At 29.6% G+C, this 72,089-nt stretch overlaps 4 protein-coding genes across 4 annotated transcripts; 2 read left to right on the forward strand and 2 right to left on the reverse strand.

Annotated features, from left to right (window-relative positions):
- Nucleotides 1–22,319: 22,319 nt before the first annotated feature.
- On the reverse strand, nucleotides 22,320–23,317 carry LOC123297988. Its single transcript, XM_044879834.1, has 2 exons — nucleotides 23,273–23,317; nucleotides 22,320–23,070 (listed from the first exon to the last, which is right to left on the reverse strand). Exons 1-2 carry the CDS (start codon nucleotides 23,315–23,317, stop codon nucleotides 22,345–22,347), a joined length of 771 nt encoding a protein of 256 aa, XP_044735769.1. The 3' UTR covers nucleotides 22,320–22,344.
- Nucleotides 23,318–26,475: 3,158 nt separating this feature from the next.
- On the reverse strand, nucleotides 26,476–27,271 carry LOC123298990. The gene is made up of 2 exons (XM_044881092.1): nucleotides 27,169–27,271; nucleotides 26,476–27,095 (listed from the first exon to the last, which is right to left on the reverse strand). Exons 1-2 carry the CDS (start codon nucleotides 27,211–27,213, stop codon nucleotides 26,496–26,498), a joined length of 645 nt encoding a protein of 214 aa, XP_044737027.1. The 5' UTR covers nucleotides 27,214–27,271; the 3' UTR covers nucleotides 26,476–26,495.
- A 9,430-nt stretch (nucleotides 27,272–36,701) lies between these two features.
- LOC123297995 (fibroin heavy chain-like) lies at nucleotides 36,702–40,860 on the forward strand. Its single transcript, XM_044879845.1, has 3 exons — nucleotides 36,702–36,752; nucleotides 36,818–37,438; nucleotides 40,021–40,860. The coding sequence occupies exons 1-3, from the start codon at nucleotides 36,702–36,704 to the stop codon at nucleotides 40,858–40,860; spliced, it is 1,512 nt and encodes a 503-aa protein (XP_044735780.1).
- Nucleotides 40,861–41,754: 894 nt separating this feature from the next.
- LOC123298639 lies at nucleotides 41,755–44,437 on the forward strand. Its single transcript, XM_044880731.1, has 3 exons — nucleotides 41,755–41,793; nucleotides 41,964–42,734; nucleotides 44,252–44,437. The coding sequence occupies exons 1-3, from the start codon at nucleotides 41,755–41,757 to the stop codon at nucleotides 44,435–44,437; spliced, it is 996 nt and encodes a 331-aa protein (XP_044736666.1).
- The last annotated feature ends 27,652 nt before the right edge of the window (nucleotides 44,438–72,089 follow it).

A 72,089-nucleotide genomic window follows, 5' to 3' on the forward strand; every position in this document is an offset into this window, starting at 1 on the left:
TAACTGTTTGCCATTCAATCCTTTTAATCCAAGGGCTCTATTAGAATCAGATACAGACGCTAAGTTAGAAACTTCTGTTTTTATTACTGGTAAAAAATTAGAGGCTACTATGTCTTCTCCGAATTCTATCACTGTATTCGTATCTGTATCAGTTGTTGCATCTATCTCCTGAGTAGATTGTGTACTAGTTTTAACAGATTTTGAAGTTAATTTACTTTTACTACACGTACTTTCAGCAATGACTTTAATTCTACTATTTGGATTATTTATTATTTCTTTTATTGTTAATTGGTTTCCATTTTCACTAGTAGGTAAGTCAATTTCTTGAAGTGGAAGAGCTGCGCTTTCTGTTAATAAAATTATCTGAAAAAGAACGATTTTTAATATTATGGCATATATATCATTTTTTAATTCAGTAATTTGCTTCTAATGAATTTAAATATGCTTCTATTGAATTTAATAATGTTCCGTATGTAAGGTGATAAAGAGGGTAAAATTCTAAGACATTATGTTGCCGCTTTTGTATATGATGTATCATTAACAAGACAGGTTTGTAATTTTTCCAAGTAACTTTAATCAAATTGAAATTTTTGTAATAAATTTGGTACTAGAAAATCAGTAAAATATTTACGGATACAATTACTTCTGAAATATGAAACACAGAGAAAAAATCCTATGAGGATAAAATGTAGCAAATTTTTGTGCTCTACAACTTTGTTTATTGAATTTTATTAAACGTAATATTTCAGTTTGAATAGTATCGTGAAATTCTCAAAATTACAAACTATAATTTACCGTCTCGTTAATGATACATCAGATCAAAAACCTGCAAAAGAACTTTCTTTTTAGAAATTTATCCTCTATATCATATTTCGTTTGGTGACATCCTGCACAAAAAAAGAATTTGAATAGATTAGAAATTGTCTCATATTTTTTACTTACGCATACTGCCAGAAAGCATTTATATACTAACAGTAAGTCTCTCACTTTCATTTTGTAAAGTGTATCGTAATTTCGAAAACAAAATTCTTTTAAAGAATTATAATATTTACATTTTTTTTTTATTATTTATCGATTTATTTTTTTAATATTTGAATTTTATACACTGTCTAGATTTATATAAGTGATAAACTAATATCAATTTAATTTTATTGATTTTTGTTGTTTAATTTCACAATAAATCATTAATTTTCTATTATTAGTAACAAAAAAAAAATCGTTTAATTAAATTTACATTGCATTATTTAAAGTAAGCATTCCTCTATAGATAGATTGAAATATTACCGGAAAACTTAGCCAGTGTCAGCATGACCGCTCACTAATCCGCAATTATCTTTTACTCTTGTTACTTTTTACCTAATTAGAAAAAGGTTGTTACCAATTTTTCATTATATATTTAATAATGAATGATTTTGGGGAGTTGGTTCTAATTAATAATAATAATAATAATAATGAGGATTAACCTCCGTTTATCTGATATATATGTCTGTAACTGGGGCCACCCATATCATTATTTGTTAATCTTTATTTATAAAATTTCATTCATATACGCAATTACATTTATGATGTGGGTGGAGTCCGTTAGTTTGTTATTATCCAAGCGACGAGGATGTGATCAATTCTACCGCCCCATTAATTTAATATTTATTGCTCACACTGTGGCTTCCTGGATTCGAACCCGTAACCTAACTCTAAGTTAACAAACGGTTAAAGCCACCACGTAGGCTCTTTAGTTCTTATTAAAAAAACAAGAATTTGTAAAAAATGGTTAATTAGGGAAGCTGCAGGATTAAAATTCTTTGTTAGAAAATCTTCAACAAGAAAATACCTGTACCTAATCGGATAATGAAACATGAGGTCTAGGAAAAAAATTTACAACAAAAATAATTTTTTCCCAACTTTAATAGGACGGTGCTACGAAAAATATCATCATAATGAGATTCCATATCCTATTACAGGATCTTGGAGACCACTCGATCCAATTGAAAACAGTAGAAGAATTCAAAGAAAATGAATTCTTCGAATTTAAATACGAAAAATATTGTTCCACTTAAAAAGACAAAATTGGCCTGTGTTTTACCATGAAGACTAGGTACTCTATATAAAAAAAAACTAAATACTGTATCTTCATTATTCCTATTAATGAGCTGTTACGTGATGTTTTAATTTTCCATTCCATTTTCGAAAAAAAAAGTGTAAACTTTTTAAAAAACCTAAAATATTATAGTTTTAAGCTTTTTAATGTAGAATGTAGACCTTTCATTCTATAATTCGTTGTGAATAATTGCAGTAATTTATGTGATAGCTTTCGATATTTCGAAAACCAAGGCAACTACCGAAAAATTGTATTCTGATTTTTCGCCTACATTCATGAAGTTATAAAAAAATTCATCATCAAAGTTGAAAATAAGGTACAAAAAATTTAAATCCTAAATCAAAAATTGTCTTGGTGCTCGTACTATCCTAACATTTTTAGTGTTTGTGAAATTTAGTGTTCACGGATGAAGTACTTGCTGATTATATTTAGCAGGAAAAACATATTTGAAATTTAATGATTTTAAACAAATATACCTACTTATGTAATTTTACAATTTAAAAAAATATATTTTTAGACTTTATTTTCTTAATTTGGATAAATATTTAATCAACTTACATTCAAGGTAATCATTTTGAATAAAAATTTTTGTTTTCACCCTGAAAAAAGATGTCTGTCTGCAATGTGAAAGTTACATTTAAAAAACTGTAAGTATTATGCATGTATGTGCATATGTAAATAATAGTTATTTACGATACTAGTGGAATAACAGTATTATTAATGTAGGCCTACGAAATTTGCACAACGAGTTGGACAATCGCAAAAGCACGTTAATAATGCGTTATCATACGTATATCGTACAAAACTTTATCTACGCCTATAAAATGTGAAAATAAACGATAATTATTATTTAAAATTTGTCATGACTTATTGAGAAAATTAGAAAAGTTTCTATAGTAACTGAATTCATTACTGGCCTAGTGCGGGAATGAATTCGTTATCACACTAGGGCGATAATGAACTACTTTCCCACGCATAATTAGTGAGAAAAGTAACTAAAAGTAAAAGTAATTTTCTCATAGATAAAGCCGAAAATAAATTTTACTAAAATTTGTTGATATTTTACGAGACGCAAAGTTATTGGTCTTGCCCCTAAGGGCTAAATCCACTACAGCTTGATAATAATAAAATGAATGAAAGGAAAATGGATTATCTTAATATTATTGACTATAATAATTTTATTGTGCAATAATTCAAAAAAATTAAATTGATACATCATGACATACCTATTATTCGGATAAAGGAATGCATAAAATAGCCATTCTTAGGTAGTCCTCAATGACAGCTCCGATTTTGATAATTTTTTTTTCAAAATGATTCTTTTTGTATATTATTTAAAATCAGAAACATTTCAGATGGGGGAAATCATCTGGAGGGGAAATAGGCAATATCGCGACTGATATATAGACGCCCAGCCTGAATCGCTAATGATAGAAGTTTGGAATTTCGAGAAGATATTGATTTTATACTGGAGATGTCACATAAGAAAGAATTTTTCAAAATGCATTCCTTAAAAGGATGAAAGCTTGTATGATAATATATCTAAACCGTCATTTTTGAGGTCACTACTTAACCGATTTTAAAAGTTCTTTCACCAATGGAATGCTACTTCTGAGACAAATTCTGAACGATATTCGTGTTCAGGGACCCAAAGAACCCCCGTGTAACAAGTTTGAAATCATTTTCATCACTATTAATCGAATTGTGAATTTAGTATTAATGGTCAATTGAAAATGCAATTATAAAATGCATATTAATCATGCCAATTGCATTTTTTAAATTTCTTATAAATCAGACTAGGGCACAAACTTTCCTAACTTTCTAACGAATCGACGGCGAAAACCGCATTCAAATCCGACTTACTACTCAAATTTTTCGAACTTTGATCATTTTTTGTGCTTGATCGTTTCTTCGTCCAATAAATCAACAAGCTTAACTTGGAAATCAAAGCAAATTAATGTAATTGGAAGTGGGGTATTTTTTGGGACGTAATTTTTTAATTTTACTTTCTATTTCATATTACTAATAAATTGAATAAAAACTCGATACAAAATATTTATCTGAAAAGCAGGTTTTATGGCAATATGGCAATAATTAAACAAATACAAAATTATATTAGTTTAAGACTTTTATTGAAAACATAAATAAAATTTATAAAATATGCATAAATATATAAATATTTTAAAATTCACATTTTATACAGGCGATTTTTTAAACATCTCATGTATATAATATTTAACACACAAAACAACTTTGTTATACACCAGTCATTTTAAAACAAAAAGAAATCGAGAAAATTTGTAGCTTCATTATAAAGGCAGTTTCCTAGGCAATAACAAAAAATAATTTTCTTAGGCCAATTTTATGAGAAAAAGTTAATATAGAGACATATGTTAACCGCGTATCTTGAAAGAAATGTGATTGCGGACGTATGCTCTCATTTTTTTTTCTCAATAAATTGACTTTGTTTTGTACTTACTTAGAAAACACCCTTGTAGTAATCGGTTGAAAAAGTTGTCGAGTAAAACGCGTTGTCGATTAAATTGGCGTTTTGATAATTTATTCAAAATGCAAAAATTTAGCTTTTTTCAAAACTTCAAAAATTATTTAACGTAATTGATAAAAATTGATTATTCACTTTAAATATAAGCTTAATGTCACCACGATTTTGTTATAAAAGAAGTCTAATGTAAAATAATGTTATATTTGTATTTGGGGACAAAAATTTATAGACTGAACTTTGTGTTCTATAGAAAATTTGGAAAGAAATTTTTACGGAAAAGGACTGGCCTAGTATATTTTTTTTGTTGCGAAAATGAAATAATTAACCCATACACAAATTCCTACAAGAGTCATGTTTAACCCTATTTACAAATGAATCATTGACATTATTAACTATAAGTTCGTTATCGCGAACATAATTTGATAAATAATTAAATAAATAATATAAAGTATCTCCCAATGAGGATCTAAGCAATAATTTAAATACATATCCAACATTTAAAAGTACAATACTTAACAAAGAAGTAATATTGATGAGAAGTAATTTCGAAGGTTCTAATGATTCTAAACTGTTCTGACTTATTCTTAATTTTAGCGTAACTATTAACTCACCCAAAATTACAAAAATTTTAAGTAAAATACTAGATAATAATACTCTCAAACTTTGGTGTAAGAATGCTGCTGAAATTTGAAGAATTCCATCAATGATACCGCTAAGTAAATATAAATTTTTGTGACTTAAGCCATTTGAAATAGGCTCTGTCATTGATAAAGCATCGGATAGAAAATTAATTGATAATAATTCTGGTAATGTTCTTAAATTCTCTGAATATAAAGCGTCGATTAGCTGTGGGTTGGTTGAAAAAAATTCTTGAATAAGTTTCAATCCTTCTTCATGTTGATTTTGTTTATCAATTCGAACTAAAGGTTGGGGACAATTATTACGAATATCTAAGAAAATGTTCTCTAAATAGATGATTTGCTCCGTTGTCTCTAGGCTCAAATACTTTAATATTGTTGGTTTTAGCTCGGGTGGTATTTTAGAATATAAAGAAATATATATTGCTTTTTCGGATTCATCTTTGACAGCATAATCGATAATTTTTTTCTCACGAGGCGATAAAAAAGTATTAAAAATTATTCTAGATTGATTTCGTGGATGCTCGAAGCATTTGAGTACAGATTCTTTTGAAAGTGATTCTTTTATTTCATTTATTCGTAAAGATAATCTTGTAAGATATTCAATTAAAAATAAAACACGTTCACTTTCGATGGCATCCATATTATGTGGTAGATTTTCTAGTAAAACTTTATCTAATACATCTTTTAAACTAAGCCAATTTAATTCTAAACGTAACAATTCTTCTCTTTTCTCAATATCCTCAATATCACTCAGCAAAATGGATGAATCCATTACAATATTTTTGAAAATATTTATCAGGTCTGGAAGTTGGGAACATTTTTGAAGTTCTTTTAATAAACTGGAAGAAGATTGGCTAATTATAATATCATCTTTCAAATAAGATCGTAGCTTATCTTTCACCGATAAAGTATTGTCAGAGATTATATCCGGGCTTAAATTTTCGATTGAACTCGTCAGGGATTTATATTCAGATAAAGATGTAGAAATAACATTAATATTAGATGCGAGATTCGTTTTGGAACGTGCAATATTCGATGAAAGACGTAAGGATAATGGGACAACAAACTCTGAACAAAATTCATTTTTCTGCAAAGAACTCAATGGTTCACTTAAACTAATTTTCGTTAGAATTTCAATAAGGTTAGGGTTTGATTTAAGCGCAACTTTAATACCTTTTAACGCATCATCAACGGAGTAAGCCGATAAACTATTATAGTCTAAAGTCTGATGAGATAAAATGAGCAAAATATTACTCATGTTTGAATTATCATGCAAGGAATTGTAATTCATTAAAGGTTTCAGAAGTTTATTTATTAACATCGTTACTTCAGTGGGTTCAAGTGGCTCATCTAAATAAATTTTCTTTAGAACTTTTATCAGCAAAGGATTCTGTTTCAAAATAATAAGGAGATTGTCTGTCCGAAGGGTCATATCTTCACTGACCTCAAAAGCAGACTTATGAGACAAATCTAAATTAGAAATAACTTCCGGTAATGCAAAAGGCTTACCAGTTGAGCGACAAAGAGGTTCAATCAGATCTACTGCTAATTCTTTTCGTTCTTCAGCTGTTAATGCTTCATTTAATTGAATTTTTGTTAAAATTCGAAGTAAGTTTGGATTCTTTTTAAGTATAATTCGAATTTCTTCGATTTTAACATCAATATCGACGATATCAGCAGTTGCGCTACTTAATCTTCCATTTCGATGATTAACTGTTAAAATTTCTGGCCTTAATGGTGTTAATACATTCACTATTTTTGATTCAGTATCGATAATATTTAATGGGACAATCAGTCTTTCGAGTAAAATTCTTTTCTCATTCGCGCTTAATGCTTCATCTAAATTAATTTTCTTTAAAATGTTAATTAATATTGGATTTTCTTTCAAAATAATGATCAATTCTTCCGTTTCAATATCGGTAATTCGAGTATTTCTTGTTACTGCAGATGTTTCTAGCCCTATGTGATCATGAGTATTGACCGTTGATAATACATGATCATCAATTAATTTTCTTTTATCTACTGCTGTTAGTGCATTTCTATTACGAATCGAAACATTTGGTACCAGAATCTTCACAAGTTCATCCAAGAGTGTTTCCTTTGCGGCACTCCTTTCTAAAAGTTTATTTTTGATTAATTCATTTAGTGTTAAATGCAAATCACTTGGACGACTTGGGCTATTTCCCTGGCAAAGAGGCTCAACCAGATCAACTGCTAATTCTTTTCGTTCTTCAGCTGTTAATGCTTCATTTAATTGAATTTTTGTTAAAATTCGAAGTAAGTTTGGATTCTTTTTAAGTATAATTCGAATTTCTTCGATTTTAACATCAATATCGACGACATCAACAGTTGCGCTACTTAATCTTCCATTTCGATGATTAACTGTTAAAATTTCTGGCCTTAATGGTGTTAATACATTCACTATTTTTGATTCAGTATCGATAATATTTAATGGGACAATCAGTCTTTCGAGTAAAATTCTTTTCTCATTCGCGCTTAATGCTTCATCTAAATTAATTTTCTTTAAAATGTTAATTAATATTGGATTTTCTTTCAAAATAATGATCAATTCTTCCGTTTCAATATCGGTAATTCGAGTATTTCTTGTTACTGCAGATGTTTCTAGCCCTATGTGATCATGAGTATTGACCGTTGATAATACATGATCATCAATTAATTTTCTTTTATCTACTGCTGTTAGTGCATTTCTATTACGAATCGAAACATTTGGTACCAGAATCTTCACAAGTTCATCCAAGAGTGTTTCCTTTGCGGCACTCCTTTCTAAAAGTTTATTTTTGATTAATTCATTTAGTGTTAAATGCAAATCACTTGGACGACTTGGGCTATTTCCCTGGCAAAGAGGCTCAACCAGATCAACTGCTAATTCTTTTCGTTCTTCAGCTGTTAATGCTTCATTTAATTGAATTTTTGTTAAAATTCGAAGTAAGTTTGGATTCTTTTTAAGTATAATTCGAATTTCTTCGATTTTAACATCAATATCGACGATATCAACAGTTGCGCTACTTAATCTTCCATTTCGATGATTAACTGTTAAAATTTCTGGCCTTAATGGTGTTAATACATTCACTATTTTTGATTCAGTATCGATAATATTTAATGGGACAATCAGTCTTTCGAGTAAAATTCTTTTCTCATTCGCGCTTAATGCTTCATCTAAATTAATTTTCTTTAAAATGTTAATTAATATTGGATTTTCTTTCAAAATAATGATCAATTCTTCCGTTTCAATATCGGTAATTCGAGTATTTCTTGTTACTGCAGATGTTTCTAGCCCTATGTGATCATGAGTATTGACCGTTGATAATACATGATCATCAATTAATTTTCTTTTATCTACTGCTGTTAGTGCATTTCTATTACGAATCGAAACATTTGGTACCAGAATCTTCACAAGTTCATCCAAGAGTGTTTCCTTTGCGGCACTCCTTTCTAAAAGTTTATTTTTGATTAATTCATTTAGTGTTAAATGCAAATCACTTGGACGACTTGGGCTATTTCCCTGGCAAAGAGGCTCAACCAGATCAACTGCTAATTCTTTTCGTTCTTCAGCTGTTAATGCTTCATTTAATTGAATTTTTGTTAAAATTCGAAGTAAGTTTGGATTCTTTTTAAGTATAATTCGAATTTCTTCGATTTTAACATCAATATCGACGACATCAACAGTTGCGCTACTTAATCTTCCATTTCGATGATTAACTGTTAAAATTTCTGGCCTTAATGGTGTTAATACATTCACTATTTTTGATTCAGTATCGATAATATTTAATGGGACAATCAGTCTTTCGAGTAAAATTCTTTTCTCATTCGCGCTTAATGCTTCATCTAAATTAATTTTCTTTAAAATGTTAATTAATATTGGATTTTCTTTCAAAATAATGATCAATTCTTCCGTTTCAATATCGGTAATTCGAGTATTTCTTGTTACTGCAGATGTTTCTAGCCCCATGTGATCATGAGTATTGACCGTTGATAATACATGATCATCAATTAATTTTCTTTTATCTACTGCTGTTAGTGCATTTCTATTACGAATCGAAACATTTGGTACCAGAATCTTCACAAGTTCATCCAAGAGTGTTTCCTTTGCGGCACTCCTTTCTAAAAGTTTATTTTTGATTAATTCATTTAGTGTTAAATGCAAATCACTTGGACGACTTGGGCTATTTCCCTGGCAAAGAGGCTCAACCAGATCAACTGCTAATTCTTTTCGTTCTTCAGCTGTTAATGCTTCATTTAATTGAATTTTTGTTAAAATTCGAAGTAAGTTTGGATTCTTTTTAAGTATAATTCGAATTTCTTCGATTTTAACATCAATATCGACGATATCAGCAGTTGCGCTACTTAATCTTCCATTTCGATGATTAACTGTTAAAATTTCTGGCCTTAATGGTGTTAATACATTCACTATTTTTGATTCAGTTTCGATAATATTTAATGGGACAATCAGTCTTTCGAGTAAAATTCTTTTCTCATTCGCGCTTAATGCTTCATCTAAATTAATTTTCTTTAAAATGTTAATTAATATTGGATTTTCTTTCAAAATAATGATCAATTCTTCCGTTTCAATATCGGTAATTCGAGTATTTCTTGTTACTGCAGATGTTTCTAGCCCTATGTGATCATGAGTATTGACCGTTGATAATACATGATCATCAATTAATTTTCTTTTATCTACTGCTGTTAGTGCATTTCTATTACGAATCGAAACATTTGGTACCAGAATCTTCACAAGTTCATCCAAGAGTGTTTCCTTTGCGGCACTCCTTTCTAAAAGTTTATTTTTGATTAATTCATTTAGTGTTAAATGCAAATCACTTGGACGACTTGGGCTATTTCCCTGGCAAAGAGGCTCAACCAGATCAACTGCTAATTCTTTTCGTTCTTCAGCTGTTAATGCTTCATTTAATTGAATTTTTGTTAAAATTCGAAGTAAGTTTGGATTCTTTTTAAGTATAATTCGAATTTCTTCGATTTTAACATCAATATCGACGATATCAGCAGTTGCGCTACTTAATCTTCCATTTCGATGATTAACTGTTAAAATTTCTGGCCTTAATGGTGTTAATACATTCACTATTTTTGATTCAGTATCGATAATATTTAATGGGACAATCAGTCTTTCGAGTAAAATTCTTTTCTCATTCACGCTTAATGCTTCATCTAAATTAATTTTCTTTAAAATGTTAATTAATATTGGATTTTCTTTCAAAATAATGATCAATTCTTCCGTTTCAATATCGGTAATTCGAGTATTTCTTGTTACTGCAGATGTTTCTAGCCCTATGTGATCATGAGTATTGACCGTTGATAATACATGATCATCAATTAATTTTCTTTTATCTACTGCTGTTAGTGCATTTCTATTACGAATCGAAACATTTGGTACCAGAATCTTCACAAGTTCATCCAAGAGTGTTTCCTTTGCGGCACTCCTTTCTAAAAGTTTATTTTTGATTAATTCATTTAGTGTTAAATGCAAATCACTTGGACGACTTGGGCTATTTCCCTGGCAAAGAGGCTCAACCAGATCAACTGCTAATTCTTTTCGTTCTTCAGCTGTTAATGCTTCATTTAATTGAATTTTTGTTAAAATTCGAAGTAAGTTTGGATTCTTTTTAAGTATAATTCGAATTTCTTCGATTTTAACATCAATATCGACGATATCAGCAGTTGCGCTACTTAATCTTCCATTTCGATGATTAACTGTTAAAATTTCTGGCCTTAATGGTGTTAATACATTCACTATTTTTGATTCAGTATCGATAATATTTAATGGGACAATCAGTCTTTCGAGTAAAATTCTTTTCTCATTCGCGCTTAATGCTTCATCTAAATTAATTTTCTTTAAAATGTTAATTAATATTGGATTTTCTTTCAAAATAATGATCAATTCTTCCGTTTCAATATCGGTAATTCGAGTATTTCTTGTTACTGCAGATGTTTCTAGCCCTATGTGATCATGAGTATTGACCGTTGATAATACATGATCATCAATTAATTTTCTTTTATCTACTGCTGTTAGTGCATTTCTATTACGAATCGAAACATTTGGTACCAGAATCTTCACAAGTTCATCCAAGAGTGTTTCCTTTGCGGCACTCCTTTCTAAAAGTTTATTTTTGATTAATTCATTTAGTGTTAAATGCAAATCACTTGGACGACTTGGGCTATTTCCCTGGCAAAGAGGCTCAACCAGATCAACTGCTAATTCTTTTCGTTCTTCAGCTGTTAATGCTTCATTTAATTGAATTTTTGTTAAAATTCGAAGTAAGTTTGGATTCTTTTTAAGTATAATTCGAATTTCTTCGATTTTAACATCAATATCGACGATATCAGCAGTTGCGCTACTTAATCTTCCATTTCGATGATTAACTGTTAAAATTTCTGGCCTTAATGGTGTTAATACATTCACTATTTTTGATTCAGTATCGATAATATTTAATGGGACAATCAGTCTTTCGAGTAAAATTCTTTTCTCATTCGCGCTTAATGCTTCATCTAAATTAATTTTCTTTAAAATGTTAATTAATACTGGATTTTCTTTCAAAATAATGATCAATTCTTCCGTTTCAATATCGGTAATTCGAGTATTTCTTGTTACTGCAGATGTTTCTAGCCCTATGTGATCATGAGTATTGACCGTTGATAATACATGATCATCAATTAATTTTCTTTTATCTACTGCTGTTAGTGCATTTCTATTACGAATCGAAACATTTGGTACCAGAATCTTCACAAGTTCATCCAAGAGTGTTTCCTTTGCGGCACTCCTTTCTAAAAGTTTATTTTTGATTAATTCATTTAGTGTTAAATGCAAATCACTTGGACGACTTGGGCTATTTCCCTGGCAAAGAGGCTCAACCAGATCAACTGCTAATTCTTTTCGTTCTTCAGCTGTTAATGCTTCATTTAATTGAATTTTTGTTAAAATTCGAAGTAAGTTTGGATTCTTTTTAAGTATAATTCGAATTTCTTCGATTTTAACATCAATATCGACGATATCAGCAGTTGCGCTACTTAATCTTCCATTTCGATGATTAACTGTTAAAATTTCTGGCCTTAATGGTGTTAATACATTCACTATTTTTGATTCAGTATCGATAATATTTAATGGGACAATCAGTCTTTCGAGTAAAATTCTTTTCTCATTCGCGCTTAATGCTTCATCTAAATTAATTTTCTTTAAAACGTTAATTAATATTGGATTTTCTTTCAAAATAATGATCAATTCTTCCGTTTCAATATCGGTAATTCGAGTATTTCTTGTTACTGCAGATGTTTCTAGCCCTATGTGATCATGAGTATTGACCGTTGATAATACATGATCATCAATTAATTTTCTTTTATCTACTGCTGTTAGTGCATTTCTATTACGAATCGAAACATTTGGTACCAGAATCTTCACAAGTTCATCCAAGAGTGTTTCCTTTGCGGCACTCCTTTCTAAAAGTTTATTTTTGATTAATTCATTTAGTGTTAAATGCAAATCACTTGGACGACTTGGGCTATTTCCCTGGCAAAGAGGCTCAACCAGATCAACTGCTAATTCTTTTCGTTCTTCAGCTGTTAATGCTTCATTTAATTGAATTTTTGTTAAAATTCGAAGTAAGTTTGGATTCTTTTTAAGTATAATTCGAATTTCTTCGATTTTAACATCAATATCGACGATATCAACAGTTGCGCTACTTAATCTTCCATTTCGATGATTAACTGTTAAAATTTCTGGCCTTAATGGTGTTAATACATTCACTATTTTTGATTCAGTATCGATAATATTTAATGGGACAATCAGTCTTTCGAGTAAAATTCTTTTCTCATTCGCGCTTAATGCTTCATCTAAATTAATTTTCTTTAAAATGTTAATTAATATTGGATTTTCTTTCAAAATAATGATCAATTCTTCCGTTTCAATATCGGTAATTCGAGTATTTCTTGTTACTGCAGATGTTTCTAGCCCTATGTGATCATGAGTATTGACCGTTGATAATACATGATCATCAATTAATTTTCTTTTATCTACTGCTGTTAGTGCATTTCTATTACGAATCGAAACATTTGGTACCAGAATCTTCACAAGTTCATCCAAGAGTGTTTCCTTTGCGGCACTCCTTTCTAAAAGTTTATTTTTGATTAATTCATTTAGTGTTAAATGCAAATCACTTGGACGACTTGGGCTATTTCCCTGGCAAAGAGGCTCAACCAGATCAACTGCTAATTCTTTTCGTTCTTCAGCTGTTAATGCTTCATTTAATTGAATTTTTGTTAAAATTCGAAGTAAGTTTGGATTCTTTTTAAGTATAATTCGAATTTCTTCGATTTTAACATCAATATCGACGACATCAACAGTTGCGCTACTTAATCTTCCATTTCGATGATTAACTGTTAAAATTTCTGGCCTTAATGGTGTTAATACATTCACTATTTTTGATTCAGTATCGATAATATTTAATGGGACAATCAGTCTTTCGAGTAAAATTCTTTTCTCATTCGCGCTTAATGCTTCATCTAAATTAATTTTCTTTAAAATGTTAATTAATATTGGATTTTCTTTCAAAATAATGATCAATTCTTCCGTTTCAATATCGGTAATTCGAGTATTTCTTGTTACTGCAGATGTTTCTAGCCCTATGTGATCATGAGTATTGACCGTTGATAATACATGATCATCAATTAATTTTCTTTTATCTACTGCTGTTAGTGCATTTCTATTACGAATCGAAACATTTGGTACCAGAATCTTCACAAGTTCATCCAAGAGTGTTTCCTTTGCGGCACTCCTTTCTAAAAGTTTATTTTTGATTAATTCATTTAGTGTTAAATGCAAATCACTTGGACGACTTGGGCTATTTCCCTGGCAAAGAGGCTCAACCAGATCAACTGCTAATTCTTTTCGTTCTTCAGCTGTTAATGCTTCATTTAATTGAATTTTTGTTAAAATTCGAAGTAAGTTTGGATTCTTTTTAAGTATAATTCGAATTTCTTCGATTTTAACATCAATATCGACGATATCAGCAGTTGCGCTACTTAATCTTCCATTTCGATGATTAACTGTTAAAATTTCTGGCCTTAATGGTGTTAATACATTCACTATTTTTGATTCAGTATCGATAATATTTAATGGGACAATCAGTCTTTCGAGTAAAATTCTTTTCTCATTCGCGCTTAATGCTTCATCTAAATTAATTTTCTTTAAAATGTTAATTAATATTGGATTTTCTTTCAAAATAATGATCAATTCTTCCGTTTCAATATCGGTAATTCGAGTATTTCTTGTTACTGCAGATGTTTCTAGCCCTATGTGATCATGAGTATTGACCGTTGATAATACATTATCATCAATTAATTTTCTTTTATCTACTGCTGTTAGTGCATTTCTATTACGAATCGAAACATTTGGTACCAGAATCTTCACAAGTTCATCCAAGAGTGTTTCCTTTGCGGCACTCCTTTCTAAAAGTTTATTTTTGATTAATTCATTTAGTGTTAAATGCAAATCACTTGGACGACTTGGGCTATTTCCCTGACAAAGAGGCTCAACCAGATCAACTGCTAATTCTTTTCGTTCTTCAGCTGTTAATGCTTCATTTAATTGAATTTTTGTTAAAATTCGAAGTAAGTTTGGATTCTTTTTAAGTATAATTCGAATTTCTTCGATTTTAACATCAATATCGACGATATCAACAGTTGCGCTACTTAATCTTCCATTTCGATGATTAACTGTTAAAATTTCTGGCCTTAATGGTGTTAATACATTCACTATTTTTGATTCAGTATCGATAATATTTAATGGGACAATCAGTCTTTCGAGTAAAATTCTTTTCTCATTCGCGCTTAATGCTTCATCTAAATTAATTTTCTTTAAAATGTTAATTAATATTGGATTTTCTTTCAAAATAATGATCAATTCTTCCGTTTCAATATCGGTAATTCGAGTATTTCTTGTTACTGCAGATGTTTCTAGCCCTATGTGATCATGAGTATTGACCGTTGATAATACATGATCATCAATTAATTTTCTTTTATCTACTGCTGTTAGTGCATTTCTATTACGAATCGAAACATTTGGTACCAGAATCTTCACAAGTTCATCCAAGAGTGTTTCCTTTGCGGCACTCCTTTCTAAAAGTTTATTTTTGATTAATTCATTTAGTGTTAAATGCAAATCACTTGGACGGCTTGGGCTATTTCCCTGGCAAAGAGGCTCAACCAGGTCAACTGCTAATTCTTTTCGTTCTTCAGCTGTTAATGCTTCATTTAATTGAATTTTTGTTAAAATTCGAAGTAAGTTTGGATTCTTTTTAAGTATAATTCGAATTTCTTCGATTTTAACATCAATATCGACGATATCAACAGTTGCGCTACTTAATCTTCCATTTCGATGATTAACTGTTAAAATTTCTGGCCTTAATGGTGTTAATACATTCACTATTTTTGATTCAGTATCGATAATATTTAATGGGACAATCAGTCTTTCGAGTAAAATTCTTTTCTCATTCGCGCTTAATGCTTCATCTAAATTAATTTTCTTTAAAATGTTAATTAATATTGGATTTTCTTTCAAAATAATGATCAATTCTTCCGTTTCAATATCGGTAATTCGAGTATTTCTTGTTACTGCAGATGTTTCTAGCCCCATGTGATCATGAGTATTGACCGTTGATAATACATGATCATCAATTAATTTTCTTTTATCTACTGCTGTTAGTGCATTTCTATTACGAATCGAAACATTTGGTACCAGAATCTTCACAAGTTCATCCAAGAGTGTTTCCTTTGCGGCACTCCTTTCTAAAAGTTTATTTTTGATTAATTCATTTAGTGTTAAATGCAAATCACTTGGACGACTTGGGCTATTTCCCTGGCAAAGAGGCTCAACTAGATCAACTGCTAATTCTTTTCGTTCTTCAGCTGTTAATGCTTCATTTAATTGAATTTTTGTTAAAATTCGAAGTAAGTTTGGGTTCTTTTTAAGTATAATTCGAATTTCTTCGATTTTAACATCAATATCGACGATATCAGCAGTTGCGCTACTTAATCTTCCATTTCGATGATTAACTGTTAAAATTTCTGGCCTTAATGGTGTTAATACATTCACTATTTTTGATTCAGTTTCGATAATATTTAATGGGACAATCAGTCTTTCGAGTAAAATTCTTTTCTCATTCGCGCTTAATGCTTCATCTAAATTAATTTTCTTTAAAATGTTAATTAATATTGGATTTTCTTTCAAAATAATGATCAATTCTTCCGTTTCAATATCGGTAATTCGAGTATTTCTTGTTACTGCAGATGTTTCTAGCCCTATGTGATCATGAGTATTGACCGTTGATAATACATGATCATCAATTAATTTTCTTTTATCTACTGCTGTTAGTGCATTTCTATTACGAATCGAAACATTTGGTACCAGAATCTTCACAAGTTCATCCAAGAGTGTTTCCTTTGCGGCACTCCTTTCTAAAAGTTTATTTTTGATTAATTCATTTAGTGTTAAATGCAAATCACTTGGACGACTTGGGCTATTTCCCTGGCAAAGAGGCTCAACCAGATCAACTGCTAATTCTTTTCGTTCTTCAGCTGTTAATGCTTCATTTAATTGAATTTTTGTTAAAATTCGAAGTAAGTTTGGATTCTTTTTAAGTATAATTCGAATTTCTTCGATTTTAACATCAATATCGACGATATCAGCAGTTGCGCTACTTAATCTTCCATTTCGATGATTAACTGTTAAAATTTCTGGCCTTAATGGTGTTAATACATTCACTATTTTTGATTCAGTATCGATAATATTTAATGGGACAATCAGTCTTTCGAGTAAAATTCTTTTCTCATTCGCGCTTAATGCTTCATCTAAATTAATTTTCTTTAAAATGTTAATTAATATTGGATTTTCTTTCAAAATAATGATCAATTCTTCCGTTTCAATATCGGTAATTCGAGTATTTCTTGTTACTGCAGATGTTTCTAGCCCTATGTGATCATGAGTATTGACCGTTGATAATACATTATCATCAATTAATTTTCTTTTATCTACTGCTGTTAGTGCATTTCTATTACGAATCGAAACATTTGGTACCAGAATCTTCACAAGTTCATCCAAGAGTGTTTCCTTTGCGGCACTCCTTTCTAAAAGTTTATTTTTGATTAATTCATTTAGTGTTAAATGCAAATCACTTGGACGACTTGGGATATTTCCCTGGCAAAGAGGCTCAACCAGATCAACTGCTAATTCTTTTCGTTCTTCAGCTGTTAATGCTTCATTTAATTGAATTTTTGTTAAAATTCGAAGTAAGTTTGGATTCTTTTTAAGTATAATTCGAATTTCTTCGATTTTAACATCAATATCGACGATATCAACAGTTGCGCTACTTAATCTTCCATTTCGATGATTAACTGTTAAAATTTCTGGCCTTAATGGTGTTAATACATTCACTATTTTTGATTCAGTATCGATAATATTTAATGGGACAATCAGTCTTTCGAGTAAAATTCTTTTCTCATTCGCGCTTAATGCTTCATCTAAATTAATTTTCTTTAAAATGTTAATTAATATTGGATTTTCTTTCAAAATAATGATCAATTCTTCCGTTTCAATATCGGTAATTCGAGTATTTCTTGTTACTGCAGATGTTTCTAGCCCTATGTGATCATGAGTATTGACCGTTGATAATACATGATCATCAATTAATTTTCTTTTATCTACTGCTGTTAGTGCATTTCTATTACGAATCGAAACATTTGGTACCAGAATCTTCACAAGTTCATCCAAGAGTGTTTCCTTTGCGGCACTCCTTTCTAAAAGTTTATTTTTGATTAATTCATTTAGTGTTAAATGCAAATCACTTGGACGGCTTGGGCTATTTCCCTGGCAAAGAGGCTCAACCAGGTCAACTGCTAATTCTTTTCGTTCTTCAGCTGTTAATGCTTCATTTAATTGAATTTTTGTTAAAATTCGAAGTAAGTTTGGATTCTTTTTAAGTATAATTCGAATTTCTTCGATTTTAACATCAATATCGACGATATCAACAGTTGCGCTACTTAATCTTCCATTTCGATGATTAACTGTTAAAATTTCTGGCTTTAATGGTGTTAATACATTCACTATTTTTGATTCAGTATCGATAATATTTAATGGGACAATCAGTCTTTCGAGTAAAATTCTTTTCTCATTCGCGCTTAATGCTTCATCTAAATTAATTTTCTTTAAAATGTTAATTAATATTGGATTTTCTTTCAAAATAATGATCAATTCTTCCGTTTCAATATCGGTAATTCGAGTATTTCTTGTTACTGCAGATGTTTCTAGCCCTATGTGATCATGAGTATCGACCGTTGATAATACATGATCATCAATTAATTTTCTTTTATCTACTGCTGTTAGTGCATTTCTATTACGAATCGAAACATTTGGTACCAGAATCTTCACAAGTTCATCCAAGAGTGTTTCCTTTGCGGCACTCCTTTCTAAAAGTTTATTTTTGATTAATTCATTTAGTTTTAAATGCAAATCACTTGGACGATTTGGACTAATTGCCTTGCAAAGAGGTATGATGAAGCCAACTATTATTTCTTTTCGGTCCTCGGTTGATAGCATTTCATTTAATTGAATTTTTTCTAGTGTTTGAAGTATGTGTGGATTCTTTTTAAAAATTATATCAATTTCTTGTATTATAATATTAGCATTTATATTTGAAGTTAAATTTGTTTTGTATAATGTTGGTTCTAATATTGTCAATATTTCAATAATTTCAGGAGTATTGTAATTGAAATACATTGCGTAAACTGGTATTATGAACGATGTTATTAATTTGGCTTTTTCTGGTTCTGTCAACGGATTTCCTGTATTTATATTAGAAAGTATGATTACTACTTCTAAATTGTTTTCTAGTATTTTTATCACTTCATCTTCTATGAAATATTTGCCCAATTTGTTCATAGGCAATATTGCCGTTTCATCGTCTATTAAATTTGTGTCCATTTCGTTAAAATCTTTTTCTTCATCATTTTCAATGGCCGTTTTATCTTCACATGCAGTGTCATCTTTTATCAAAGCTTGATTCTCACTTGTTTCATTTGTTTCTTTTTCTATAGTGCTGTAATTTATGACTTTGTGTGTTGAATTCCTGCTATAAACATAGCTGGTGGATGATGATTTAACGAATATCTAAAAAAACATATTTCACACATTAGTATGCTTTGATTTGTTATTTTATATTTAGTGTTAGTCATTTTAAGTAGAGATTTTCACTTTATCCTCAGTTTATATGAAATAACGGACATTCGGTTATTATTATCGACCGTACGAAAATTACCCGTTATGATGGAAACAAGGGCATTATATTAAAAAATTACTGAGGCAAAGATTGACTCATAATTTTCCGTAGATTATAATTCTCGATAGCATAAAGAAGTCCTATTCATTTAATGTTAATATAAGTGCTTTATTAGTTTCTTTGCAAATCTCTTAAACCAAAACTTTAAAAGACCCTGTCCTTGCTTTATTATTAGTACATTTAGTAATAATAACTCTACTTTTTTTTAAACAGAGAAGAATATAAACACAAAACTTTTTTAATAAAGTTGAGTGTATATATAACTATGGAAATTCTTTGTAAAGTTTAAATTTTTAGACCGCATTCGGTTATTTTGTAGAACGTGCATAATTGAACAGGAAATCGGTTCATCTGTAATTTATTTTGATTTGGTCTGTTCACTAATGCAGAGTAATTTAGTTGTGTTTTCTATTTAACCTGATAGCTGTTTTTATGTTATTGCCGTTTGCAACTTTTTCCTTCGAACGGTTATTTTGTTTCCCTTGTTGCTTTTGTTTAATTAACTCTAATTTAAATTTTCAATTTGTTTTTTGAAACACTTATATTTATTTATTTATATTTTGCTAAATGAAAGTATGAATATTGACAAACTTTCGCAATTTTTTTAAGGACGTACCTACACTTTATGAGACTTGTTTTTAGACAAATAAAAAAAAAGAAGTTAATATAAAACTTTTAATGATTTAAGAAAAAAAATACTTTTCTCGAATTCATTTCGTTGAATTTTAAGTTAAGATAACCATACTTGAAACTTCAACCAGTTAATAATTATATAAACTTTCAACCGCATTTCAAAAAAACCTTCAATTTTCTATTAATTTTAAAATTAACATTCTGTTTTCCTATGAATGCACGCACATAGCAAAATAGGTTGGTGATCGTTATTAAGAAACCTAAGTACCTATGTATTTGAAGAACAAATATCGTACAAAATTTTCGAAAATTATCATGAATTATATCATAAAAGAATGTTAATATTTAATTCAATCCGTTGAATAGATGTTAAAATTTAGAGTAGTTTAATTAATAAAACGGTAGGTAGGTATATTCAATAATTTTTTGAATCTCAATGAAATGGTATAAGCTGGTTTAAAAATACCTCATAGTCAGGGGCGGATTTATGCGTAGGCAAATTATTAAAAATTTTTTTGTTTTATAAAAATGTATAAATGTGAATTTTTTTCAATTTTAGTCAATTTTGTGTGAATATGTATTTTGGCTTTAATGTGTATTGAAGTTGAAACTTTGCTACAAGTTGATCTGAACAAAATCATCGATACATTTGCTGTTGAAAAAGTCTGGCATAAAAATGTACATTGAAATAATTGAAAAATGAATTGTTTTTTTGTTTTGTAAACCTTACTTATGATTAAAAAGTTATTTCATTTATTATATTCAATATTTTTCAATTTTTCAAATAAATAAAACAGATTTTTGTTTGAAAAAAGGCGGCACTTTGATGCCTGCCTATGGGCGGTAAATTCGTAAATCCGCACATGCTTTATTTATTTTCAGTTTATGTTTGTCAATATGAGCCAGCACCTTCGTTTTAAGTTTATAAATACTTAAAGGGATAATAAATGACCCGTTTAAAATGTACCTCCCCCACTGACCTCACAGAGACGTAGAATAACACGTAAAATAATGTACTCACCGCTAAGATAAATATATAAAAACATATTTTATAACCCGATGTCATACCAATAAACAACAATAAAATATTGTAAATGACCTAATATGTACATAAATAAAAATTCACAAAGATTATTTATGTATTTTTTTAATTTTTGTTTTCAAGTTGACCACACTGTTTAAATTGAAATTTTACAATAACTTAAATTTTTAACTTCAATCGCTTTAATACGTGTTACACTAAATATAAAAATTATTACACACTTTTTTTTATCTTATAGCCGTTTCCGATCATAATTTTTAATTACGTTTGAATGTTTTAATTTTAAAATATATAGCTTCCTACTGATTTATAGCTTATTTTATTAGTATATTCAATTAATTATAAACGTATTTTTATATCATTATCTCATATTTAGTTTTGATTTCACAGATTTTTATTTAACATTTTTTCCATATCAATAATTAAATATAACTGCTTTTCAATATGTCCGTCGGCAGACTCGATATTGACGCTTTATCTAAATTAAATGTCAAAACAAAATTTGTGTCTGTGTGGATGTTTTTTGTTAACAATACTAAGAATTATTTTAATTGTTATGTTAATCCTTACAGAACGTTAGTGCAGTTACAAGAGATAGTTCACACCATTATGCAACTGTTTTGAATGTGTACCAATTTGAAATAAAAAATTTACTGTTCCTAATATGATATTATGTATATTAGTTTATTTACATCTGTTTTTACCCTTTTAGTGGCTGATCAGGCCTAGGTAAACTAAATAGTTACGCCCATAAATTCAATTCAACATTTTAAGTGTTTCTAAGATTTGTGAAGTTTATTTCAACTGTTGTTTTAAACTGATATGGTCAATTCAAATGACATTGTGTAAAAAAACTATATTTTATTTAATAAATAGAATAAAAAAATGAAATTATCTTTTATAACTTATATATTTCTTATTGTTATCTTGTTCTGTTCAGTAAAAAATGGTTAGTTTTATTCTGGATCTTGAGTCAAAGAATTTAAGACTGACAAACTTATATTTTTTAATTATTTTATTAAAGAAAGGTAAGTTACACATATAATAACATAAATTATTTAAAAAAAATCGCTTTAAGGTATAGCATGGGATGCCATTCCCATTGATGCACCAAGTCCTGCAAGTGGTAATGCTTGAACACCAGCTATTCTCCGACCAGCTCTTAAGTTACTCCCCATTACAGTTGCACGGCTAGCAAGTACATCATTTATGGCTGCACCATCAGCAACTATTGCGTTGTATCCAATACCATCAAATGCTTCACGTCTCATATTCATTACTAAAGATTGTACAGCTTCTTGGATAGCAGCTCGTTTTGCTTCAGCACCTTCAAGTGCATCAGCAATAGTTTTTTCTTTCGCTGCTTGTAAGGCAACATTTAGACTTGCAACGCCAGCTGCTACATCTCCTTGAATTTTTTCTGCACCCCCATCAATTGCAGAAACTAATCTTGTTTTAACACTCGATGTTAACGCTTTAGCTGCTTCAGCTGCATTTACACTAATTTCTATACATCCTTCAATTTGTAAAAAACCACCTTTCATTGCCGCTAATGCAGCATCAATTGCAGCTTTTTCTTTGGTTGCAGCAGCTTGTACATCAGCTGTAGCTTTCGCGCAAGCTGCGCTGATAGCGCTCGCAAGAGCAGGTGCGGCAACATCAAGGGTACCAACAATTGAAGTGGCTGCTGCCGCCACAGCAGATTGGGCTACATTGCTGAGACCACGTGAACCAGCGGCTAATCCTGCTGAACTTAATCGCGCAGAGTTTGTTAATCCTGATGAATTAACTCCCAATATCTACAAACAAAAGAAACTTAAATTATCTTATAGAAAATATTGTGTGTTAAGAGTACAAAATTCAAGGACACGTTTGACGTTATTTCAAAGTTAAATGTTTAAAGTCCTATTTCGTAGTTTCAAAATCAATATTGAAAATTTAATAATGTAGAAATTAATTTATTTAATCAAATTTTCGTTATTAAAATTGTAAATAACAAACCGTTAATGTAAGAATAACAAAAATACTTGTTGTAAGCGATTTCATTTTGAAAATTTTGAATAATATTTTTATTGTATATCTATCAGTATTCTGATGTAAATTATAATATAACACAACGATTTATATACGTAGTTATATTATCTGCGTTGTACAAATATTGTTTTATTTATGTGGAAGTCAATATTTCTGTGTGTTTGATGTTTGATTGTTTTTTTTTTTACTTTTTATTAATTTTTTTATGGTAAAATAATTGAACAAAAAGAATTATATAAATGTAGTTGTTATTGTCTCAGACAACCGGAAATACCGTAAATAAAAAACGCTTTGTTCTAGATCAATATATATTTTTATCTTTTAATCGAGATTCCTAAGCACTATACCTAAATACTTTTATTATACTTTTCTAGCCGACATTTGTTCTAGGCATAATGGAATTCTTATGGTAGAAACATATTTAATAAACTTTTGTTGCGAGATTGAACGTCATTAATTTGTACTGATGTGAGATGTCACTTATACACACTTTTACTCTTCATTTATTAAAGATTGATTTTCAATAAATGGGGTATCGTATAAGTCATAATGACAAAAAAAAATAAGAAAATGGTGTCTAGTGTTTGGAAACTTTAATCGATACTTCCCTAGACTTTTTTCGATTAAATATATGATTAACGACTTAAGGCTTCGTTGCTTCGTTTAGTATACTATTTATCTTTCAGAATTTCTCAACTATCTCATATTAGTATAATTAAAAAATTATCCATAGCTCTCTATAAAATTCCATTCAAATTTTGTATTGGTTTGTGTGGTAAATCCACCCTTGATTTTTACGAATATTAAGGTAGTACGAGCGCCAAGACATGTTTAGACTTGTAGTTGAAATTTTTGTATCTTATTTTCAACTTTGATGATGAATTTTGTTATAAATTTATGAAAGTAGTCGAAAAAAAATAAAATTTTTCGATATCTGCCTTGGTTTTCGAATTATCGAAAGCTAAATAATTAAACAAAATTTTCAATTTTCGATATTTTGAAAATTATTTCCGATATCGAAAAATTTTGTTCTTACTTTTCGTCTTATATTGTCAAGTTTTAATTTTTGTCTCCACTTCCGTGTTCATACATTCTTAATTAGTCGGGCACAACGGACTTTTTTTTATTTTAAATAATTTATTAAGGTTTTAACTTTAACTTAAATAGTTTTTTATTTAAATTTCTACGGACTAATTTTGGAGAAATTTATGAAAACATATAATTCATACGCCGATTTCCCATAATACCACTGTTATGCCTACTTTTGAAGATCCAGACAGTCCTCAAATAATCCGATCACTTAAAACGAAAAGATAACGTCATTGTTAAATGCAAACATTTACGATTTATAAATTCATATAGGATAAGTTCACACCGCTTTTGATATTCCTATAATAAAACAAGAAGTTCTCATCTAATATTATAATTTTTCTTGAAATTTAGTTGGATTAAGATTAGGATTAAGAAAGGGTGATAAATCATTTTGAAATAAGATTATTAATAATTTTTTTAATCACATAGTTATTAAAATTCAAAAAAGATGATAAATCTAAGAATACATTTCAATAGTTTTAATGGTGCATATAAGTCAGCAATATAAAAAAATGATAAAAATCTTGAAATGAACATTAAACCAAAGAAAATTAAAATTTCCATCGAATACATCACACATTCATCAACTAATTCATTTATTGAACTTGCATAGCTATTCATAAACTGTCCAATTTGTACAGCGGCAACTGTTTGATGATAATTTTTGAATGCTTCATTTGCATCACCTTCAAATATTTTACCAACATTTTGCGCTATGCATATGTTTATCATTACCTAAAGCAATTATAGATATTACCAAATAAGTTTGTCTAATTAGGAAAACGAAAAGAATTTTATTTTACATTCGGTCGATCCGTTTCGAGTCAGGCGAGCTTTTTCTTAAATTTTATTCTGACCGATATCGCGCGGACAAAAAAATGATATTGGCTTCGTTGTGGTGCTAATCGAAGCGTATTAACGGCAATATGTTCCGAAAAGAATTTCATAAAATTCGATTGAGCCGTTTCGAGGTTTTAATTTTTAAATTTTTTAATGGCTTTTTATTTTGTTGGGAATAAAGAATTTCCTCGGAGAGGTTTTGCGTGAGCTCCATCTGTAAAATTGATCTCTTATTCTAAGAAGCTATATATATTTGTGAGCTATATATATTTTACACTTTGGTGAATAGAAACATATATAATATGGTGAAGTTTTCTAGAGGGTTCCACGCTCCTGATAAATTTTTTGGTTGCCATCGTAATAAGTATACTAATTTTGCATTAGAATGCACATTTCCGCCAAAGAGTAAAATTTTTTGCAAAAATAAATTTTAAAACAAAAGGTAGGAGGATTATATAATTAACTTTAATAAATTAATTCAATAAAATTAAATAAATATTTACCGTTAAAGCGATGTAAAAAATAACATATTTCATTTTAATTGCTAAGTAAAAATGAAATTTAAGTCTATATCCTCATACATTCAGATAATTCCGTAAAATTTATACCTATAAGTTATTTCTTTATTTGATATAGATACGAGTCATATGAAAATATTTGAATTATTTTATGACGAAAATCGAAAATTAATATTTTTTTAATAAATATTTTCTTTGGACTTCTGCTTATTAAACTCTTTAATTATATTCTTCATAATATTTTTAATATTCGATCGTTAATCAAAACTTACTCCTGGATGATAAAACCATAAAAACAGAATAATGTAATTACTGGGCAGTTATTCAGAGTATCTACTACAGAAAAGGGTATTCGAAAATAAATACTCTACTTTTGATTTGTTCATAAAAATGAAATTTCTAATTCGTGTGTGAAACAGTAAGATAAACAGAAATCTTTTCAATGCTTCGTAGTGAAGAAGTATTTAAATATGACTGTATGTAATTCATTTACAGCTGCCTTCTAAAGCTATTCATATTTATGTGAATTCCTTCACACTTTGATTTACATCTCATTCTACGAGGATGGCTCTTTATTAAAAGTAGGATAAGGTTTTCGAAATGCAAGCAATCAAAGATACGAAAGGTTTCAGATTACTACATTTAATATTGTTTAAAAAATTCACAAAACAAAACAAAATATCAATATATAAATATAAATTTTATATAAACCTTCTTTACAAAAATATTTAAAAATTAAATTATGATACTGTTGCAACTGTCATACAACCTGCTAAACCTTCAGCAAGACGCTTTGCCCTTTGTGCAGCAGCATCAGTTATAATTTGAATGGCACCTGTTTCAGATTGAGAAACTGCCACAGATAATTCAGCAGCTGAACTAATTGCTCTCTCTGCAGTGGCTAATGCAGAACGTGCAATTAGTTGTGCTTCACTTACTGCTCGATCAGTGATAGCATTTATTTCCCCGGTGGCTAATTTTATTTGTGAACTAGCTACAGCAACTGCACTACCAGCCGTACCCATTAAACGCGCAGATAATTGTTGAATAATCACTTCAATGCGAGTGGCATATCGATCAGCAGCAGCTGAAACTAAAACTGCTGCTTGTTCTGCAATAGCTGCCATTTGTGCTTCTTCCCCGATTAAAACACCTTCGGATTGGCTTTCACATAAATCAATATCATTAATTATTGAATCTGTTGACGCCACATTTGATGCGGCCATTCCCGCAATAATAGTGTTAAAAAAATTTCCCGCACCTCGACCTGCGGCTGAAATCATTGTACTTTCAGCCATTTCTGCAGCTCTATTTGTTGCTGTAGTAAATACACCGATGTTCTAAAGAATAAAAAAATAATAATAGTTTAAATGAAAATGATAATTGAAAAAAATTTATCCTGAAAATATTTACCAATAATAATGCGATCACAGAAAATGTAAATATTTTTAAAGACATTTTGTTTTATTGTATTATTTTTCTTCAATTAAATATAGAATCGATGAATTAAGTGAAATCGATCTCAACATTTATTCAAAATGTAACTGAGATAATTTTGTAAATGGTATTCAGATTTTATACCTTTAATGTTTGATTTAGATATAATTTTATGATTATTATTATTTACCCAGTGATTATAATTAAGTCTCATTTAATGAAAGACAAGTCGACTATAACAAAATAAATTTCTTGTTTTCTAAAGAATCTATATTGCCATCCATGATTAACGAATTATAAGTAGACATTGATATTTGAATTAGATAGACAAGCAGGTATGACTGCAGGTTCTGTAATGAGGACTGGGAAGCCTGAGGTCTGTTTTAAACAAAATTGCGAAATAAAATCAAAAAAAGATACGATTTTTCGATATTTTATATTTATTACTAAAAATTACAAATGAAATAAATATGAATTTAGGATATATTTCTTTACAAAACAATTGAAAACGAAGTTATGACTTTGTAGCCACTGACATTGGACCTGCTAAACCTTCAACAAGAATTTTCGTTCGTTGTGCAGCAACATCAGCTAAAGCTCTAATAGCATTTTTATCGGATTGGGATACTGCTAAACATAATTCAGCGGCAGAACTAATTGTTCTTTCTGCGGTGGCAAGTGCAGAACGAGCAATTAATTGTGCTTCTGTTACAGTTCGATCAGTGATAGCATTAATTTCTCCAGTAGTTAATTTTATTTGTGAGTTAGCCATAGCCACTGCACTACCAGCTGTGCCTATTAATCGTGCAGCTAATTGTTCAATAATCTCTTCAATACGTGTTACACATCGATCAGCAGCTGCCGAAATTAGAACAGCTGCTTGCTCTGAAACTGCTGAAATTTGTGTTTCTTCTCCGATTATAATGTTAGCAGAATCCATTTGACATGCTTCCACGTCATTAACTATTGCATTTGAAGATATCACATTCGAAGTGGCCATCCCTGCCAAAATAGAGTCTAAAAAATTACCCATACCTCGAGCTCCAGCTGAAACCATTGCATTTTCAGCCAGTTCTGCAACTCTATTTGTTCCTGTAGTAAATACACTGCAGTTCTAAAACGTTTGAAAAAATTGTGAATGAAACTGACTTTCTCAATAATATATTATAATAAAATTTACCAATAATAATACGATCGCAGAAAAAGCAAATACTGTAAATGACATTTTGATCTATAAATTTTTGTATCTTAACTAAAAATGGAATGAATTAATAACATGTAACAGATTCCTAAAGTAATTTAAACCGTGATTGAAATATTTTTTTAAATGGGGACATATTTTATATCAATTTAGGTAATTGATTTTAAAAGTAATATCTTAACGCCAGAATTGTAAATATAGATGACGTTTTTATACAGAAAACAATTTATTTTGACGTTATATCTAAATATTATTGTAAAAGAACATTTTGAAAACATTATTCTTTATTTTGCCGTTTTATTGTCTAAATATTATTGTTAAAGAATAATTCGAAATCATGTTTTATTTTTCAATTAAAAAATGAATGAGTGACGAATAAAATTATTGAATGAAATGAATTATTTGTTTTATTAAAAACAAATAAAAATATTTTGAAATTTATCAATTGCACGTAGAGTCTACCAAATTATGATTACTGATTTATAAGAAGCGCAGAACTGTTAAAGCTACATTACCCTCCGCGATGTATAAGTGTTAAAAATTGAAATTAAAAATTCGATAAATGAAATAAATTAAAAGTAAAGAATTCTTGGAAAAATATATTTTATTATAAAAGAAACTCGAAAAACAAATCCAAAATTGAAATAAATATTCATGTACATGTATCTTATTTAAAAGCAATCAATTATGACATTGTTGAAACTGACATGTGGCCTGCTAAGCCTTCAGCAAGAAGTTTCGTCTTTTGAGCAGCAATATTAGTTATAGCACCAAGAGCACTGAGTTCACTTTGAGCTACTGCCACAGCTAATTCAGCTGCTGAGCTAATTGTTCTTTCTGCAGAAGTAAGTGCGGAACGAGCGATTAGTTGTGCCTCCATTGCAGCTCGATCAGTGATAGCATTAATTTCCCCGGTGGCCAATTTTATTTGTGAATTAGCTACAGCAACTGCACTTCCAGCCGTACCCATTAATCGTGCAGCCAATTGTTGAATGATCTGTTCAATACGAGTTACACCTCGATCAGCAGCAGCTGAAACTAAAACTGCTGCTCGTTCTGCAACAGCTGAAATTTGTGCTTCTTCCCCGATTACAACGCCTTCAGATTGGCTTTCACATAAATCAATATCATTAATTATTGAATTTGTAGACGCCACATTTGACGCGGCCATCCCCGTGATAATAGTGTTAAAAAAATTTCCCGCACCCCGACCTGCGGCTGAAATTATTGTACTTTCAGCCATTTCTGCAGCTCTATTTGTTGCTGTAGTAAATACACCGATGTTCTAAAATATCAAATAATAATAATAATAATAATAATAATAATAGTTTAAATGAAAATGAAAATTGAAAAAAATTTAAACTGAAAATATTTACCAATAATAATGCGATCATAGAAAATGAAAATATTTTAAAAGACATTTTGTTTTTCTAAAAATAATATCGACGGATTAAATGAAATCGGTGATAAAATTTATTCAAATTGTCATAATTTTATAAATTGTACTCAGATTTTATACCTGTCCTGTTTGATTTAGATATAATTTTATGTTTGTTACAATTTTAAATATTTAAATATTATTAAATTAAATAAATTCAATTGACCAAGAGCCAACCCAGACATATTTTCATAGCGGGCTGAATTTCTTGCAATTTTCGACTAGTTAAGACAATTTAATTTTTGTTCATCATTTTGTGTAACCAAACTACAGAAACTATTTGTCAGTTTGTAGTAGACTAAGTTTAAAGTTTAGATTTCGGTTAAGTATTTAAAAAAATGTGATCCATCATCCAGTAAGACTATGCAAAATTTCAAATCAATATTCCTATAAATAACGAAAATTTGAGGGTGCCGTAATGAGGGTTTACAAAATATTATTTATGCAATTTCGATTCTTATTTTCACAATTTCTATTGCAGCAAATTATTTTACAGCATTAATTTTTTTTTCTATGATTTTAATTTGACATTTACTATACCATTTACCCGTAAACATTGGAAAATTAGCCATTTTTGAAATAAATCGCATGGTGTTTTGCAAATTTTATAAGATAACAGCGCTTCGGTCTATTTAGCTACTCCCTCCACCTTCTATGCTCCCTACTAATAACGTCATTGATGAATATTAACGCAAATTTATCATGGCTGCCGGCTCTTTGTATTTAAACAGATTTTGCTTACTCAGATTTTAAAATAATATTGAATAAAAAATTTAAAGAAATCCTCGACAAGAAATCAGATCTGATCGATTCGTTTATCCTATTGTGGCTCCTAAACGGATAAATTGATTTTGACTTTTACTTGTTTGAAAGGTAATTTAATCGAAAATTTACTCAGCCGTTTGAAGATCATCACCTCTTTTCTAGTTGTTATCGAGTACGAAGCCCTAAACTCAAACTTGAAACTTAAGAACTCTCTCGCTCAAATTACCTATCATACAAAAAATAAATCATAATCGATTCATCTGTTTAGGAGCTACGATGCCATAGACAGTCGTATAGATACCCATAAAAACAGGCACGTTTAACTTATAACACCTTTCATTTTTCTTCGGTGATAAAAAAATGATATGTATATAGTTCTGAAACAGTCAAAAAAGTATTTTTCAGATTTCAGATAGTTTATTTTTTGTTTTGTTAACCAAACTGAACAACATTGCGGCGTAAAAATAGGTCAAAATGGAGAAGTTTTATTAATAACGTTCTTTAACGAAATTAAATTGGATATTTTTTAATATAATTTGTCATAATTCAAAAATTACCGATTCAAATGGAATTGGAATTTAGAAAATGAAAATTACTGATCAAATATTTATCTACTTAAGTAAGTATTAATACGTGCAAATTTATACCAATTTATTCGATTTTAGAAAATACTTTTAGTTTAATTTATATCAAGTTATTCAAATTGTGAAATAACTTTATTTACATTGTAAAAATATCTAAATAAATAAAAGTAAAAGTTTTTCTTTTATCGAATTATGCTTCAACGATTATCGGTATCGTTTATCATATTAATTATGCGGCCAATATATCGCATCTTTTTTAACATTTGCAAAAAAATAAATCAAATACAAACAATTGTTTCAAAAAAAATTTGACTATTTCTAAGTCTTGATTAATCATCCTAATTGCATGATTATTTTTAGGTGAATAGGCTCTTGGTTAAATGGTGATCAACTTCATTTTTTCAAATGGAACCTTATAGATGATTCGTATTTGAATTGGAATTTTTTGTAGATGATTCGTATTTTATAACGGAAAAACGATAACTTTTATTTGAAACATTGAACGAAGTATTTTGTATTTAATCACAAAATCATTGTGAATTTTTTCAATTTTTTTATATTTTTTTTGCCAATGCCAATTTAAAAAAAACACCCTGTATATAATTTTTGTAAACTCAAAATAGCCGGAAAATTTTATTAAAAGAAAAATTGCAAATCTAAATTGAGAAATGGGGATGGAAGATAATACAAACAACATCAATAACTTAAAAAAAAAATTTATTACTACAAGAAAACAATGAAAAGTTTAAAACAAGCCTGAAGAATGAAATATTATTTACGAACAGGTCTTGGCCGTGCTAAAATTGGTAAATCTCCATGTTCTACTTTTAAAACTTCTTGTTCGCGTATTTCAATATCATTCGTCATAGTAGATTGACCACGACGCATACCTTGCATTCCCTGAAATCCTGCCTCAGCTGCGCGAAATTGTGGTGATATTCTGTATGTATTCACTGGTTGTAGTTTACGTAACAGATCACAGTTGATGGCAACCTGAAATATACACCGTCTTTATCAAAACGCCAAAAATAGTCAGGCTGTGGGTTTAAAATCAGCTTTTGATTAGACTTCAAACGTAGTAAATATTTTCTGTTTCTTTAATAACGTTGGATCAAACAGGAATTTAATAGTGGTCGATGGTAAAAAAAAAATAAAACTTTGATTAAATTTTAAATATCATTAAAGAAATTTTACTTACCAACATTAAACAAAAAATAAATACTTGTAAAAATTTCATTTTGCTGCTACCTAAAATATTTTTTCAAAAACAAATCAACCGGATACTGGGTGTTTATTCCATGTATAAGTTTCTATAAAAATGCATCGCAATTTATATCTAGAAATATGTAGATATAATATTTGTTTCTTAAATATGAAAAGACGTATCATCATGATATGATATCTAGTGTTAATTTGTCATAAATATTTATTGAAAAAAATAATTTTATGAAGTAATAAATTAATTAGAATAAGAAAATATGTATATTTTTTCCATCATCTTCCGTAATTTCTTAACTAAACATTGACTATCGGTATTTTTTTATTGATTTAATTTATTATAAAATAAAATAATATTGAAAATAAGAAAAACGTAAATAAGATAAAAATTATATGTTTTGTTTCTAATATATTTTTGCAAAATACAAAAAAAAAATATTCTCAATAACGTAATTTTCTTTGTCTTCAACGCCTTATTTTGCCTAGCTTGAAGATACCATTCTTACCAGCAGAATAATTAAATAATCTGTATCAAAATTTAAAAGTCGAATTCGATAATTAGAGGAAAAGGGCAGAATGTTTATAGAATTAATTGTCAATCATAATATTATCAATTGGTTTCTTCTTTCTTAGTGACTTTTCATCCATTTTCGATGGAACTTATGGATTATTTAATAGGAATCTTGGAAATACCTACCACAAAACAAGTAGTTATAAATATAACGTACATCTTTTAGAATCACTTGCAGCTAGTAAAAATTGTGTGGACGTAATCTTAAGGTAGCTTAAAAACAGAAGAAGGGTAGTATTGAGATAACTGCTTTTTAAAATTTAACCTGGCAAATTTAGTAATAGGTAAATAAGAGTTTCGGTCCAAAGTCTACAGTGTCGGAGAAATTAGAAAAAACCCAGATATTTATTACTTTTAAGTTTGTGCGGCAACGATCAATTTTCTTAGTTAATGATCTTGAAATTACAGCTCCCCCGATATCGTCCATGCTCGGTGCTAGACTACCTAGACGTCCACACATATTTTTGATTTGTTACAAATAGGTCCAAAAAATGTACAATAGCTTTAAACCTAAAACTAAAATTCTTTATCGTATTAGATTTTTGGAAATTGGTTGGATTTACAAGAAAAAAAAATCAGTATTAATATAACTTTTATAAATGAAAATTTTTATTTAAAAAAAAAGTGGGTATTTACATAAATAAATCAAATTTTTTTATTTTAAGGTGTTCTACCAAGTATACTGGAGCCTGCTTTTAAAGTATTAGCCCCCAATAAAAGGGTTTTTTGAATATTTGCATCAGCTGCTATCATGCCGCTGTCCACAGTTGCTCTCATAGCTAAAGCATCACCACTTACTGCTTTTGAGAGAGTTATAACATTATTTTTCGTTGCTTGGAGTGCAGCATGGCATGAAGTTGCAATTGTACTTGTGGCACCTTGAACATTTTTTAGAATACCTGCCACAGCTGCTCCTACAATTGAATCAAGTCCGGCGACTTCTTCATTAACGAGTGCTTTTGTACTTGCTATTGTTGCACCTAAATCAGTCATTACTGTTCCAATGGTTCCTTTGACGATTTCTATCATTTGAGCATTTAATGTTGCTGTATCAAGTTGGAGAGCATCACCAGTAGTATGGATAACTGCTGCCAATTTTGCAACAGCTGTATCAATTGCTGCTTGATTTGCATCTGCACTGGATTGTACAATGGCAACGGCAGCATCTGTTCCTAGCAATAAATCGTTTGCAGCTTTACGAGCACCAGCAGCTAATATTCCTTGATTAGCAACGTCTCTTGTAAGAGATATGCCCATACCCGCAGCACGTTTACCGGCAACGTCGGCAGCAGCGGCACCAGTAGCAGCAGTAGCTGTTGCTGCAGCTGCGGCACCAGTAGTGGCAGCGGCCGTTGCTGCTCCCGCTGCGCCTTTAGCAGCCATACCTTCTGCCATTCCAGCCATTCCTACCATTCCACCTACTGCTTCCGTTGCCAGTACATCCGAATAGCTCGCCTACAATTAAATGAATAAATAATTTTTTACATTAATAAATACTGAAATTTTAATTCCAGATAGAAGAAATTGTAAGAAAAAATTTGTTTCCGAAATCGTTACTTCGTAAAAGAAAGGTTTCTGCGTAAAGTTCAGTTTTGTAAAATTAGTTATACAAAATGGATAACCATTCGTTATTATCAGTTTTTTTTTTTTTTTTAAATAAGTTTCAAAATTAAATAAAAAGTTTCATACGACTTTTATTTTGTTCTGTTTCGACTTTTGTTTTGTTTTTTGTAGTTTGTATTCCAAATTATCCTCATGAAATTTTTATTTAAATGTACCCCTAGCAATATTAATATCTTGTTCGTTTAAAGTGAAACAAGGCATGTAAAAAGTAAAAACAGTTATCATAGTGGCTACTAATTTGTAAAATTAAGCAAGGATACAATTACGATTTCCATAAGAATGAGTACGGATAAAATACGATAGAATTTTCCAAAAATTATAAAATTGAATGAAAAATTATTTACCAAATAAATTAAACAAATGAATTGCACCAGATATAAACGCGCCATGTTTCGTCTATTTGATTATCAATTGTAATTTGTAATAATATTTCAAAAAACATATCGTTTTTATATCATGAAGTTTATCTTTATTTAATTAAATTTTATAATTTTATATACAAATGAGATTTCTTGTATATTTTTCCTCTACTGTTTACAATTGAAAATCAAATACAAATATATATCCTTAAAAATTATATTCTTCAATTCTAAAAACTTAAATGCCTCATGAGGGATTGTTTTGTTTTCGAAAATAGGAACAAAAGTTTGTCGCAAAATTAATGTTAAACCAGAATTTTACGTTATTTGCGCGGTAAAATATTGACAATGATTAAATGGAGGGCTAAAAAAAAAAAAACAACGCGGTTTTATTGTTTCACTATATTTTAAATGAGCATGATAACGTCATATTTAAGCTCTTATTGATCTGAAAAAACGTAGCATGGAATTTGTGGGAGACTGATTATAAGGGATTTGTCATTTGAGGGGTATACCTCTTACATTTTCGTCTCGTTGGATCCTTTATGGAAAAAAACTGTATTTAAAAATAGAGTAAAAACTTGAATTTCTTGATGGATCATTTATTGAAATTAAATAATTTGGTTTTAAAAATTAATATTATAAATTTTTTATCAATTTTTTATGCATAGAAATTATAGAGAAATTATTATTTCGATGATAAAAATTAGTAAATTCAATTATTTTAAATGTTGTTTTCGTTTTGTAAAAAGTTGATATTTTTTGGATGAAATTTGTAGTTTTAAGTTTATATTTGAAATAGTAAAGGGGGTGTAAAGCATTATCCTCACACCCTTTGAGAACATTAATAATTATTAAACAATAAATTAGTGAATAGCAGGAGGCGTCTTTAATATAACTTTGACGGTTGCAAGAATAAGTCCGAAATATTATTGTAGAATTATTAATTATTGTTATTAGTTAGTATTTTTTCTCTCAAACACACTACCTTCGTTCCATTATTTTGTTTATTTTGCACAGTGTTTTTGGATACAGATAAGACGTCATGCAGTGTATTTTTAGTATGATTTATCCGAGCTATTGCTATCACTTAAAACCACAAAATAGTGAAATCCATCTTTCCTTCCCTAGCCCAAAAGTAGATATACTATATTTTCCAGCTGCAAAAGTAAAAATGAGTATTACAACCGATCACTTCATCAAACAATTCATAAGCAATTTTAAAAGTGTATTGTAAACCAAGATTTATTAGCTTTTGGGCAGGGCTGCCAAAAAGAAAGACTTGGCAGATTCGGTTGACGCTTGATCAAGTTCTAGAAGGACAAAGTGTGATTGTCAAATGCTGGCCCAATCACGTTTGATCAAGTTCTAGAAGGACAAAGTGTGATTGTCAAATGCTGGCCCAATCACGCTTGACGACAGAAGCTTAGTATTACGTACTTGCGTATAAATATCAATGACGCTTAGTCATTTAGTGTTTTAGTTCTATTGTTTTTCGTATTCATATTTTCTAAAAATTGTTTCATAAAATTCAATAAATAAATAAATTAATTCGTATTATTTAGCCAATTATCGATTAATATTGCTTTGGATTAAATTCGCTTTGTGTACAAATTATTTTATGAAATGTTGACTCGAATATGTATTTTTATTTTATTATTTGTATATGTTATAGATAAAAATATGCATATAAAATAACAGTTGACTTTTTATTATCATTGATTATTATTTTTAAATTTAATCAAGAACAATGAATTCCAGATTTTCTTTGGCTAAGATTTTATTCCTCTTTGGAATTTTGGTATGTTATTAATTTCATGTCAATCAAACCTTGTCAAAAAATCTAAATGGTTTTATTATTTATAGGTTTTACCAGTTTATGGCACAGCAGAAGTAGGAGCTGGGGCTGCAAGTGTTGCTCCTGCCGCTATGGCAAAAAGTGCTGGATTAGCCGGTGCAGGTGGTGTCGCATTAGGTGCAGGTTCACGATTGATTGCAGCTCGAGTAGGTGAAACAACTGCTGGTGTAGCAAGTACTGTCAGTGCTGGAATCAATGGAGTGGCACTACGAACATTAGACAATATGGCTGCAATTTCTTCTATAGTCACCGGTACAGCCATATTAACAGATGAATTAACAGTGTCAGCAGCTGATATGGTTGATGCAGTTGTAGCCAGAGGATGTTCTGAAATTAATGCAGTAGCTCAAAGAGCTGGTGGTGTTGCAATGGCGTCAGTCCAAAGTGGAACTGCAGCTATAGAAAGAGAAGTACAACGAGCGTTGCAAGAAATTGAAGCTGTAGCTAAAGAAACTGGGGCAGAAATTACTAATATTTTAGAAGTATCTGCAAAATTGATGCAATCATTAACCAAACAGGGTGTTGCTGGTTATACAATGGTTGATGGTATGTACTCATCATTGGCTGCCTTGGCCGAACATACGAACAATTTAGAACAACATGGTTTAACAAATATGATGGATGCAGGAGTAAGACTTGTAGCTCGTACCACACCATAATGAAATCTTTGAATGCAAACGTATTTCTTTAATTAATTTATATACTTTAAGTTTTTTGTTTGTATACATAAAAAAATAAACTAACAAAAATATACGAATGTATTATTTTTTTCTTATTTCTGTATTATTTCAATGATTTTGGAAAAAATAAGAGAGATTTATATACAAAATTGTTTCCTTGAAGTTGCCGAAGAATGGAGTAAGTTTCAATTCTTTATGGCGTCCCACAATTGTATAAGAACTGTTTTCTCCACATTTAGCGGGATGTATGAAACGAATTATCCCAAAATTCTACTGGATGTGTAATCTTTCATTTCGGTATGTAAACATTGAATAACTTTGAAATTTGTCAACCGAGTGAGTCGATTAAACATGTCTTATAAAAGTCAATTCAGTAAAGTTTTAACACTGGAATGAAACAACACGCCAACAATGAAGCATCACTATCGTCGAAAATATCGTGGCCAACAGGCGTCGACTAACAACACTATTCGTCGTTTGGTGTCTTTTTTTGTCGATGTGGTGTATGGAACAAATATGGTCAGAGACAATGTTGATCAGAACCCAAAAGTGTCGAATTGATCGGTGAGGCTTATTTCTCACTCTCTGGCAGCAAAATTAATAAGCAAAAATTTCGCTTTGGGAGCGAAGAATCTATACGAGACTCATGAAACGCCACTGCATGCCCAAAAAGTGATTGTTTGGATCAAAAGGCAGCAAAAAGGCACATTTTGTTTTTGCCGATAGAAGTGGCCATTTGCTTGGTGTTGTATTCAAAAACTGGTTAAATAAATTGCAACGAACAAAATTGAATAAAAACACCTCATTTAGGTACAGAAATCGGTATTTATTTCAAATGTTTACATACCGATATAAAAAATGCGCAGACTATACATTAAAGAGACCAGACTTAATTTTAAGAATTCCGTACCAAAATAGAACAAATATAATTTTTAAACTTTGAAGGCTTGAATCTCGTAAAATATTTGGCCGAGAAGAAAAGCTATTTTGAAGCTAATTTGTAAAACTTAGTTCGACGATATAGTTTGCTCACATATTTTCATTATTAGTCCACGCGGAAATACATTTACTCACCCTCGGAGGAAGATGTGGGAAAATGAAGCAGTTTATTAACAAGTACTTTCAAATTAGTGGATGACATATGGTTGCTTGTTTTTAAAATCTTGGGTCTAAAAAATTTTATTTCACAGAAATAATAAATTAGCACGGTTAGCACAGCTACCATTGGTTATTAGGTGTTGAGAATTTATAAGCAGCAAAAAGAATAGAATTTTGAAAGTGTGATTATTGCTGGCATTTTATTTGAAGTTCCAAAATGGGACTTAAAGCGATTTATTTTCAGTTTTTCTTAATGATAAGAAATATATTTTTTTTGAAATAGAGAGAGTTAAAAGAAGTGTTAAGAGAAAGTACATGATGATTGCTTGATTTTCTACAATCGTTGCTGAAAACAATTTTTGAACATTTTATTTTAAAGGATGTCGCCCTAGTAGCTCAGTTGGTTAAGGCGTAACCAATTCCGTCCGCAGTGTGCCTATGTTAGCGGGTTCGATTTCCGCCGTCGCAACAAAAATTAATTTAATTAATAGTTGTGATGGGCTGATGTAGTGCATGGTATATGCATGAAGGAGGTGTACCCAGCCTCTGAAAGTAACTGAAAAGCTGATGAATGAAATTATCAGCAGAAAAGGTGGTAAAAAACACAATGACCTTTATAGCCTAAGTGTGTCCTTCGTGGCCAGCCATTATAGCCTAACCTAACTTAACCTATTTTAAAGGATCAAAAATTGTTAAGTGTAACGAATATATTGATTTATATTGATGGGAAACCTTGACTATGAGAACAAAGTAAATGTTTTTCAATTATACAATAGGTTCAATTTCTTGTAAGATAAAGACATTTACAAAAATAGTTCATTGTTTTCAATACGAAACAAAAAAATATTTTCTTCAATGGAAAAAAGTCTTGTAATTAAATTAATTGTTTTGTTATCAGAACATACAGGATGCGTATGTTTACACCAAACGTATAATAAAGTTTATAATATGGAAACAATATTTTATGATTATTTAATGTCAATTTATTATTTCAATATTGAATTAATCTGTAATAAATAGAAAAATTAATCACGTATGATATAAAACGTACATTTTATAACATATAATATACAGTATAATTTATTTTTTAAAATAGGAAAAATCTTTTGAATATTTAGATATTTCGCAGAACAGATTCACGGAACAGACACAATAATAATTAGACTAAAAAACTGCAACAATATGAATAAATTATTAATATGTTTGCTACTATCTGTACAACTGGTATGAAAATCAACTATTATCTTCGGTGGAAAAAGTGAAAAGATTTTTGAAAAACATACTTTATCTTTGCCCCTGTAAATTAGTTTAACAAAATTATACCATAAAATATATTTACCATGCAGTCAACAATGTTTGTCAAAAATCTTTGTTCTTAAATTGTCCAGTTTTATTATTCTGAGATTATTTAACAATTCACCAATTTATTTTAGATAACATATTTGAGCGCAACGGAAGAAGTATGTGCAGCCGGTGGAGGGCTAGCTTTGGGATCTGGTTTGGCCACTAGAGGTGCTATAGGAGCTGGTGCAGCTGGAAGTGCTTTAGCAGCTGGAGCTGGTGCTGCAAGGACAGCTGCTGGTGCAGCGACTGGTGCAGCTGTATCTTCTGCAGTAGCAGCAGGAACTGGTGCTGCGGAAAGAATGGCAGGAGCTGCTGGAGCAGCTTCAGTTGCTGCTGCTGATCGAGCTGGAGCTACTACAGTTGCTGCTGCGGGTGCAAGATTAGCAACTGCAACATTAACAGATGCAGCTCGAAAAGTTGCCTTACAAATTGTTGCATCTGCTAACTCCGCTGCAAGTGTAATTGATGCAGCCGATGCAGACTCCAATGCAGCTATACGAAAGGCTGCCAAAGCAATTGATGGTGTTGCTAGTGTAACAATTAGAGACTTACAAAAAACTGTGGATACAATTGTATTGGGTTTGCAAGGATCTGTCAAGAAAACAACATCCCAATTAAATATGGCCTTAGACTCTGCAATTATTGGAGTTGGTTCCGATCTATTGGCTGTAGTCGCTACTGCAGAACAAACTGTAGCAAGAGTTGGTCGAAATGTTGCTGGTCTAATCCGAGAGGCTGCTGGTGATATCGCCAGACAAGTAGTATCAACTTCTGTTGGAGTTGCAAGTAGCATTGGAGGACAAAGTCTTAAGATTGCAGCTGTTGCAGAAGGTGCAAGACAAGATGTACGAGCTTCACAAGCTGGCATGAGAGCAACAGCAGGTGCAGCAAATGCTCATTATGGAACTGGGATTCCGATAATACCATAATATTTTTTTTAATAAATTATTGTTATTTTTAATAAAATTTTGAAAAATAAATTAAATACTCTAATTTGGCTTTTCTTAATCAATAAAAAATAATATTTTCTTCGAACCACAATAAGATATCGCCCAAACAATAGAACTTAAATAGTGCATTTTAAAAAAAATTAAAAAATGAAATCAATTAGGCCACCAATTTAACTAATATTTTAATTTTTTATTATTTACTATTATATGTTGACAATACATATGTGCATAGAGTTTTCTCTCATCTCTGAAATAACGGACCTGGTTGGTTTGAAGATGAAAATTTAATGGTATATTTATGTTAAATTTTACATTGACCTTCAAAATAATTAAAAAACGAACTCAATTTCCAATCAAATAAGATTTAGAAAAAGTAAGTTAGATCATAAAAAAAACATTAGTTGTAAAAGACTAAAAAAATTTGGAAAATTGGAAATTTTCTTATGAAATTGAGCGCAAAGTTTTCAGCAGAATTGTTTTATCGTTCGGATTTGTGAAATGTAGTTAATCGGTTTTCTAAAAAGTATCTCTAATAACAATAGTCTATTTTTGAAAAAGATTTTTATTTTTAAGTTTTTATTTAGTTATCAGCATCAGCAGAGCGAGCGGCTCAATACTATTAAATGTCCCTGTATATTAAAATTTATTGATATTCAAAAAATTTTTATTTTTGTTTAGGTAATTTCAATTTGTTGAGCTAATATTGAAATAATTATAAAATAAATAAAAAGATTTATTACGTAGGGTATAAAACGTACAATTTATAATACACAATATATAAAATCTTATGAATTCTTACGCATTTCGTACGAGATTCACAGAACGAAAAAGCAGGCATAATAATAGTTATTAGATCACAAAATTTTAATAAACATGAATAAATTATTAATATGCCTGCTATCAGCACAACTGGTATGAAAAAATTCGATATTCTTTTAGATTTTTCTTTCTTTTAGTAAATAATACATTCCTTAAAAGACATTTTCTACGTTTTGCTAAAAATGTTCGTTAAAAAATTTAAATAGTCGCAGCCCGCTTTTATATTTTTGATAATTATTTAACACTTATCCAATTTAATTTAGATAACATATTTGAGCGCAACGGAAGAAGTACATGCAGCTGGTGGATTGGCCTCTAGAGGTGCTATAGGGGCTGGTGTTGCAGGAAGAGCTGCAGAGGCTGGTGCAGCTGAAGTTGGTGCCGCAAGAGCAGCTACTGGTGCAGCGACTGGTGCAGCTGTAACTGGTGCTGCGGAAAGAATGGCAGGAGCTGTTGGAACAGCTTCAGTTTCTGCTGCTGATCGAGCTGGAGCTACTACAGTTGCTGCTGCGGGTGCAAGATTAGCAACTGCAACATTAACAGATGCAGCTCGAAAAGTTGCCTTACAAATTGTTGCATCTGCTAACTCCGCTGCAAGTGTAATTGATACAGCCGATGCAGACTCCAATGCAGCTATACGAAAGGCTGCCAAAGCAATTGATGGTGTTGCTAGTGTAACAATTAGAGACTTACAAAAAACTGTGGATACAATTGTATTGGGTTTGCAAGGATCTGTCAAGAAAACAACATCCCAATTAAATATGGCCTTAGACTCTGCAATTATTGGAGTTGGTTCCGATTTATTGGCTGTAGTCGCTACTGCAGAGCAAACTGTAGCAAGAGTTGGTCGAAATGTTGCTGGTCTAATCCGAGAGGCTGCTGGTGATATCGCCAGACAAGTAGTATCTACATCTGTTGGAGTAGCAAGTAGCATTGGAGGACAAAGTCTTAAGATTGCAGCTATTGCAGAAGGTGCAAGACAAGATGTACGCGCTTCACAAGCTGGAATGTTAGCAGCAACTGAGTATGCTAAGGTTCATTTAGATAATGACATTCCATTATTGCCATAGTTTTAATAATAGCGTTTTATAAATATTATTGTAATTTTTTAATTTAATAAAAAAGAATAACCATTACATATGTTTACTTAATTTATTTAAGTTAATCGAACAATTACAAGTAGGTTCAACTTGACTTCTAAGGCTCGATTACACTCTTACTACTCTTACAAATGAGTTGATATAAGCGGGTTAAAAAAACACAATTTCAATCCGATAAGAAGTTGAAAAAGAGTTTTGATCAGAAAGCAATTAGTTGTCAAAACACAAAAATGTTTTTGGAAAATCGAAAATGTTTTGCTGACATTGAATGCAAAGTTATATGTACAATTGTTTTATCTTTCGGTTTTTGTTGAATTTAGTCGATTTTCGAAAAAATGTTTTTAAGGTATTTCCAGCATGGTATTTGCAGTTTCTATGTTAAAGCAATGGTACAATTTTTTTTTCGACAGAATTTAACGAAAAATTAAATTTAAGAATTTAATAATGCTTACTATTAATTCCCAAAGTTTCAGAAATTTTGACCGTTTAAAATGGGAAATAATTATGCCAACGTCCCAATTTCGATCAATTTACGTCAAAATTAATATCTCGAAAGTGAAAATTAATTTCTAAATTTTTTTTTTAGAATTTTATTGTATAAACATTTTTTTCTACTTTTTCTTCAATATATAATAATATCATAAAAAATTGTTGGAGAGACCGGACATTTTACATGCTTTAAATGGGACATGACCCTCAAAATCGCGAACTTTGTCTTTAAATATCTCGCGATCTAAACGGTCAAAAATTATGAAATTTTTGGAATTCATAAATAAAGCTATTATAAACCCGAGAAAAAAAATTCGGCCAAATCTGTCGAAAAGTGATTTCATGCTGGTACTACCTTAATAAAAACAGTCAATTATTCTAAAGTGAAGCGCACCCGTTTATGTTTAAGATTTTTATTACCTTTTCATTTAGCTAGTAGCATCAAGACTCAGTACTTTGAAAACCCTGTTTATTACAGTTTATTGATATTCAAAAAGGTATTTGTTTTTATTTAGGTAATTCAATTTGTTGAGTTAATATTAACATTGAAATAATTTTATAATAAATAAAAAAATTTATTATGTAGGGTACATATAACATTCATTTTATAATTATTATATATAGGTAAAATATATTAAATCTTTATCTATTTCGTACGATATTCGCAGAGCTTAAGAGCAGTCTTACTAATAGTATTATTATTTGACGACTAAATTTTAATTAATATGAATAAATTATTAATATGCATGCTATCTGCACAACTGGTATGAAAACTTGTTATTCTTTTAGACAGTAAAAGTGTAAATTTTTCCCTGTACATTTCATACAAATTAATAGCTACATCTCACAAGCCATTCCATAACAGACGTTTACCACGTTGTAAACATGCCAAATATATTAAACAGTCGTGACCCGTTTTTATATTTCTGCTCATTATTTATTTATTCTCTAATTTAATTTAGATAACATATTTGAGCGCAACACAAGAAGTAAGTTTCACCGGTAGAGTACTTGGAGTTCCTTTAAGAGTTTCCACAAGATCATCTGCAGGTAGATCAACTGGTAGAACTGATGGGACAGCAGCAGCTGGAGCAGAAGCAAGAATTGGTACTGTGGAAAGGTATTGGACTGCAACTCCTAGCCGCTAAGTTTTGTAAATGCGTAAGCAAGACTGCACGCGGTATGCGTAAGATAGCGAGTTCGATTCCCGCCGTCACAACAAAAAATTAATTTTAGTTTGGAATATTTGGATTAGCGCCTAGAGGAATTTTAAGAGTTGGTACCGGAAGAAGAGTAGAGTACAGCTGGAAGTACTTTAGCAAATGAAAGTGGTGCAAGTTAACAACAACTGAGTTAGTTAAGGCTTATTTAGAAAATGGCATTCGAATTATGTCATAGTTTTATTTATAGTGTTTTATAGATATTATTGTAATTTTAAAATTTTAATAAAAAAGAATACATAAATTTTTTTTAATGCTTTAATGCTTTTAGTTTTACTTAAATGGAAAAATTTTATTAGAAACGTTTTATTTGCATAATTTAATACTTTTCGTGGTATGTGTCTTGAATTGATACAAGCTTGATCGAAAATTCAATTTATAAAATAAATACCCATCGCCAGTATTTTCTTATAAGTAGGCTGGTGTTGGTCTGCTGATCATAAATATCATTCGACATTTCAATCAAATTCGTTTTGTATCAAAATTATTTTCGATTTTTTATTATTTTTTATAGCAATTGTGTGATTTTTTATCATCTTCATGGAGTAATTACTTTTTTTCAATTCAAAGGGGAATTCAAATAATAATTATAATGATAAATTTTCATTTTAAATTTTTTGGAAAGAAATAACTTCATTTCAAGGTGTATGATTTCATTAACATATTCTTGTTTTTCGCTAAAATTTTAGTTAATAAAAGAGCACTTCTATAGCCTTAATGGGTTGCTCAGCATCGTCTTACGTCACTTAGGTCAAATTTTATGCGGGGATATTTTGGTCAAATTTAAGAGTATAAATTGTTACATGGTAAGAAATGTAAGAAATGGCGTTTACTACAATGCTGGTATTGTATAGAGAAACATACTTTAGTTATCTATGTTAGCATACGTAATATGACAGTATTGAATTGGGCCATCCACCAGAAGTATTATGGCTATCACCAACTAACTACCATACTGTATTAAATCGTCCGCCATAGCTATTGGTAATATTACTATTCCCTCAATAGCCAAATCAGTATGGCGTTCACACCGATAAAAACATATTGATATCCACAAAAAGTTTCTTACCTTATGGGTGGCATTTATTTACACAAATAAATTTTGTTATGATGCAAATTTTCGATTTGATTTTTAAAGTGAGTCATTTATCAAATAGAAAATTACATGTGTGCCTGCTTGTGTCCGTCTGTCTGTGGCACCCGTACTCGTTAAGAGCAAATATAACGAATTTTTTTTCAAAAGTAATTTAATGGAGATTGTTCTCAGCTATTTTTCAAGAAATCGGTACAGTTTGGAGAGAGATACGAGGAAAAAACCGCATTTGGTTTTTTAATTTTGTAAATTTCATTTGTAAAATATTAAATATATAGTTAGGCGGATATTAAAATCTTAGAAAAAATAGATACAATCCCCTTCAGTGGCTATTTACTTTTCATTTAAAAAAAATAAAGAAAGTTTGCATTAGCGTAAATTCTATGTTTCAATAGCTGATTTTTAAAATATGTATAAATTTTCTATCCAAATATAATAAGACCCATTTAAATTTTTATTATGTGGTGATAAAATCAAACATCTTGTGGATACGATCTCTTAATATGCTGTTGTATACCACAAACTGCACATAATGGCAGTTTTAAATGTTCTATTTAGAAGTTATTGTTATTAAACACGTTAAACAACACGCAAAAAATTTTTATACTTATAAACTATAACTATTTAACATTTCAAAAACAACACTTTTAATAAAAATAGCTTGTTCAGAATCGTAAGAACGTTTCTGTAAAATCACATTTCAATGAAAACGCTTAAAAGTTTTTTTGTGTGTATATTATTAATAGATTTCGTTAAAATCGCAACGATTGAAACATTCTAAGTCATATAATCACTCATCACATGAAATAATAATCATTTTTATTAATTATTTACGGTGGAAAAAACATTAATCGTGGGAAATCTGTAAGAAAACTTTTCCTATAAGAGATTAATAGAACATTTTATAATAGAAGCCAAAAATTTATAATAAATAGGGTCTATGAATAGTTAAAAGTACAGTGTATCAGAATAGCTTAGTGCGAGCATCGGTTAACAACATTAATTTTTTCCAATGAATTTATTAATATGATTTATGCAAATCAATTAAATTAATTTGACTACGCATTTATTATTGGGACAACTTAAATTTATTTATTCATTAAGATAATCTAATTTTACCACCGATACTGACTGTTTAAATTGTAACGTGATATATATCAATCCATGTGGCAGAGTGTATAGCTATTCCTACTCATATAGCAAAGGTCTTGGGTTCGAAACCCGGCAACGTAAAATTTTACAACTAAACACTATATTTTCATTCACCTTTAAAACGGGTCGCTACGTGTTTTCGCACCTGTTGATTTCTCATTCAATTTTCAAAATATAAATTTCTGAAAAATCACCTGTATAATATTCGGGTTTATTTGTTTGAAGAAAGTATAAAGCTACTATTAGCTTAATCTTACAAGGAGTTTGTTAACCATTCAAATTCTACGAACATTTATTATTCAATAATTATTAAAAACAATAATTTATTAGTTCATTTAAGTAATTAACCGGCGTTAAGAAGATACTTTACAAATACACCTTGCAAACCGTAGATAAACGAACTATCTCTCAAATACCATTGGTAATATTAATAATTTTTTGCACTGCCTACGGGCGCAAAATTTCTTATTTCGCCTCTGATGAAATTACCTTCAGTGAAATACATATTAAATGACTTTTTTCCAATGGTATTCATATAAGTTCAATTTTGTTTACCATATCTTTTATGAAAACATATTATATTAGCTAATAATATAGAAAATAATTTAATCTTGAATGTTTCACAAATAGTCTTTATATACCTTCCACATGTATGCCACCATTATGTCACAATGGCTGTTCCTTGTTCGAAAGAAAATCAACCAAAAGCACAAACACACTCAGAGTAATATACGTTCACTCCCTCATAGTCTTCATCTGATATTTTCTCTTAGTCACTATCACACAATACACCACATTAACCACCTTGAACACAGCCTCCTTCTTCTATAATTCCCGTAGCCCAAACTCATTGCACAGTAAGAGTATACAATACAGGGGAGAGTGCAGTACCAGATATCAAAATTTACATGTATGTACATACATATTGAAAGCACTTTCTAAAGTTTAACAAGTGAAATAGCCGTTTTTTTAGCACTTTTATTTCTACTCACCATAGTAGGCATTATTTGAAAATTTAAATACTAAATACTTATCGATTAAGTCAATTTTTTCGAATATCATTTCATTGTTTCTGCGACTACGTAGGATATGGTTTAAAACACAAAACACAACATAAATTAATAATTTTTTTTACCACTAAGAAATATTATTTTATTTCTATATTAGAAGCAATGTACATCGATCATCAATTTCTCGGTTGCTTACTTCTCAGTATTTAAAATTTATCTTCATATGGTTACTATTTCGTGAATTGTTGAGGTATGAAAAAATGATTGAAGGTATATTTAAGTCGGGGTACTACACATTACCCTAGCTATATGTACGTACATAGGGCGAGAAAGAGTGTTGTTGTTGCTGTTTTGAGTATTTATTGTGACAGCAATACGGATTTATTATTAGATTTATATTTCACGGATTGGGAAAGTCATTTTCTATGTCTTATCGAAATTATTTGCATTTCATTCAGATTTTCTAAGTAAACTGATTGCGAATAATTTGTTACGAAATGATAATGTCACTGTTTATTATACAAAATTTTATAGATTCAAATCAATTTTCTTTTGAATAATGCTTGTGGTTTATTTCAAAGGGGCGGTAACTTTAGACAAATGACGGATTCGACGTAACAAAAGATTATAGGTAAAAATTGTTGGTTATATTTTTTTGTAATGACTTCTTACCACTTTCAAGAAGCATAGTGAAATTAACGATTTAAGTAGAAGAAATTTAAAGGAAAATCTAATAAAATCGAACAATACTCAAATATTCAAATTATATCGAATTTTGCTAAACCACGTATGGAACCCTACTAAATATAGGTTAAATATGTGGTCGATTTAAACCAATCTTTAATAAGTTTAAGGAAAGTATGGGCTTGGATCTAAAATTTACCATAATGATGAACAGTAGCGCAAAAATAAGAGCACAGATAAAAAGTTTGACCCAAAATTAGTGGGTTTCAAAAAAAATTCCATTCAGATCGGATAAAATTTAGCTGTGTTATCAATATAGTAGATTTTTTGAACTTGATGACGTCATCAAATTCCATTAATTTTAATTTGGCTCTATAACATCAAAATTTTGTCCAATTTTGATTAACAAAGTATGAAATTGTACTAAATTTGGGTCATTATTTTCAAATTTGTGGTCAAAATAAACCTACCTCTAACATGTTTCAAGAAAGTGTAGCTCTGGATGTGAAATTTAGCAGAAAAGATGAACGATAGCAAAAAACTAACAATACACATGAAAAGTTTATCCCAAAATTAGTGGGTTTAAAAAAAATTCCATTCAGATCGGATAAAGTTTGGTTAGGTTATAAATAAAATATATTTTTTTAACTTGATGACGTCATCAAATTCCAAAAAATTAATTTGGCACTATAATATCCAAATTTTGAAAGTCGTTGGCTTGAAACCCAGTCACATCAGTTTAAAAAAAAACTAGCGATGGTTCCTTGTGTCAAATACTCTCTCAATCATCATGGATCGTTAGAAAATTTTGTGCGATTCTTGGGACCTTGATTCGTTCAAAAATTGTAAAAAGTTTCAGTTTCAAATATCCTTTAGGGAATATTTAAAATAGTTTAAACTTTAAAATGCACTTGCTTCAAATTATTAAAAGAATTATTTTTCCCGTGAAAAGTAAATATGATGAAAATCCGAATGAAAAACAAATATACAAGCGTAATTTATACATGTATGATGGTGTATATGTAATAAAGCTACTATACACGGCCTTTCCAAGTTACCACAAATGTTGTCTCCTATGGTTATATTAGTTTTTAGTTCCGTGTAATTATCTTGTATTTGCCAATCTTTTTTCTATCAGAAAATATTTAAATTACTGATATAATATTTAAAATTGTTTGGGAAATGAAATTGTAATATATGGGTTATTTTTTGTTCTGTTCTAAAATTTATATTCAAATAAATTCATTGAAAAATATATATAAAATTATCCATTCAGTAATTAAAAAGTATAGCATGGCAGTAACAATTTAGTGAGTTTTACCAATAAAAGCAGGGAAAGTTTCTTTCTAAATTATTTATATGTACACTTCTGTTTTTATAACTTATTTTATTTGCTTATAAATTTTACTGGGATGGATTTATAGTACTTAAAAAAATTACTGGATTGAAGTAAACGCGATTACTTGGTTTATAACTTCACAGTATATAGAGAAGTTTTTGCCATCGGCTCGAAAACCTCACATATCATTCGTTTTCAACATATCATTTCGTTTCATGCTGAAAAGATAGCCAAAACAAGTGGGTAAAAATAGGTGCTTTGGGTGAGGAGAAAAATCACACCTTTTTTTAATATTAAGAAATTGGAAAGGCCCCTGCAATATTAGATAGGAAAATGGCTCTTTGTGAAATTTTTTCTAACCAACCCTAAACTGTTCTTTGGATTATTCTAATGAAATGTTCTCACGGCCAAAAACAATTTTAACGAGTTGTTTTTTAGCTTCGGGCGATCAAAGCTACATATTTATTGTAGTTTTAGCATATGACAAGAAAAATGGCTTTCTGAAAAAATTTTTCTAATCGCCATTAAAATGTTCTTCAGATCCTTCTAATCAAAAACTCTCACGGCCACAAAAATTTTTAACGAGTTACTTTCGATCCACGGCGATCAAAGTTATATTATATTTATAGTACGATGGAAAATTTCTTAGAAAACTTTTCTTGTGAACTATCCAAAAATCTACTGGTTTTATTGAAAAAGCTTAGGCTTTGTTAAGAAATTGATAGGTCGGGCGATGATGCAGAAAACTGGTAATTCTTTTTCGTTACAAAAATATTTTTCATGTCCCTTGTTTCATGTTGTTTTCATTCAACACGGTCAAGGTTTCAATTTTCCTTCGAAAACAAAATATTTTTTTTAATGCATTTTAAATCATCATCCGAAAAATTACAAAAAAAGATGTGTAAAAGAAATTTCAAAGTGAAAACCATTAATAAAATCTATAATAAATTTTTCGGTTGAATAATAATTCCTTTATACTGTATTTATTTAATTTAATACATTTAAAAAAGTAATAAACGATAGAAAATCTTATGTCAAAATGATATTTACAACTGCAGCGATACAACAAATATATATCTTTCACTGTACACGAGAAAAATCAATTTAAGGTGTTTATGATCTTTAGAAGTGAGGCGAATAAAGTTGAGAAAAAATAAATATACAGCAATACTGTCATACTGTATGTGTACCTACTTTCGTTAGTTAAATATATGTCATACTCAGTAAATTAATAAAAACTTGTGATAGAAATATGGTGGAATTAGTTAAAATGAATTTAATTGCTAAGAATATTTTTCTGTTTTAATATTTTCATTCTCAAACATCATTCAATAATCAACGTTATCAAATTATTTAACAAAATACATTTACTAATAATTATGTAGAGGCTTTGATTTACAATGTGAAACGAATGTACAGAAAGTGCAAGCAAATCTCTCAACATGCGACTAAAGATTACCAAATGGTTAACGTGAGTGCTGAAATAATTGTGCTAGTAAGTAGTAAAATGCTTAAATTTTACTAATTGAAATAAAAAAATTATAAATCTTATTTTATACGATATTATTAAAAGTTGATTTTCGGCGTGACTACGATAACTTTGTTACAGTACGTTATAAAAAAAAAACGTGGATTACAGACAGAAAATAAAATTCGATTAATAAAAAAATACACCCTTAAAATTTCCACTCGATTACATGATAATACGATTTAAAATGTCCGGTTTGATGGTGTACATGGTGTATTTTTATTTTAAATGATCATTCAACTGAATTATTTCTATACACCACCGTGATCAAATTCCTTTCTTATGCTTTTTTTCTTCCCTATTAAACGTTTTGATTGTGTGTATAATTTATAATACTTAAAACTTAATGTGAAAAATATCGTTTAAACTTTAATTTTTTATTTCCATCATAAATATTTTCAAATTCAAATGTAGAAGAGACTTCATGTGCATAAGGTATACTTCGATTATAAAAATACTTAGCCTATGTTTATTAACTCAAGTTTTGAGTTGAAATTTAAGTTAATAATTATTTGTATAGGTAAGTAAAGGCTAAGTTAAATGGAAATCCGAAAATATAATGGCAGTTGGAGAATGCTTCCTGAACAATAAATTTCAGTTACTCCCCTCGGATTACAAAAAAAAGCAATATAGTGGCCCTATCTTGAAGTTTAGAAGTAGAAATCAATTATCTCGATAAACATTGGTTGTGCGAGGAAAAAAGCTATCGCAAAAATTGTCTGGATTCATATTTCTAGTTTAATTAATTGTTAATTAATTAGACATTTGCCACACAATTTACACGTAAAAAATTGAAAATTAATCATAACAACCACCTTTTACGCCAAAATTATTCGCTAGAAGCGCTAGCGTCGAGTAAATTGTCCCTACCATAACTACGCATCCCACGGATAAAATAACTTAATTGTTAAATATATAAAATTTCCAGCAATGGTTAAAAATTTAGTTCAATATTCAGTGAGAAGGGAAACTTAAAAATGTTCATTCTGATATATGATGAAAATTCAAAAAAATTTATTCACAGAATTAATCGAAATTCTACGCTATTAACAATATGTATTTTAAATATTAGGGCCCTACGGTATGGTAATATTTCTCACGCCTTATACTTCTTTTAAGAAGAAAATGCAATCTTTTAAAGAATTCAAAAATATTTATATATACACAGATGAAAAATAAATTCCCTCGAATTTTCGTTACATTAGGGGAACCAAACAATCTTTCTGTATATAGATTCCACACGTGTAAGAGTAGATTGATGAGATATTTCTTATCAATCATGGTTAAACGTTTCTCATGTTCACAAAATAAGTGTTTTCATTTCCGCTCAAATAATTGAAAGAAAAATACAAAATTTATTATTTACAGAAAATATGTGTAATTTCATGTTAAATAAAACTTGTTCTAGTCTTAAACTATTTCCACTTCGTAAACTTTTAGTTAGGTCAATGAATCAAAAAGTTACATGTTTACAGTAAGTTGAATAATTGTAATTTCCATAAATCTAGATTACATTTTATAATCCCTTCTAGAATCATGCATTAAATCAATGAAAGTAAGGAAATAAACTTTTACGTATAAATACATACTAAAATTATGTGTTTGATATTAAACGAATTTGTTTGATACACATTGATTGTTAAACGATGTTTTGAAATTAAATAATAAAAAAAATTAACTGCAAATCAATTTCGATGACTCTCATAAAAAAAGATCAATTTTCATAACATTTTTGAATATAATAATCAGGTATGTAATTCAATATACGCTGTTAAAAAAGTACACAATGTTCTTAAAATATTGACGGTGAAATGAAGATAGTTTTATCCACACTTTTCATAAACTACGGTGTTTGACTTTTTAATGATATAAAGAAGTAGCTAGAGTAATTGCGGAGCAACTACCTTAAATTAAATTTCGATATTTAACAAATGCTCTGTATAAAAGTAACATAAGTAACAAATTTTTGTTGTAACATAATATGTTAGGTAAATAACCAGCCACCCACAATCGATCTCATTATAAAAGTAATCAAATTTATGTAACACTTTAATTAATATTGATGTTATTATATCAATTTAATATAATATCTTAAGGCAATATTATATGGGTTAGAAACTAATTTACCTGTACCAAACTAATAACTTGTACTTGAATGTTGTTGACATAGGTATGTTATATGTGTACATATAATGTAACAATGTCTAACTCTATACTCTCTATCCATTTATGAACGGTTTTCTATTAAGAACGAAAGTTAGAACTATAAAGTTTAATTTAGGAAAAAGTACAAGCTTCATCGACACTACCCCATTCCAGATTAATCAGAGTAGTTGATTCGTATTAATGATATCAGCAAATGAAAATAATGTAATAAATGGTGAGAGGCCAGACCCGGACTTCCAGCTTAAGTTCAAATAATTTGCATGTGTGTTTCAATACTCATATCCACACTTTATATTGATAATTATCACTTTATCTTTATTAAATTATTATTGGTTTTAACTTTAAGTTGCTGAGGAAGTTCTAAGTAAATGACGAAACGTTCAACTTATTCTAATTAATTCATATATTCTGCTAGTCCTATTTTCCAAATTTTATAATAATTTTATCGATATTATTTACATTGTGCTGTCCATCGATCCTATGGTTGATCGATACTATTTTGCTGGTATCATAGGTTACACTGAGAGAGTATGGAATGTCGATAAAATATCCTTTCATACAAACAAATTCTTACAATATCTGACATGCAACGATTCGATCATTCTCAATGTAAAACCATTGATTATATACTTGACGACATGTTTCTGTTAGAAAGCATATTTTGAATCAATATAGAATAATTTGTTTAATTTGTGTCAGGCATTTTAACCCGTCAGTATTCGCGCCAACCGTGCGGTAATCTTCAGTCGTGTAATAAAAGTAATGATAATAATAATAATAATGGGCTTTACCCTCCGTTTTCCAGATATCTATCTATAACAGAGATATTTATCAATATACAATTAAATTTTTTATGATGTGTGTGGAGTCGGAGTGAGAAAATGAATTGAAATCGATGTCACGAGAGTGTTTCATAATATTGTTTTTGTATAACGGAATCTACATTTTTCGAAAACTAGGTCTTGTTTTCTCTGATTATTTAAAAAAATAGTCTTTGTAAGAAGATAATGATACAAGCTTGAATATTTGACTCTCTTTAGATTCGAATTATTCATAAAACAAGAAAAACAAATCAAATTAAAGTCTGCTGTTTATTATTGCCAGTGTTCATAAAATCAAGTCAATCTAAATGAGATTAATATATGGGTATTAAATTTAAAGTGAAAAAATAAATTTAAAACTTATGGAGAAGTAAATGACCCTCATAAAATAGAAACTTACAAAAAACATTAAAAGGTTAAAGAAAACCCTGAAAATATGGTGGTAGTTCAATTTTATAACAAGAAAAGAAAATAAAAACAATAAGAAAATCTTATTTTAATGACTTCAACTATTACACTACAAAATTATATATTTGGTGTTAGTGGTATCCCTTGTGTATTCATTTATTTTCCATATCACAAAATACATTTTTTGGTTTTTATGTTTATCCTTCAATTGAAAAATATAAATTTGCATAATTTTGAATTATCCTGACGTAAACAATTAAATAATTTGTGTTGTATCTCGAAAACTTCTTGACCTATACGTAAAATTAAAATGAGACAAATCGAAATTCATTTTTCGATCTATGCCAAGAATAGATAGATCTACAAGTTTGATTAATTTGGTTAGAAAAGGTATTTCAGAGCTTAGAAGCCCCAAATTAGAAACAACAAAAAAATACTGTATAAGCGAAAAAAGATACTACACAGCTTTGGAACCCCGGTAGTCTTGGACGAAATTTTTTTGATTCAAGTTTTCTCAATAAAAATTAATGAATGGGCAATTCCACGTCTTTCAATTTATTTGAGGTAGTTCTAGAGTCTTCCCATGTGTATTCAACCTTTTATAGATATCTACTGTTTACCATACCGTACAGTTCACTTGACATTTTTTCTTTCGAGGTTTAGCTTTCTTCGTTTCCGCGACAATTTTGGAAACATTCTTTTCCTCTTTAAACAGATTTTCACATGAAATTCATTTACCTTTTAAAATTAAATTCCTTAATGCATATAAGTACACTTCAGTTGTTCAGCTTCGAGTTCTCCTATGTCGGTTGAGCTTAAAACCAGATACATCGTTCCGGCTAATTCAGAAAGTTTTGTCCCAACATAAAAGAGTGAAACAGCAACTCCGTTTCACGTCAATCAAATCGTGCAGTTGTTTCAGGTTACTCAATTAGAGTACATAATTTCACTGGTAGGTATTTTACGAATAAAGTAGGTTGGCTTTGTGAAATATAAGCAGACGACATTTGTTTGGGATACCTGTAACCTGAATTTTTGCATTACCTAGTCATATTCGCCAACTGATTCAATAAGGAATTGCGTAAGCTACCTTCAAGTGAGATTAGATATTGAGTCGATTCCAGACAAAAAACTTCCAAGTTTTCTTTCTATTCCATCTAAGTGCTTGTTAAATGATGATTAATCCACCACTTCTTATGGAAATTAATAAAATACACGCCTAGTAAAAACACAGATTTGATGTTGTTATTACACTCTAAGATTTCCCATTTTGTTTTTATCGTTCATCATTTTCAGCAAATGTGTTAAATGGTACAAAAAAAATTACCCACTCACTCACTAAAACATAGACAGCAGAGCAGATTCACTCATTCATTCATTTCTAACCATTAGAGTTTGTTGTGTAATTTGATGAAATAAGTATTAAACGAACGAAAGACATACCATACGAGAAAAAAAAACCAGTGTTTGGTGGTGAGAAATAATAAATAAATGAATAGAGGAATAATAATAAAGAGAGGTAGATAGAGAATATAAAAATATATGTATATTAGACAAAGATAACGTGACAAAAAAATAGATGAACAGATTTAATGATCACGAGAGATGAGAACAGTTGAACATCATCAAATTATTTTCTGAAGTATGATAATGTAGAGATCTTCCAAATAAAAGTAAGAAAAAAAAGGACTTTAACCATATATATTATTATGAAGAAATTGAACAGTAAGATTTTAATTTTATTATGATAGAGAGAATGTAGTACCAGGGATAAGAATTTAAGTTTGTATCAAGGTCTTTTTACCCCAGGCGCAAAAAGAGGGGTGTTATAAGTTTGACCGCTGTTGTAAGTACATGTGTGTGTGGGATTCGGCGGGGATTTAATTTTGTCGATTTCATTTATTGAGGCCATATTTTTGAATATAACAATGGAAAAAGTCTTTATAGATCTAATACTTGTCATGCAAGGTAAAACATATGGAAATAAAGATAAATTGTCATAATGTACCCTGGATCACATCCTAATGTACCCAGGATCGTCCTAACCGATTTTACTAGAAGACGCCTACTTCATTATGTTTTATTTACTGCTCACCTTGGAAAACTGTACGTGATTGAGGCATTGAAAATGCTACAAGTTCCTCTTACAGGCATCTTTTGCTAGAAGCGTCCTAAAATATGTTCAAGTGGTATTTTTGTTGAGTCGGAATGAAAGAAAATTTTTTGTATACTCGACTGCACGACACAAAGGAGTGGCAATGTTTATCCACTTGTACAACGCCAACCTGTATATTTATAGGATAATCTATGGTAGATACAAAATAATTGTAAAATTAAATGCGTACTTATTATCATGTATCACAGATACAATATGTTGTTTGATTCAAGGTACATGATTGTGAGTCTCTCAAGTGAAAATTTTGTTGCTTTAAAAAACTAAAAATTGTTGTTTTCATTTTACTTAACCAAAATGTACCAGGATAATCATTTTCTTGATTGCTTGCCTTCTAGAAAGAAAACTATATCCTCAGTTGGTAACACACATTACCTTCGACTTTTTATCTATGTTCTACCATAATAATTGACTTGATTATAATTGCAAATGTAAATGAAATTGAAATTGTTATCTTTATTTTTTAATACCACTGTAATAATATACTTTAGAAATAAGACATATTTTAATTTATAAAATTCCTGTTTTTATTACAATGGATTTTCTTAATTATCTTAAATGATCTTATGGAATTTATGAAATTATATGTTTATGATTGTAAAGTGAAGATTTAAGGACGTGCGAGCACTGTGACATCGGTAAATATTCCTACTGGCATTAAATTATTCAGTATTTTATGCATTTTCTTTTTGGAAAATGGCTTTTGTCTTTGGTAAAACTTACCGAAACTGAAGATTCAACTGTTCTCGAGTATATCAAAGTCCCCATATTAACAAAAACACCTATTCAACAAGATTCCAGAAAATGCAGGAAAAAAAATTTCATTGCAAACTCTACGGATATTTTTTTTGATAATAAAAGTTCAGAATAGAAGTTTTTAACGTCATCCAAATCCAAAAAGATTAATTTTGGCCGCGTGTATAAATTCTTTCTCGGAATACATAGATTCAGAATGTTTAACCGAATGCGTCTTTTAAAAACAACGTTCGTCCTTTTTAGGCACGCATGTTTCTCAGTTCCGGCAAAAAGTGTTGGCAATTCAAGCGATATAAAGTGTAGACATATTTGCTTTTTGCGATTCTGGTAGAAACTTAAATTTTGGCGCTGAAGGGGTGGATTGTGAATCTGAATATGTTTCTACGGGTGGATTAATGAATATTGATTTATGAATCCAATTTTTATGAAAATATTAGTATCGAATTAAGATTTAATAATCGATATAATCAAAATAAGTTTCAAATAAAGCACAAAATAAAAGAAACTAATACTTTCTAATAAATGTTATCCACTAATGCCTCATTATGTTAAATCAATAATGCCATCAAAGATTTAAAAAAAAGAAAAGTTTAATCAAAATAAGTAATAATTTTATCTCCTACACAAACGAAAAAACTGTTGATGCGTAGTTCTAGAGTGGAAAATAAATGGTAGTATCTTTTAATATTTTATCGGTTTCATGTGTAAAATAATGTAGGTAGAGATATACTAACATACGTAAATATGTATATATATACATAAGCTAGATTCAATACTATTGGGAAACCATTACGTAAGTAAACTAAGAACGTTAGTTACTCCATTTAATGTTAGCGAAAACGATCGACCCCTTTTAAATGCCATCTAAATCCGTGTTCCGTAATATATTTTACAATTTGAAATATACATATATATATATATATATATATATATACTTACTGAAATTATAATCTGCCCATTTCAATATCATCTATTTAATTAACTGGTAGGAATAACATTGAAATCTGATTTGTTATACCTACCTAGGTTTTTTTTCTTTGAAGTTTCAAAATGTAAGGAATTTGAATCAATTGGAGAACAAAATTCAAAACATGGTATTAACATTAATACTCATATAACAATTCGAGTCTCCAAATTTCCGTTACCAGTGGTTCCAAGAAGCATTACTTGTGAAATAATCTTTCAAAACTTCCATGGTTGAAAGGCAAGGCTAAGCAAATTCAGCAAATAACACATAAATCACAGATTATAATTTATTACATAAATAGATAGGCAACTCTACTGTACATGAAATGTTGTCCAAAAAGCCTCCTGGAGAAAGGCACTTACAATAAACTATTTTTTTTTAATGGCAGGAATTAGGTACTATTCGAAATATTTCTATTCAGTTTATCTTTTTTTTTTTTTAATTTTTTTTGTATTTATTTGTTTTCTAATTATTAAAGTGAAGTTTTTTAAATAAAATGACAAATATAAATAAAATAATAATTTATTGCAATATTTGAAATAAAATAGCATATTTATTTTAATATTAACATTATTATTAACAATTAATTATTAGTTTGATGTCAGTTAAATGCAATATAAAACCATTTTATTTCGTTAATAGTCAATTATAATGACAATTAAACACTACCTAAATTTAATCAACACGATTACAAAAGACCTATGCGCTAAAATAAACCCAGTACATACCATAAAAAAAATCGGAAAATAATATAAACACACCTAAAACGACTAAATTACACTTATTAGTTAACGAACAGGGGCACAATGCCCAAAATACTTAAATGCCACTATTCAAAAAATCCACAAAATATTAATTAAATTAAGACAATCACTTGAGAATACACACAAAGAAATTTAACGACCCATGGAAACGACCCAACAAATCCATTGAAATGGATAAATTATTATCAAAACTAGTAGATGGCCTTACACGAATATAACGTGTAAAGCCACCTGGAGAAAGGCACCTTTAGAGAGCTAAAATAGTAAAAATTTTACAGGGATTTGCAGATCAGTTTTAAATTAAATCTATAATCTGTGACATAAATTAAAAATTGAAAGAAATATCCGACACAAAATAAGGTCTGATCAATTCGTTTGTAACATCGTAGCTCCTAAACAGAGATTTTAATTTTTTTATTTGTTAGAATGGTAATTTGATCTAAACTATTCTAAGCTATGTTTTAAGAAAATCTGCTTAGCCGATTAAAGATCATCACCTCTTTTCTACTTGTTATTGAGTAGGAAATCTTAAACTCACATATGAAGCATAGTTTAGAACGCTGTCAATTGTCAAAAAATGTCAATTGTGTAAAATTTACTTTTTGAATCAATTACCATCTACGTTCCTTATATAACAAACCAATGAAAATGTCTATCAAAATTGAAATAGATTTTAAATGTGGCTACTTTAACAACATTAATTCGTATAACATTAGAAATATTCTGAATAATTGATATCGTTATTTAAATATTAATTGGGACGAATATAAAATATCAAATTAGAACAAAGTGCCCCGTCCATTCAATATAGGTGACTGTATAGGTACTAACTGCTACTTATATAGTGTTCCAGTTCAGTTAAGTATATATTATAGTGTTAGGTAAGGTGTTAGCAATCAATATACGAATGAAGTGATATAAACCCACTCATTTAGAAAAAGAAATTATGTTAAAAATGTTTAAAACATTTTACTAGTTTTATATATTTTTAAAATGTAGATTAAATGGACTTTTTTTTTTTGTTAATGTCAGCATTTCGAGGCTTATTTTTTCTAAATGTGCATAGAAAAATGAGAAAAGTTTATGAGGACTAGGTGTATAATTGGGATTTTGAAAAGAAATTTATTTTCTTTTTTTGCTTGAAAAAATGGAAAAATCATTTATAAGTTTTATTATAAAACTGTTTTCGTTTCTCAAAGGAGAAACGAAAACGCCCGACAAAAAAAAGGTCGTTAAAGATCGTGTAACGTCATAATGATAATAAAACAATGGTATACAGTGTATACTATCCAATTGACATTATTACCTCACAACGATGTTTTACGAAGACTTTTCTGTCGAGCGTTTTCGTTTCTCTTTTGAAAAGTTCTTTTAAATATGCCTGTTACTTTAAAATTGAGATGTTAATTAAATGTTTCATCGTTTCTTCTTATTAATGGAATTTGTAGGAATTTAGTCTCAAGCACGTTAAGACCTCGCTTGCAGTTTTCGTAGGTTTATTTCATCAGGTAATTAAGCCTTTTTGCAATGGTTTAATTAATTGGGAATAAATTTATTCTGGATTATTGATAATTAGGAAATTATTTGTATAGCTTGGGTATTAGAATCACTTAAGTTTTTGTAGAATGGTAAACCTTCTTGAGAATCTTTCTGACCAGAGATATTTTTGCCTACTTAACAGAAACATTTGCAGCCAATTGTACAAGAATAACTATGGTTATTTTTTCAAGGTATGCTTAATTAGCATATTATTCACAGTTAACATCTGTTTTCTTTGAACATGTTTCAAGAGCAAACAAATTTCAAACATCGTGAAAAATGAAACTTACATTGATGTATTTGTTGATTTTTGTAAGAAAACTACAAACCGAAATTTTATGCATGGAAATTAGTTAGAACAAGCAACAAAAAATCATAAAATAAAAAGTTTAGAACTGAGTAAAAACATTTTACTATCACTATTTACAGTGTTGAAAAAATAGTGAACATATCGTATAAATTTTACTGTAAACAAATTAACTCGATTGAGATAACTTTACAAAATGAACACACCTAATTAGGTTTTTGGTTTGGGATAATACTATCAACTTTTAAAGCAATAACATATACACTTTTAATACTTTTATAGAAAATATTTGGTTATATGCATTTCGAAAATAGAATTAAATCGTCTTTTTATACTATATGTTTTATTTTTATAGGGTCGAAAGGATACTTTTTTGTGTCATCACTTTACCATTTATAAACCACTTGAAATAAAAAGATTGGTGTTTCAAATTTGTTTCATATTGGGAAAAATACCTTCCCAATGGCCAATATTGGCCACATACTGTATGTGGATGGGAGTCTAAATGGCCGAGCGGTCAAAGGCGCTAGTTTTAGAACGTAGGATTATTTAGACTTAGGTTTCGGGTTCGAAACCAGGCAGCGGCAGTGTGAACAATTTATAATTAATGGGAGTGCAGATTTGATCACATTGTCGTCGCTTGGATAAGAACGAAGTAACCGACTCCACCCACATCAAAAATGTAATTGTATATGTTTGTAATTGATTAAATAAAGATTAACAAATAATGATGTGGGTGGCCTCTGTGATTAGGCATGCGTCCTAAAAACGGAGGTTAAACCCCCATTATTATTATTATTTATTATTATACTGTATGTGGATGAATTTTTTAGGTAGAAATTAATAATTTTAAGAAACAAAAAAAAAATCAAAATAAATCCGTTTAGGAGCTACGATTCCACAAACAGGCACACAGATACATACATACACAGACACATTAAACTTATAACACTCCAATCTTTAGGCGGTGGTTAACAAAAAAACTTCAAAAAATAGTGAATAGTGAAGTGAAATTTGCAAAATTTAAAAACCCCCGACAAAATTTATGGGACAGAACCCTGAACTCGCACTTGAAACATACCTGAGAGCATTCTCCATGAAATTACTTTTTTCCTTAAAGCATTTTGCAAACTGAGCTGATTATGAAAATCATCGAAAATTTTTTATATTTTCGGGTACGGAATCCTGAACTCAAACTTGAAACATAGCTAAGAATACTCTGCATTAAATTACCTTTCAAACAAATAAAAAAAAACCAAAATCAGTTCATCCGTTTAGGCGCTACAATGCCACAGACAGACAGAACACGCACATAGCGGTCAAACTTATAACACTTCTTTTTGTGATTCGAGGGGTTAAAAATGCAACATTGTAAGTACTCTTGTGGTATGCACCCAATTCTTATATTTTGAACTAAAATTTTACTGCTGAAGATTCAAGGTTCAGTTCTACCTTTGGGTATTAAAAATGCACATATTAGGTCTCATAGATTTTTAATAAATATAAATTAGAGTACTTTTTGATTGATATTGATGCGAGAAGAAATTATCATGCGACATGGAATCCAAGAGTTGGAGGGTTTGATTCTGACCGATATGTGAAAATTTCTTTAATTAATTATCGAATTAAAAGGACGTATCTGTAAAGAGTGTATAAGGTATATGTGTACCGATTTCTTTTGAATTTGTTGTACCAAAGTGTATGAGCTACTTACTACCGATTCTATCTTGGCTACGGTCGACAACTATTATTCATCGATTATTGCCACAAAGAAAGAGTGTAACAGTGACATACAGATATGCTTACAATATACTCACGTTCTAGGTAATCTTTTGTAAAAATATTGATTTTATTTTGGATAATTATTAAAGTAAATTGTGTTTTCTAAAATACAGCTATCTATATAAAAATTGATCATTTATTAAAACAAACAAAAATATGGAAACTGTTTACAAATTTATGCCCCGATAAGTAACATAAATTTCTATATTTATTATACATACAACAATATGTTAGTATTTTATATATATATATATATTATATAATGTAGGGCATCAACAATTGTTGATAATAAATGTTGAAAATAGTATTGAAAATCATTATTTAAATAAATATCCACCATCAATCTGACTACATTCAAATATCAAAAACACATAATACATACCTCAATATATATATACAAGGTGTTCTAAAAGTAACGATCCTCCGAAGTAATATTCCTAAAATAACATAGACGGATGTCAGACAGAAAAATCAAAAACTTTTATTAAAATGAAAACCGGCTTAAAAATAAAACTATTCCAATACAAATTAATATCAACTAAAATGTAAAAAAAAAAAAACGATAATATAATGTAATTACAATTATTGCTATTTTGGAGTCGGTGTCTGCCAAGGAAACAACTATGACAGAACAATTTTCTACATGTGTTGAACACTCTCGTAATTCTGTACAAATGGAGGCGAAAATAATGCTTTCTTTGAAATTGCATTTTCGGAATTTCTATTTTCATCGCAAAAGAGTATTTGGTAATGGTTAGGATTAATGAAAATGAATTACACTATCAAACTTATATTAAAAGTATTAGGAGAGTAATGTGATTATGCTTAATTATTAGATTAATTCACAAGAGGATAATAAAAATTAAAAACTCCATATATAACAAATGAAATTTACAAAATTGAAAAAACCCGACATATGCTTCGGATAAGGAACCCTAACTCGTACTTAAAACATAGCTAAGAACACTCCATTTAATTACCATGTTGGTTACCTAGGAAACTAAAGCTTTTTCAATCGATTCGGCTTGCCATGCATTTTGTGAAAATGCAAAAATATTTTTATAACTGTTACTTTGTAATTTTTGTCAAAATTTTATGTTTTATCATGTAAAAAAATTGAGTTACGGAATTTATCAGAAGTTAAAGCTTACAGAGATAATTTAGAGTAAGTGCAATGAAATTTTTATGTAATGTCATAATAAATATCCTGATCAAATCAAAATTATATCTTTTTTATTATTGTAGTTTAAGTTTAAAAACTACAATTAATTAATACAGTAAGACACAGTAACAAAAAAAAAAAACGACGTGTTGCACTCCGGGAGTGCCGGCAGAAGTGAAAACTTGAATATTAACGTTGTGCATTTTTGATATTTTGGAATGGCCAGGGAATAATTTTGCACGAACGGGTTTAATTATCAGTATAAAAGTACTATCATTTATGTGGTAGAATACAGTATTTATTTATTGCGCTATCCTACACAAACATGACAATTTCATGAACGAACATTTTTTACCCATTACAAAAAAAAGTGTATAACGCCGCTAAAGAAGTTTTCACTTCAAAAATCGAATTTAAATTCAATTTAAGATGAGTCCACCCAACTTTTTTCCATGTATTCAAACATCCTGAATACGAAATTTTGGGGTTTTATTTATACAGAATTTTTAAATATATGGTACCAATATATATATTTATTATACGGTGTATACCAGCTATGCATACCATCAGTTAGCTGTTTCATGAGGTTCGATTTTGTATGATATTGACAATACATGCAGGAACATACGGACATAATTATTGAGTACTATCATCAGCATATATGTATAGATAAAATGAGTTAAATTATACAGGATGTTATGATTTTTATCTTGTTGACTAAAGTTCATCCAAATAAAGTAATCGAAAACCATTCTTACGCTTTCACCAGTTCAATGCTTCAAATATAAGTGTATGCAAATTATAAAGAAATCCCTCGTAATCTATAAAATATTTTTGAGCCGAGGTAATGGAAGCTCCGGTACATTGGATACTTCAAAATTGGAAGTTTAGAAATTCGAATCCCTAACACAAAACCATGCTTCTGAATTCTTATGATTCAAAAAAATTCTTTTACGAATACGAAAGAAAAGCATAGACGCACAGATAAACAATTTAAACTTATTACACTCTTTCTTAAATCAATATCAAAGTGCTGGTCAAGGACATCAGATGAGATGAAAAGGATACTTAGAGAGCCATCATTTTTTGGGACCAATTTTTTGAAATATTTTAAATAAAATTGAAATATTTGAATTGACTTTGTTCTTTTGAATTACCTAATTATTGTACCATTTCACTTTTCGAAATGAATTGAGCCATTTGACCATTCATTTCTATAGTAATTATTTATATGTTAAAATTATATATCATTTTCCAAACTGAATTGATTTTGAACATCATCGCCAATTTATTAGTTTTTTTCGGGTATGTAACCCTAATCTCGCACTTGAAACATAGCTAGGAACACTCTCCGTTAAATTAAATTTCAAATGAGATCAAAAAAAATTATAATCGGTTCATCTGTTTAGGCGCTACGATGCAACAGACAGACAAACACACAGACACACACACACATAGCGGTAAAACTTATAACACCCCCTTTTTTTTAGTTCAGGGGTTAAAAATGATTTAGAAATGAGTCTATCTCTTCGGACACATATTGCAAAACTTTCACATAGTTTCAGCTCAATACACAGAAAGTATTTAAGCTATTAACGATGACAATTGTTAAATGTATAGCCTTTGATGATTTTGAATGTTTTCGAATCACAGTAAAATAAAATAAATAAATCATTCATATTTGAGCAAATTTCAATATAATTACAAACAAATTTTTTATTAAATTTTGTGATCAAACGTCCATCCATATGCACAAAGGTGTAAAAAATAATAAACATATTTCTATTGAACTCATATGAAGTTTGTTCTTTTTGATTCCGTTTTAGTAGAAGAGGGTAGCGCTATTACAGAGCCATATAATTATGCTTTTATACTAACACTTAGTGCAAATAGTGAATGCACTAATGTATAAAAAGAACATATCATATAATATGTAACTACATAATATATAATATAATATAGAAACTATATCCATACGTAAATAATGTTTATATATGAATGTATTATGTGTATTTATATCAGTATGTTAAAAGCTCTGGTTTTGAAATCATTGGCTTGCATAAAATAATATGCTTCAGGCATTAAAGATAGATAGGAGATATCAACATTATCCAGGCAGCATTATTTGTAGCAAACCTAGTCCAGGGAAGCAATGAATGACCCAATGATAAAGCCCTAAAGTATGCTATTGAAAAGAAAAAAAAATTGCTTGGTTGAAGAAAAAATTCGAAAAAAAAGGTTTGATTATGATACTGAATTGATTAATTCATCAAGTGAATCCATATAATTTGTTGGATTTCTAGGGACTTGTCTACTGGGAGTTTTAAACCACGATATTTTTATAAGGCCACATTATTCGACACAATTTTCTTTCGAAACTTAAATTTGTTTCAAATATATCGTCTATTTGGGGAAGTGATTAAATGCGTGATTGGTTTTCCACTACTCATAAATATCGAACAAAGGACAATACATTTTTAACTACAATTATATACGCATTCTAAAATCATTATATATAATAGCTTTCGGTTATATCCTGTGGGAATTGGTTGAAAAATAGAATCATGCAATAATGTTTTAACATAAAAACTATTAAGCTCATAATAAAAAAAAAGAAATATTTCAATTATATTGAAAAATTAAAAACGAAGTAGGCACATTTTTTTTATATGTTTCATATTTCCCATTGTTATTGATGGAACTTTTATCAAAATGTCTATTACTGTTAATATTTATTCGAAAATGGTTTGAGTAGAAAAATTTGACCCTTATTTAACTGCAACGAAACAAAAGGGTGTGTTGATAAAAAATTTGATAATTTGCTGATTATCGACCTTAATTGTAGACGAGGAGAGAATATTATCCCTCTTAGAAACTATTCATCTAAGTAAACTAGATTCTAATCAGTATTTCATCGAAATAATGTTTGTTTGTTTGTTTGCTTGTTTGTTACGCTTTCACGCAAAAACTACCGAATGGATTTGAATGAAACTGTACAAAAATATGGCTCATACATTAGAATAACACATGAGCTATAATTTACAAAGATATATTTAAAAAATTTAATCTGATATTTTACTGCTCCATGTATGATTTTGAACCATAAAATAAAGATTTCTGTAAACATTTAAAATAATAAATGTCAAACAATTCTTTGCCTTTTTTTCCGATATACTCAATGAATTATGACTATTTCACACTTAAAAAATTGAAAACTGTGCATATATTTTAGCTGAGTAAAACATTTCCTTCGAGTTTTATGGAAGGGGGAGTAAAATCAAGAGAGGTGGAGGCTATCAGGCAGTGGTTTTTACTTTTTAGCCCAGTGAAGCGGGTGGGCTAGTAATGACATATTTTTAAGTCTCATTTCGTTCGTTTTATAAGCATTAACTTTCTAATTTAAAGTGTTTTTCTATTTCGTATTTTTTTAGGATTGAAATTGACTATTGAAACAACTCGGAGACGGAGGTCCAATCTGATGTCAGAACATGATGTCCACTATCAATCCCGAACTTTTCTTGTCTATAAAAAATCGCCAGAATGAAAGTTAAAACTGCACAGTTTTCAATAGATGCTCTTACCACACATAATTCTTCTGTACGTCGTCATAAGTTAATTCGAATTGCGAATTTTAAATTTGTATTAAATATCGTACAAACATTACATTAGTTTTTCTCCTTTTTTTTCCATCTAGACCAGCTCATTTTCCTGGAATGTTAGTGTACATCTGATAACATTTATTGATAACATATAATATTAAAATAATGACAATGATCAATACTACAACATATAGATACTAAAAACCTCTGAATATATGCATACGTTACACATTGAAGAGAAAATATCAGTTAGAAATTTCACCCTTTACAACTAGAAAAGCAATTGTTCAGTGAACTGTTGTTGTTTGTAATGCCCCAGGAGGTTGATAGTGTTATTCCACCATTTTAAACGTATATATAGGTAAAATGGTTGGGTACCTATAACTCCTGTATGTTAAATATGTGTATAGGTAGCTACTAGCTTTAACAGCTTTATAAGCAAGCAGCAAAATCATTATCATCATCATCATCGTCATGATCGTCATGATCATTATTATCAGCATCATCGATATTGTCATCACACAGTTGGTAGTATAATAGTATTGGCGAGTGAACAGGTTCGATTATCAATGATAGTTTGTTCTGTGTAATATGAAGGTTTATTCTTCATTGTGATTTACTATTTTGTAATATTGAACGGATTTTATAGTCTGAATTTTGTTTGAAAGTTTCATGTATAAATAGCTTTGACTTATATTTGAACATTGGGTGAATGTCTGTGGTCTGGTGAGGTAAAATTTTTAACAAAAACAGAAAGAGACGTACCGTGAGACATTATAACTGTAGCCCTTACTTTTTTATTTACATGATATTTTTCTGAAAATTTAAGGTATTAATTTTAGAAGTTAAATACTTGTTTTATTCTTAGGAGAGGAAGGAATTTAATTTTATTGCTACTTTTTCGTATTACTGTATGAACTAATTGTATTATTTATATTAGTTTAAATTTAAAAAAGGCATACCTCTGATTTTCTTTGATCAGAATATTTATTATGACTTAAAATGTCCTTTTACTTACCCTCTATCTCTATCTCTATCTCTTATCTCTATTTTTTTTAATTTTTGATATCTCACTTTCACAATTATTATTTTTTAGTGAAAAAATTTTGAAGCAAAAATACAAATTGACAAATCATATAAATAATTTTCATGTTCTCAAAATTCATGGCAAGTTGAATCGCTTGAACAAGTCTTACTTTCTTATGTGGCCTAGGTAAAAGTGATCGGTTTACGGCTTTTTTGTTACACTTTTAGTTGATTTTACCTCCTAACCACCAAACAAATCAAAACGATAACGTGTGATAAGGAACATAGTTTCAAAAAGGTGGAATTGAAAAAATCTTTCGCTGAAATTGACAGGAGATAGTGAAGAGATTCTTAATTTTGAAACGATTATACTTTACAATATTACCTTCATCGTTTATTTCCCGTGAGAGGCATATTTCGAACATGATTAGAAGAGCCACATTTTTCTCAATTCCCCGGCGCAAGACGATTTTCATGTGAATATGTACTACAGAAAAGGAATTATTTATACAATTGCATGAAGATTTTTGTAATATCGTTATAAATGCGTCCTTTGGAACCCGTGCTTTTCTACGCCTTAGTTTACAGCAAAGAACTTGAGATAGAGATAATATAAAACATATTTACGGTGTAGGGAAAACTTCAAGGATTATCTGAGAATACTTTACTATCGTTGTAAAAGAAAAATGTTCAAAGTACACAAAATAAAATAATCTCAGATTACGTTTTATTACCGAATGGCTGATACAACAGGTAAAACCATGGAAATTCTTAATTCTAATTCAAAATTACTAATGAACGGAAACAAGTTTTGGTAATTTTTAAGAGTTAAAAGTGGAAGAAAAAGTGGAAACTAGAACGTGATACATTTTTTTTTTCAGAAAAGAGGCTTAAGCCTGGTTTATTATATTTATGGATTTAAGTATGTGGCATATATCTAGAGAAACTAATGCTCGGGAGTACAATGCTATAAAAAAGACTCTGCCTACAGCAAAAAGTGTAAAGACAGTTAACAAGAAGAGTTACTATCGATAATAACTGGAGGCAATGGAAGTCCAGAATGCAATTTCCTTAGAAGTCCAGAATATAGAGACTATACTATAATATAAACGATGATGAGAAGACCTAGAGAGAGCTCATGGTATCTTTGTAAACAATCATTATCATAATATACTAATTATACTCTTAAGATTAATTTAAATAAGTTTTGTATAAAGTGTGTTATATAATATATTTATTTATAAGTATAATGTTTATATTATAATATGGTATCATATCGTTCGTTGTTCGTCTGTTTGAAGATGCTACTACGCAACATTTTGTGTTTTTGTTATCTTAATAAAACGACGGAGTATTCTCCGCCTAAATTCTTAATGTCATTTAATTTCTATTATATATATAAATACACTCTACGATTAATTATTATTATTATTATTCAGGATGTATTAAAAGGTTTGTGAAAATTTGTTTCATGGTTTCAATTTAAATGGTTTGTTTATTTTTCTTACTAAATGTGCTAGTATTTTCTTATATACAGGGTGGGTTATTTTCATCTATAATGTTTATCAGCACGATTTGTAGTTTAACAATAAAAAAAAACATAAACAATAGTTGCTGGGTTTGATGGGGGACATCATGTTCTGACATCAGATTGGACCCAGTTCTTCGAGTTTCCTTAATAGCCAATTTAACCAAAAACGGTAAGGGATAGAATAACTCTTCAAATTAGAAAGTTGATCTTCATAAAAAACTAACAGTTTTTTATCTAAACCATTTTTTCGATAATCGTCAGCTTTCGGAGGAAATGCGACTTAAAAAATAGGCTTAAAACGGAAAAATGCTTCAACCAGAAGTTGTCAAGGGCAATGGAGGAAATTTGCCTGTGTTCCTGACTTAGACCTACAATTATCGATAAACTTTAAGCGTATTCTCTTCCGATTAAATGCAATAATGCCTGCCTATACACAGTAAATAGTATACTGGTTTAAAGTACCTACTTTGAGTAAAGAAGGAACTAAATATTTTCTTCGTTTCAGAAAGTAATTAGTGGCTTTACTTGTAAATATTTAAGCAGTGAAATTCGTATTCTCTTGAATTATGTTTTTTTCAAAAGATATTTACTTCTTATGAGAAATCCAAAAAGGTAAGTAAACGCTTTAGTTATATCCAGTAGTTTTGTTTAAGCTATTCTCGAGATACTTAATGAAGCAGAGAGTATATTCAAACTATTTCAATAATATAATTTGACATTGAGTTAAGTTACCGTCGTTGGTACGCTTGGATTGTTTCGTTGGTTCGGCTCGGGGTGGAAAGTGAAATTGGATATGATTCATCACTCGTTAAGTCATATTTACACAGAAGACAGCACTAGGAACCAAGCACACAGATACCGGTTAGACGTAAATCTTGTCATGAGCTACTGTGGAAAACATTATGTTCATCCTGTATAGTATGAATAACAAATGAAGTTTTAAAATTTGATGGGCAACACGCACATTATTTAAAATGATACAAATTAAGGATTTAAATATCTTATTATATTATAGGGGAAAGGTATTCTCACAAATAACTGACAATAATTACATTGTATCATAAACGATAATAAAGGTTTCATTTCACGTAGAAAAATTACATTTCTCTTGTTATCATGGTAAAATTATCACTCGAATAACTATTCATTTACAAATTAGTATTGTTATTACGTTCTTACAAAAACCAAATATCTATTTAGGGTTTGAATATTTTGAATGTTAAGGAAGTATGACAGCGATATCTGAGGAAAAGAATAGTATTTTTAAGATATATTGTACGAAAGCGGACAATGTATTAGTTTGTTAATGGCCGAATTTCAAGAGTCAAGCGCGTTAATCAACGCGGGATCCGTGCTACTAAAACAATCAAATTTCTGCCTGGATCTCAAGTTACCTGAATTATTTAATTAGAAAACATTATTCAATTATTAGAATATTATCTACCGCAGGTATTTTCTCAGGCACCATATATCCCTACATAATTTCTATAAGAAAAGAATTGTAAAAAAATCACTCGCTTCGTGACGTTACCAAGTTTTATATCATTATTGAAACATGACAGCTGGTATCTACCATGATTATACCACCTTAAATACTCTTCAATGTTAACATGAGTTGACTATATTATAGTTTGTTACTAATAATATATACCGGTTAAGTGTTAATCAAGTTAAAATGCGACCAGCTGCAAGCAAATTAATGACCATACATAACCCCTTTTAATATAGTAATATCAGTTTATGAAAATTACATCTTTAGTGTAGGTGGTAGCA

This window comes from Chrysoperla carnea, chromosome 4 (genome assembly GCF_905475395.1).
Source record: "Chrysoperla carnea chromosome 4, inChrCarn1.1, whole genome shotgun sequence".
In the NCBI taxonomy this organism is placed as follows: domain Eukaryota; kingdom Metazoa; phylum Arthropoda; class Insecta; order Neuroptera; family Chrysopidae; genus Chrysoperla; species Chrysoperla carnea.

What these genes read in the sequence shown, in the direction of transcription:
- LOC123297988 (XM_044879834.1), bottom strand. Translation starts at nt 23,317, where the DNA reads ATGAAATCGCTTACAACAAGTATTTTTGTTATTCTTACATTAACG. An exon ending in TTGTTATTCTTACATTAACG is followed by an intron (nt 23,071 to 23,272) that starts GTTTGTTATTTA and finishes TTTTGTTTGTAG; the next exon opens with ATATTGGGAGTTAATTCATC.
- LOC123298990 (XM_044881092.1), bottom strand. Translation starts at nt 27,213, where the DNA reads ATGTCTTTAAAAATATTTACATTTTCTGTGATCGCATTATTATTG. An exon ending in CTGTGATCGCATTATTATTG is followed by an intron (nt 27,096 to 27,168) that starts GTAAATATTTTC and finishes TTTATTCTTTAG; the next exon opens with AACATCGGTGTATTTACTAC.
- LOC123297995 (XM_044879845.1), top strand. Translation starts at nt 36,702, where the DNA reads ATGAATTCCAGATTTTCTTTGGCTAAGATTTTATTCCTCTTTGGAATT. An exon ending in TATTCCTCTTTGGAATTTTG is followed by an intron (nt 36,753 to 36,817) that starts GTATGTTATTAA and finishes TATTATTTATAG; the next exon opens with GTTTTACCAGTTTATGGCAC. An exon ending in CAAATATGATGGATGCAGGA is followed by an intron (nt 37,439 to 40,020) that starts GTAAGACTTGTA and finishes AATTTATTTTAG; the next exon opens with ATAACATATTTGAGCGCAAC.
- LOC123298639 (XM_044880731.1), top strand. Translation starts at nt 41,755, where the DNA reads ATGAATAAATTATTAATATGCCTGCTATCAGCACAACTG. An exon ending in GCCTGCTATCAGCACAACTG is followed by an intron (nt 41,794 to 41,963) that starts GTATGAAAAAAT and finishes AATTTAATTTAG; the next exon opens with ATAACATATTTGAGCGCAAC. An exon ending in CAGCAACTGAGTATGCTAAG is followed by an intron (nt 42,735 to 44,251) that starts GTTCATTTAGAT and finishes AATTTAATTTAG; the next exon opens with ATAACATATTTGAGCGCAAC.